The sequence below is a fragment of the Zea mays genome, chromosome 3, assembly GCF_902167145.1.
Source record: "Zea mays cultivar B73 chromosome 3, Zm-B73-REFERENCE-NAM-5.0, whole genome shotgun sequence".
Classification (NCBI taxonomy): Eukaryota; Viridiplantae; Streptophyta; class Magnoliopsida; order Poales; family Poaceae; genus Zea; species Zea mays.
Window position 1 is genome coordinate 230,234,821 of NC_050098.1, and position 72,089 is coordinate 230,306,909.

The 72,089-nt window shown below is 44.1% G+C and overlaps 3 protein-coding genes and 1 non-coding gene across 5 annotated transcripts in view; 1 reads left to right on the forward strand and 3 right to left on the reverse strand.

The window, feature by feature from the left end:
* Nucleotides 1–16,286: 16,286 nt before the first annotated feature.
* On the reverse strand, nt 16,287–19,760 carry LOC103651597 (uncharacterized). The gene is made up of 6 exons (XM_008677259.4): nt 19,082–19,760; nt 18,667–18,752; nt 17,868–18,014; nt 17,564–17,687; nt 16,876–17,159; nt 16,287–16,765 (listed from the first exon to the last, which is right to left on the reverse strand). Exons 1-6 carry the CDS (start codon nt 19,278–19,280, stop codon nt 16,673–16,675), a joined length of 933 nt encoding a protein of 310 aa, XP_008675481.1. The 5' UTR covers nt 19,281–19,760; the 3' UTR covers nt 16,287–16,672.
* Nucleotides 19,761–23,363: 3,603 nt separating this feature from the next.
* LOC100193151 (uncharacterized) lies at nt 23,364–27,933 on the reverse strand. The gene is made up of 6 exons (NM_001142972.2): nt 27,710–27,933; nt 26,730–26,885; nt 26,345–26,512; nt 25,487–25,641; nt 24,477–24,646; nt 23,364–23,865 (listed from the first exon to the last, which is right to left on the reverse strand). The coding sequence occupies exons 1-6, from the start codon at nt 27,792–27,794 to the stop codon at nt 23,811–23,813; spliced, it is 789 nt and encodes a 262-aa protein (NP_001136444.2). The 5' UTR covers nt 27,795–27,933; the 3' UTR covers nt 23,364–23,810.
* A 1,439-nt stretch (nt 27,934–29,372) lies between these two features.
* Nucleotides 29,373–29,445, reverse strand: TRNAK-UUU (transfer RNA lysine (anticodon UUU)). The gene has a single exon. It is a non-coding gene; the product is annotated as a tRNA-Lys (tRNA).
* Nucleotides 29,446–69,170: 39,725 nt separating this feature from the next.
* LOC100279506 (OSJNBb0091E11.19-like protein) overlaps nt 69,171–72,089 on the forward strand; it is a 3,470-nt gene continuing 551 nt past the window's right edge. The window contains exons 1-2 of one of the 2 annotated variants that reach the window (XM_008674481.3): nt 69,171–69,623; nt 71,228–72,089. The exon at nt 71,228–72,089 is cut by the window's right edge and continues 551 nt beyond it. In XM_008674481.3, the coding sequence (XP_008672703.1) occupies nt 69,548–69,623; nt 71,228–72,089 (938 nt within the window). In that variant the 5' untranslated portion in view covers nt 69,171–69,547. 2 annotated transcript variants of the gene reach the window in all.

Genomic DNA, 72,089 nt, shown 5'->3' on the forward strand with positions numbered 1-72,089 from the left:
CCGATGCGCCCTCCGTCACTTCTAAGCGCCAAGAGCGCAAGAAGTATAGTAAGATCCCCCTACGTTACCCTCGCATTTCCAAACATACACCTTTACTTTCCGTCCCATTAGGCAAACCACCAACATTTGATGGTGAAGATTACGCTAGGTGGAGCGATTTAATGCGATTTCATCTAACCTCGCTCCACAAAAGCATATGGGATGTTGTTGAGTTTGGCGCGCAGGTACCATCCGTAGGGGATGAGGACTATGATGAGGATGAAGTGGCCCAAATCGAGCACTTCAACTCTCAAGCAACAACAATACTCCTCGCCTCTCTAAGTAGAGAGGAGTATAACAAAGTACAAGGGTTAAAGAGCGCCAAGGAGATTTGGGATGTACTCAAAACCGCGCACGAGGGAGACGAGCTCACCAAGATCACCAAGCGGGAAACGATCGAGGGGGAGCTCGGTCGGTTCCGGCTTCACAAAGGAGAGGAGCCACAACACATGTACAACCGGCTCAAGACTTTGGTGAACCAAGTGCGCAACCTCGGGAGCAAGAAGTGGGACGATCACGAAGTGGTAAATGTTATTTTAAGATCTCTCATTTTTCTTAATCCCACTCAAGTTCAATTGATTCGTGGTAATCCTAGATATACTAAAATGACCCCCGAGGAAGTTATCGGGCATTTTGTAAGTTTTGAGTGCATGATAGAAGGCTCGAGGAAAATCAACGAGCTTGGCGACTCATCCGAAGCCCAACCTGTTGCATTCAAGGCAACGGAGGAGAAAAAGGAGGAGGCTACACCAAGTCGACAACCAATCGACGCCTCCAAGCTCGACAATGAGGAAATGGCGCTCGTCATCAAGAGCTTCCGCCAAATCCTCAAACAAAGGAGGGGGAAAGACTACAAGTCCCGCTCCAAGAAGGTTTGCTACAAGTGTGGTAAGCCCGGTCATTTTATTGCTAAATGTCCTATATCTAGTGACAGTGACCGAGGTGACGACAAGAAGGGGAGACGAAAGGAAAAGAAGAGGTATTACAAGAAGAAGGGCGGCGATGCCCATGTTTGTCGCGAGTGGGACTCCGACGAGAGCTCAAGCGACTCCTCCGACGACGAGGACGCCGCCAACATCGCCGTCACCAAGGGACTCCTCTTCCCCAACGTCGGCCACAAGTGCCTTATGGCAAAGGACGGCAAAAAGAAGGTTAAATCTAAATCCTCCACTAAATATGAATCCTCTAGTGATGACAATGCTAGTGATGAGGAAGATAATTTGCGTTCCCTTTTTGCCAACCTTAACATAGCTCAAAAAGAAAAATTGAATGAATTGGTTAGTGCTATTCATGAAAAGGACGACCTTTTGGATTCCCAAGAGGATTGTCTAATTAAAGAAAACAAAAAACATGTTAAGGTTAAAAAGGCTTATGCTCTAGAAGTAGAAAAATGTGAAAAATTATCTAGTGAGCTAAGCACTTGCCGTGAAATAATTGACAACCTTAGGAATGAAAATGATATTTTAAATGCTAAGGTTGATTCTCATGTTTGTGATGTTTCATTTTCCACTCCTAGAGATAATAATGATGATTTGCTTGCTAGGATTGAAGAATTGAACATTTCTCTTGCTAGCCTTAGAGTAGAAAATGAAAAGTTGATTACTAAGGCTAAAGAACTAGATGCTTGCAATGTTACAATTTCTGACCTTAGAACTAAAAATGATATGCTGCATGCTAAGGTTGTAGAATTAAAATCTTGCAAACCCTCTACATCTATTGTTGAGCATGTATCTATTTGTACTAGATGCAGAAATGTTGATATTGATGCTATTCATGATCACATGATTTTAATTAAGCAACAAAATGATCATATAGCTAAACTAGATGCTAAAATTGCCGAGCACAACTTAGAAAATGAGAAATTTAAATTTGCTCGTAGCATGCTTTATAATGGGAGACGCCCTGGCATCAAGGATGGCATTGGCTTCCAAAGGGGAGACAATGTCAAACTTAATGCCCCTCCTAAGAACTTGTCTAACTTTGTTAAGGGCAAAGCTCCCATGCCTCAGGATAACAAGGGTTACATTTTATACCCTGCCGGCTATCCTGAGAGCAAAATTAGGAAGATTCATTCTAGGAAGTCTCACTCTGGCCCTAATCATGCTTTTATGTATAAGGGTGAGACATCTAGTCCTAGGCAACCAACCCATGCTAAGTTGCCTAAGAAGAAAATTCCTAATGCATCAAATGATCATGCCATTTCATTTAAAACTTTTGATGCATCTTATGTGCTTACTAGCAAATCCGGCAAGGTAGTTGCCAAATTTGTTGGGGGCAAACACAAGGGCTCCAAGACTTGTGTTTGGGTACCCAAAGTTCTTGTTTCTAATGCCAAAGGACCCAAAACCGTTTGGGTACCTAAAGTCAAGAACTAAAATTGTTTTGCAGGTTTATGCATCCGGGGGCTCAAGTTGGATACTCGATAGCGGGTGCACAAACCACATGACAGGGGAGAAAAGGATGTTCTCCTCATATAAGAAAAACCAAGATCCCCAACGAGCTATCACATTCGGGGATGGAAATCAAGGTTTGGTCAAAGGTCTTGGTAAAATTGCTATATCTCCTGACCATTCTATTTCCAATGTTTTTCTTGTAGATTCTTTAGATTACAACTTGCTTTCTGTTTCACAATTATGTCAAATGGGCTACAACTGTCTTTTTACTGATGTAGGTGTCACTGTCTTTAGAAGAAGTGATGATTCAATAGCATTTAAGGGAGTGTTAGAGGGTCAGCTATACCTAGTAGATTTTGATAGAGCTGAACTCGACACATGCTTGATTGCTAAGACTAACATGGGTTGGCTCTGGCACCGCCGACTAGCCCATGTTGGGATGAAGAATCTTCATAAGCTTCTAAAGGGAGAGCACATTTTAGGATTAACAAATGTTCATTTTGAGAAAGACAGGATTTGTAGCGCATGCCAGGCGGGGAAGCAAGTTGGAGTCCATCATCCACACAAGAACATCATGACGACCGACAGGCCGCTAGAGCTACTCCACATGGATCTATTCGGCCCGATCGCTTACATAAGCATCGGCGGGAGTAAGTATTGTCTTGTAATAGTGGATGATTATTCTCGCTTCACTTGGGTATTCTTTTTACAGGAAAAATCTCAAACCCAAGAGACCTTAAAGGGATTCTTGAGACGGGCTCAAAATGAGTTCGGCTTGAGGATCAAGAAAATTAGAAGCGACAACGGGACGGAGTTCAAGAACTCTCAAATTGAAGGCTTCCTTGAGGAGGAGGGCATCAAGCATGAGTTCTCTTCTCCCTACACTCCACAACAAAATGGTGTAGTGGAGAGGAAGAATCGAACTCTATTGGACATGGCAAGAACCATGCTTGATGAATACAAGACACCGGACCGGTTTTGGGCCGAAGCGGTCAACACCGCCTGCTACGCCATCAACCGGTTATATCTTCACCGAATCCTCAAGAAGACATCATATGAACTCCTAACCGGTAAAAAGCCCAACATTTCATATTTTAGAGTTTTTGGTAGCAAATGCTTCATTCTTATTAAAAGAGGTAGAAAATCTAAATTTGCTCCTAAAACTGTAGAAGGCTTTTTACTTGGTTATGACTCAAACACAAGGGCATATAGGGTCTTTAACAAGTCCACTGGACTAGTTGAAGTCTCTTGTGACGTTGTGTTTGATGAAACTAACGGCTCTCAAGTAGAGCAAGTTGATCTTGATGAGATAGGTGAAGAACAGGCTCCATGCATCGCGCTAAGGAACATGTCCATCGGGGATGTGTGTCCTAAGGAATCCGAAGAGCCTCCAAGTACACAAGATCAACCATCCTCCTCCATGCAAGCATCTCCACCAACTCAAAATGAGGATGAGGCTCAAAATGATGAAGAGCAAAATCAAGAAGACGAGCCACCTCAAGATGATAGCAATGATCAAGGGGGAGATACAAATGATCAAGAAAAGGAGGATGAGGAAGAACCAAGACCGCCACACCCAAGAGTCCACCAAGCAATCCAACGAGATCACCCCGTCGACACCATCCTCGGCGACATTCATAAGGGGGTAACTACTCGATCTCGGGTTGCTCATTTTTGTGAACATTACTCTTTTGTTTCCTCTATTGAGCCACACAGGGTAGAGGAAGCTCTCCAAGATTCGGATTGGGTGGTGGCGATGCAAGAGGAGCTCAACAATTTCACGAGGAATGAGGTCTGGCATTTAGTTCCACGTCCTAACCAAAATGTTGTAGGAACCAAATGGGTCTTCCGCAACAAGCAAGATGAGCATGGTGTGGTGACAAGGAACAAAGCTCGACTCGTGGCCAAAGGGTATTCACAAGTCGAAGGTTTGGATTTTGGTGAAACCTATGCACCCGTAGCTAGGCTTGAGTCAATTCGCATATTATTAGCCTATGCTACTTACCATGGCTTTAAGCTCTATCAAATGGACGTGAAAAGTGCCTTCCTCAACGGACCAATCAAGGAAGAGGTCTATGTTGAGCAACCTCCCGGCTTTGAAGACAGTGAGTATCCTAACCATGTTTATAGGCTCTCTAAGGCGCTTTATGGGCTCAAGCAAGCCCCAAGAGCATGGTATGAATGCCTTAGAGATTTCCTTATTGCAAATGGCTTCAAAGTCGGCAAGGCCGATCCTACACTCTTTACTAAAACTCTTGAAAATGACTTGTTTGTATGCCAAATTTATGTTGATGATATTATATTTGGGTCTACTAACGAGTCTACATGTGAAGAGTTTAGTAGGATCATGACACAGAAATTCGAGATGTCGATGATGGGGGAGTTGAAGTATTTTCTAGGATTCCAAGTCAAGCAACTCCAAGAGGGCACCTTCATTTGCCAAACGAAGTACACTCAAGACATTCTAACCAAGTTTGGGATGAAGAATGCCAAACCCATCAAGACACCCATGGGAACTAATGGGCATCTCGACCTCGACACGGGAGGTAAGTCCGTGGATCAAAAGGTATACCGGTCGATGATTGGTTCATTGCTTTATTTATGTGCATCTCGACCGGACATTATGCTTTCCGTTTGCATGTGTGCAAGATTCCAATCCGACCCTAAGGAATCACACCTTACGGCCGTAAAACGAATCTTGAGATATTTGGCTTACACACCTAAGTTTGGGCTTTGGTACCCTCGGGGATCCACATTTGATTTGATTGGTTATTCGGATGCCGATTGGGCGGGGTGCAAAATTAATAGGAAGAGCACATCAGGGACTTGCCAGTTCTTGGGAAGATCCTTGGTGTCTTGGGCTTCAAAGAAGCAAAATTCGGTCGCTCTTTCCACCGCCGAAGCCGAGTACATTGCCGCAGGACATTGTTGCGCGCAATTGCTTTGGATGAGGCAAACCCTGCGGGACTACGGTTACAAATTAACCAAAGTCCCTTTGCTATGTGATAATGAGAGTGCAATTAAGATGGCCGACAATCCCGTCGAGCATAGCCGCACTAAGCACATAGCCATTCGGTATCATTTTCTTAGGGATCACCAACAAAAGGGGGATATCGAGATTTCTTACATTAATACTAAAGATCAATTAGCCGATATCTTTACCAAGCCACTTGATGAACAATCTTTTACCAGACTTAGGCATGAGCTCAATATTCTTGATTCTAGAAATTTCTTTTGCTAAGCTTGCACACATAGCTCATTTAAATACCTTTGATCATATCTCTTTTATATGCTATGACTAATGTGTTTTCAAGTCTATTTCAAACGAAGTCATAGGTATATTGAAAGGGAATTGGAGTCTTCGGCGAAGACAAAGGCTTCCACTCCGTAACTCATGCTTCGCCATCACTCCGAGCAACTCTCTATTCCTTGGGGAGAAATGAGCATCAAAGAAAAGGACTTCATCCTTGGGGGAGAGAGTAAAAGCTCAAAAGCAAAAGGACCGGACTTCATCTTTGGTATAATCTTAACTCGTTACTTATGACCAAAAGGGAAGAAATTACTTCGAGGGCTCTAATGATTCCGTTTTTGGCGATTCATGCCAAAAAGGGGGAGAAATAAGCCCAAAGCAAAAGGACCGCACCACCACCACCAAATTCAAAAACTTAGCGCTTTCCAAAAGTCTTTATCATTTGGTATCCTATTGTGTTCAAAAGGGGGAGAAAGTAGTATTTCAAAAATGGTATATCAAAACCCTCTTGAACACTAAGAGGTGGATCTCTTTTAGGGGGAGTTTTGTTTAGTCAAAGGAAAAGCATTTGAAATAGGGGGAGACAATTTCAAATCTTGAAAATGCTTTACAAACTCTCATTCATGTACCTTTGACTATTTGCAAAAGATCTTTGAAATAGATTTACAAAAAGAATTTGCAAAAACAAAACATGTGGTGCAAACGTGGTCCAAAATGTTATATAAGAAAGAAACATTCCTTGCAAATCTTGTAAGTAGTTATATTGGCTCAATTCCAAGTAACCTTTGCACTTACATTATGCAAACTAGTTCAATTATGCACTTCTATATTTGCTTTGGTTTGTGTTGGCATCAATCACCAAAAAGGGGGAGATTGAAAGGGAATTAGGCTTACACCTAGTTCCTAAATAATTTTGGTGGTTGAATTGCCCAACACAAATCTTTGGACTAACTAGTTTGCCCAAGTGTATAGATTATACAGGTGTACAAGGTTCACACTCAGCCAATAAAAAGACCAAGTTTTGGATTCAATAAAGGAGCAAAGGGGCAACCGAAGGCACCCCTGGTCTGGCGCACCGGACTGTCCGGTGTGCCACCGGACAGTGAACAGTACCTGTCCGGTGCACCAGGGGACTCAGACTCAAACTCTTCACCTTCGGGAATTCCAGGGGCGACTCGGCTAAAATTCACCGGACTGTCCGGTGTACACCGGACAGTGTCCGGTGCGCCAAAGAAGCTCGGCCTCCTGAACTAGCCAGCCTCGGGCTCGCGCGGCAGCCGCTCCGCTATAATTCACCGGACTGTCCGGTGTGCACCGGACTGTCCGGTGTGCCAGCGGAGCAACGGCTCCCTGCGGCGCCAACGGCTCCCTGCGGTGCATTAAATGCGCGCGCAGCGCGCGCAGAAGTCAGAATCGCCCATACCGGTGCACCGGACATCAAACAGTACATGTCCGGTGTGCACCGGACACCCAGGCGGGCCCACAAGTCAGAAGCTCCAACGGCTAGAATCCAACGGCAGTGATGACGTGGCAGGGGCACCGGACTGTCCGGTGTGCACCGGACTGTCCGGTGCGCCATCGAGCAGAAGCCTCCAGCCAACGGTCAAGTTTGGTGGTTGGGGCTATAAATACCCCAACCACCCCACCATTCATTGCATCCAAGTTTTCCACTTCTCAACTACTACAAGAGCTCTAGGCATTCAATTCTAGACACATTCAAAGAGATCAAATCCTCTCCAATTCCACACAAAACCCTAGTGACTAGAGAGAGTGATTTGCCGTGTTCATTTGAGCTCTTGCGCTTGGATTGCTTCTTTTCTTTCTCACTTGTTCTTGAGATCACAACTCCATTGTAATCAAGGCAAGAGGCACCAATTGTGTGGTGGCCCTTGCGGGGAAGTTTTGTTCCCGGCTTTGATTAGAGAAGAGAAGCTCACTCGGTCCGTGGGACCGTTTGAGAGAGGGAAGGGTTGAAAGAAACCCGGCCTTTGTGGCCTCCTCAACGGGGAGTAGGTTTGCAAGAACCGAACCTCGGTAAAACAAATCTCCGTGTCTCACTTGCTTATTCGCTTGGGATTTGTTTTGCGCCCTCTCTCTCGCGGACTCGTTTATATTTCTAACGCTAACCCGGCTTGTAGTTGTGTTTATATTTGTAAATTTCAGTTTCGCCCTATTCACCCCCCCTCTAGGCGACTATCACCCTGTACATCCCAACGACCGCCACAGCGCCGCGGAGTGTCGCGAGATCATTGATCTCGCAAAACGCGTCAGCAAATGCACCAGCGAGCGAAGTGAGCAGTCTTCCAAAGACAGCTCCCCACCTCGCCGCCGTCCTGGCAAAGAAAAGGTCGACGACGGCGAGGTGGCTGCGGCTGAACAGGACCTCGGGTATCAGTCACCCGAAGGGGACCTGAAGGACGTCTTCGCAAAAGACTCCCACTCCGGTGGCGACGACTAGGCGGACCACCGGCGGGACCCCATGTCCCCCGGCCTACGGAGCTGAAGCCTGCCTTCCTCCGGAAACCCATCTGGATTCCTCACGGGTCCAGCTTTCTGACAGGTTCATCCAGGAATGACCACAGCCAAAGGCGGGGCCTCCTTCGTCAAATGCAGATGGGAACCCAGGGTCGGGACCTAATCTTACAAGAGTACCAGACCAAATTAGGGCTCCGTAACACTCCCCCAGCTGGGAAGGACCCTTCATGGTAATGGGAGTACCCCGACCCAAGGGCAACTGTCTAGCTACGACCGAAGAAATGCCTTCCCCAGTGTCGAAATATCTCTGTAAGTTTTATCTATAGAGCAAGTCTGAGGGGTCGAAGTTTTTCCCTTTTGTAACTAGGTAGTGCATACGGGTACGCAACCCGGTGGGGTCTACCCCCATAAACCCGGCCTGTTGGCCCGCACCCATGCATGATTAGCTATAAAGGAAAACTACCCTCTCAAGATATGCCTCTATGATAGCAATATCCTACTGCTCCATGGTCTCACCCTGCAGTTTCTGATTGTGTTTTATCTAACCCACCCGCCCAGCTCCCATCCCACCAGGCATAATAACATCTAGATTGAATAGCCAGGGTTGCAGTTTAGGACCTCTATGCGAAAGCAGGGGGACCCGACAGCCTGGGGGCCGGCTCTGAGGAACGAGTGCTCGTTCCATGGGGTGGTCCGGAGCCTGTGCGTACGGTTAGCCTGGTTCCGTACCCAAAACCCTGCACACTCCACCACTCCGTGGCGAGCGCCCTAGTACTTAGAGCTATAAGTCCTGTGGGTCCGACAACTTGGGGTCCGGAACTAGAGAAGAGACGCTTGTCTCCTGGGGTGGTCCGGAACCATGTAGCTGCTCAGCCTGGTCCCGTACCGTGGGCCTGCATGTTCCACCACTCTGTGACAAGCGTCCTAGTATCTAGAACCACCATCCAGGGGGTCCGGACACACAACTTGCTTCCCCTAGCTAAAACACTACAAATCCCGAGCATGTATCAAAGGATGAAAAATGCCAAATGACGGGGTCTACGGGTGTATCACTAACGCTCTTTAGCTAAAGTTGTATAAAGATCCAGGTCTCGGTGAGGCTGCCTCCCGAAGGCCGTTGACAACTCTTTTCTACACGCTGGTGTCCAGCCTCGACACATCGAGCCTGCACCCCAGGCGGGGGGCCAAGTACCAAGGGAAGTTAACAACAAGATCGAGCAACACACAGATAAGTGTTAAATACTGCTTAATAGATAATATCTATTACTTTACAAAAACAGGGGAAGGCCTAGGGGTCGGTTCTAAAGAACGGATGCCCGTTCCATAGGGTGGTCCGGAGCCTGTGTGGCCGGTTAGCCTGGTTCCGTACCCAAAATCCTGCACACTCCACCACTCCATGACAGGTGTCCTAGTATTTAAAACTATAGTCATGTGCGTCCAACAACCTGGAGGTCCGACTTTGAAGAACAGGCACTTGTCTCCTGGGGGGTCCGGAAGCCATGTAGCCGCTCAGCCTAGTCCCATACCGTGAGCCTGCATACTCCACCACCCTGCGGCAGGTGTCTTAGTACTTGAAGCCACCATCTAGGGGGTTCAGACACACAACTGGGCTTCCCAGGCTAAAATCCTGCATACATATGTTATTACATTTTGCTCTCAAGCAAATGTCGTTACATTCCCTTACAAGTGGGACCCCAGCTCCATTTCTGCAGGAATGAACTACCTCCACACCAGTAAGGGTCGCGGGATAACAAGCCCCGAGCGGCTCGCCAGTGGAGGCGACCACATCAGCACCAACGGCGATGGCCGCCTCTACACCAACGACTCGCCAGCAGCGGCGATCATCTCAGCGTGTACGCCACTGCGGGTAGGACCTCGCCCCCGTCCTCCTACGGGGGGCGACAACAGGCCATTAAAGCCAAAGAGTTGGAGGCCCGGTGACAGGATGGCCTCACCAGCGACGACAACCACCCCTGCACCGGTGGGCGACGGCTGCCTCAGCGCGCTTATAGGTCCTCACTCCCGTCTTTGCTAAGGGAGTGAGGACATCCAAGAACACGACCGGCGACGCGAGAGAAGCCGTGGGTGTGGCGGACCTGCGCACGGTGCGACCGTCGCCCGTGCGGTGAATGGGCAGCCGCGCCTCGACCCAGCAGCAGAAGGCAGCATCGGAGGCAGCGCTGAAGCCATCCATGCTAAGGCATCAGGCACGCAATGGCTGGCGACACCCGCAGTCAGCCAGCCCCGCGTACCCGAAGTTCGCCTCCTCCGCATGAGTAGCGAACGCCCTTCTCCCCCGAACACTTAGGGAAGAAGCGGGCCGCTACCCGCGCAGAGGTGGGGCCCCAACTCCGCACACCCTCCTCCCCAGCACGGATGATGAACATCCTTGAAGCTGGGGGCAGGAGGGAGGCCGTAGCCCGGCTTGCTTCTCCCCACTACAAGGCTGGTAGTCATCCTTCTGGGTGACCGCCGGTAGGGGACTGCAGCCGGGCTGCATGATGAAAATCCTTGAAGCCGAATGGTGGAAGGATGCCAACCCCCATGGGGTTTCACCCCTCCAACAGCAGAAGGAAGAACACAAGATCGGCGACACCACCACGAGCGCACGCTCTCCGAGGGTGAAGTCGCCAGAAGAGATGACCTAGACACGGATCCCTCCAGAGAACACCGGCGCACCCCATTTGGAGGTTCGGAAGGTGAAAGGGCGCGGTGGTCGCAAGAGGAGCAATGCATGACTACTGCCCGGGAGATCGACCCCTTTTTAAAGGCAGATCTCCCCGCTCGCGTCCCTGAAGTGTCACGGGTGAAGTCTCCCCCGGCGTGCACCAAGTATCTCACCTTATGACACGGGGGCCAGGCCTCGCATGTCATGCAAACTAACCCTAAGAAGGAGCGTGCGACTGCCCGACGGTTACGCGCCCCTTCATTTTCGAGGCAACCAGCGGTCAGGAAGGCGAACCGCCGCGCAAGGGGCATGCAGCCGCCCCACGATTAAGCGCCCCTTCATCTTCGCCGTATCCAGCAGTCAAAGAGGCGAACCGCCACGCAAGAAGCGTACAACTGTCCCACGGCTGTGCGCTCCCTCAGCTCCGCCACAACTGGCGGTCTAACTCAGGGGCCTAGGCCCACACGCCATGTAACCGGCGCGCCGGTTACCGTGTGCAAAGAAACCGCACCGCCGCCTGTGCCAATGCCACGTCTTCTCGGGGATGTCACGGGATTCTGAAAAGGTAAATTTTTTAGAACCAGTGCAGCGACTCGAGGTAGCCCCGCGCATGGCCCAACAGTGCCGTTAAGTACGACGGTCACGAGTCAGTCAGCCGTGGGAATAGGCACGACAGTTGGCGTGGCCATAGGCGGGCCGACAGTAATTGTAGCAACAGGCGCACGGAAGCAGCGGTCCAACCACCGATCAGACTCTGGTCCCACCTGCAGGCTCGCATCCTCCCCTAAGGCGGGACCGGGGGCCACTGTCGGTACCCTAAATCAGGGGTACCCTCTCCTACAGCATGAAGACACCACACCCATGCGATGTCTCCTAGCCACGCGGAGGACGGCGCGTGACCCCACCGGATGGGCAGGCCAAAGGGTGCCACGTGGCAAGGAAAGACACCACACCTCAGTAAGTTCGGACCCCCACAGAAGGACACCGGACCCCTATATACATATAAGTCCGGAGCCTCCGGGTAGGTCCAAACTCCAGCAGGGTCCCGGAACGAGAAGGACCCTGGTGTGTGCAGGGGTCCGGTGCTGACACGTGTGCGGGCCTTGCCCTCCACTTCCCGCTCAGGCGGAGACCCGCTGCTTATGGCCCATAACATAAGCTACCGGGCCAAACCTGACGAGAAGTCGTGCAGCCCCTGCATTTATTGAAGAAAAGACGCGCCGCCTGCCACCGCGCTGACGGGCGACGTGCCCTCTCAGCATTTAATGTGTCTCGTCCCATCCGCTGGCAGGCGGCGTCAAGGTCATCCAGCAGGCGGCGCGCCTGCTGGCAAACAGTGCACCCGTGCCGAGCGACGCGCTATACTCATCTTCTCTTCCGCAAGAAGCTTCCCCTGCACGCCAAGAATACGCAGACCTCAAGCGCCAGGGCACAAGAAGATTGTCTCGGCAACAGACATTAGAGGATCCAAGCACTATATTCTTTATGTCCCTGGGCCCACATGTCGGGGCCCAGTCCTTTTGTGCATGCCCCCTTCAACTATAAAAGGGGAGGCATACGACGTTACAAAGGGTAGAGGCTCTCAGACCTAGCTTTAGGCAGACACTCACAAGTTAATACAAGCTCCCAAGCAATACATCACACAGTGGAGTAGGGTATTACGCTCCGACGGCCTGAACCACTCTAAACCCTCGTGTGCTCTCGTGTGTTGATCCACTAGTCTCGTAGCAAGCAAAACGCTTAGGCCCCTCCTCTCTTTAGGATTTAGGGCGGGTGCAATCCGCCACCCGGTCGGGGAGATTTCCTCCCCGACAACCACCAACCGACAAATGCTTATTTTTCCAAGTACTCAGCTTTTTCTCAAACCTTTCTTCAATAACCCTCCAGTCCGCATTCGAGAGCTTTCTAACATTCATAGGAATTCCTAAATACTTAAAAGGGAATCCCCCAGCATTGCATCCAAAAAGCCCATAGTACACACCCTCCTCTTCCTTGGCCTTACCGAAGCAATAAATCTCACTTTTATGAAAGTTAATTTTTAGCCCAGACACTTGCTCAAAGGCGCAAAGAATCATTTTCATATTTGTGGCTTTCACCGGGTCATGATCCATGAACAGCACTGTGTCATCTACGTACTGTAAAATGGACAAACCTTCATCTACCAGATGCAGAACCACCTCTTCCACCAAATTGTTCCTCATAGCCCTTTTCACAATAATAGCTAGCATGTCAACCAACCATAATATTGAAAAGAATCGGAGACAACGGGTCGCCCTGACGCAGACCCTTCTTAGTCTCAAAAGTATTCCCCGTGTAATTATTAACTTTAATGGTTACATGCCCTTTCTTCATAATAGCGTCTACCCAGGCACACCATTTATCATCGAATCCCTTCATTCGAAGAGTTTGCCTGACAAACGTCCACTTAACCTTGTCATACGCTTTTTCGAAGTCAATCTTAAAAACAACCCCATCCAGCTGCCTCCTATGTAGTTCGTGAATGGTTTCGTGGAGGACAATCACCCCCTCCATGATATTCCTACTGGGAAGGAAAGCTGATTGCGTGGGACTAATGACCTTATTGGCCACAGTAGTCAACCTACTAGCTAGCACTTTGGTAAAAATCTTGAAGCTCACGTTAAGCAAACAGACAGGTCTATACCGCTGGATGGAATTCGCGTTCGAACTTTTGGGAATTAAGATGATTGTCCCAAAGTTAATACTATGAATAGGAAGCAAGCCATCATAAAAGCTATCGAACATAGCGATCAAATCCTTCTTAATAACATCCCAGAACACCTGCCAAAACTCAACAGGAAACCCATCAGGGCCCAGGGCTTTGTTTATTATCAAATATATTGTACATATGATTTAAAATTTTCATTTTCTCATGATTTTCTTAATAAGACAAGTGATCAAAGTTGTGGTTAAAAAAATCAAACGTATTATATTTTGAAAACGGAGGGAGTACATTTTACATTTGACAGCTTTCCCTCGTACTCGAATATGCAGTTTTTGTTATTGATTGGAACTGATCTATTGCGCAGAGCAACACATGGCCAATAGTCGATTGGAGCTTTGGTTGGATGCGTTCTAATTTAAGAATTCTTGATTCTTGATATCACTAGCTGAATGCCCGTGCGTTGCAACGAGAATATATAATACCAGTATACTACGATAACTTATATACAAAATGGGTGTTATACCGTTATAAGAAAATGTTTCATAATCAATTTGTGATTCTGGCCATACATAAATTTTGTTATTTATAATCTATCTGTTTCACCACTACATTGCAACTATCAGTATCATGCAGACTTCGATATATGTCACGATTTGCATGGTCTCATAATTGGAGAACACGTTTCACACATACCGGAAGAAATTCTCTTGTACATCGTTAGTCATCAGACACGTACCACCGTACACTTTTGCTTAAACAAAAAGGCAAGTGTGTGTTTGCGAAGAGAATTAAAGGCAAACCAGCACAAAAGCTACCCCAACGGTGGCGAGGATGACGAACTGATCATTGTTGTCGGTCCTCCTCTGCGTCACCTCTGGCGCCAAGATGACGCCACAGTCCTCGATATAGTAGTCGTCGAACGCGCGCGACATACCGAGTACTGGTGACTCTTGGCTGAGCTGTAAAACGAGTGCTCCCCGGGCTCATCAGCAAGGTAGTACCCCTGGTCGTTGCACCACCGGATGCGCTACTCCTCTACATACATCGTGTTCGAGGACACTCATACAACGTAAGCAACGACCATCGTCTCAGCGCACAAGAATTCATGGTCAGTCAGTAGCGACTTACGTGGCAGGTTGGGCTTCAGGTGGACGATGAGCTGGACGACGTGATGACGTCGTCGTCGAATGCGGTGCCCAGAACAACCCGAGAGTCGCCGACGTTGGCGACGACCATGAGGTCCCCCTGCTTGACGATGGACAGCGCGGAGCAGCCGCTCTGCACCGCGTCCAAGCGGCGGCTGCGCCGGAGCTTGTCGTACATAACGGCACATGCGGCCACGTAGGACTGTTTCTAGAGGTCGAACTGACAGTCGCCAAGTTTTTCTTATCGTCGATGAGCGACCCCAACACGACTGCCTCCTGTTAATGATGTTTGTTCGGGGTTTTCAAGTAAGAAACATGGATTCATGTTTGACGTTGGTTTATAAAAATGACTCACAAGTCAGATCTATGGAAAAAATATTACGAAGAATAAATATCACGCATGCAAAAAAGAAATTTAAGTTGAAAACATTATTCAAACAAAAGAAATTGCATGCAAGGCTCTTCTTTAAATACTACTCCCTCCATCCAAAAATATAATTGAAGAATCTCGGTGATACTTATCTACTACACGCATTGTGCAAGGGTAGCAGGTGAACTTGGGGAGAGATATAGTAGATGTATTTTCTGTTATAAATGTAGACATAAATACATATGTGGTGTAGTGGTAACTATTGCTATTATTTGTTTGAGAGGTCTTGGGTTCAAATCCCCTTGGGGCCATGTGTATTTTTTTTAATTTTAGCTAGGCGTCGGTTGTACGGGGGAATGAGAATGGACTTTACAGACATATGAATGGCCGACTACTATTGCAGTCTTAATAAGTAGTAGAGATTGTATAATTGATACGTTCGTGTGCCACTGACGTAAAATTTTGAATATGTGAACGGTAAATGTTGCAAAAAATTCAAAATCATAGGGCTTGTTTGGTTCGTTTTTTTAATGGACTTTTATGAGAATATGACCGTAGGGAGAATATAAGTATCGTGGAGTTATTCGTATAAATGAAATTGAAGGTGTTCATAGAGTTTAAGATATAGGAAAAGTGACATATTCCTTATATTGCAACAGCCTGACCAATTTTGTGTTAATGTTAATTTTGGACTATTTCACCAAAACAATTCTTATAGAAGCGGACTGAAAAACTGATTGTTTAGCAGTCCGTAGCAGCTTCTTGCAGTCAGAAGCTAGATTAGCTGAAACAAACACCCCCTATGAATGGTCGATTCTGCATTGAACTAAAGCACACAAGGGAGATAAATCTTCCCATGAACGTTGACAACGATAGAGACAAGAAATTTTCATCTTCGCCGAAACGGAGATGAGAAATCAATCTTCAAGGAATTTTTCGTTGCCATCTATAGGATGGATCTATGCCTCATAGTACATTCGTTTGTCCAACCAAGTATGTTGTTATGCCCTACTTAGCACATCTCAGTTCATGAGTTATTTTTGCAAAAAAAAAAAACTCTTTTCAAACTCTACTTTTTTAAAGCAAGAGTTTCTACCTTCCCTCATTTCTACCGTCGCGTGTACGTCTGCTTCTTTTCCCGTGTCTCATCTACAACTACCCACCGTCTCTATATTCAAACTTTACTCTGCAAACAATATAATTTACAATACAAAACAATATTTTACACGACTATATAAATAAGCTGTTGGAGACGGTCTTATGTTGGTAGTAGAGTGATTCTGATTGGTCCAGGTGAAGTACAACATATCCAGATACAAAGGGACGAAACACCGAGGCGCCAAAGCAGTGAAAAAAAAGGAAACTAACGTTTCGATACAGTGAGCATTACCATTGTCTCTCGGCAGTAATGCAGTATGTGTAGCGAAACAGTCGATCAATTTAACTTGCATTGTTCCTAGCCTGTATGTGATTCCCCACCTGGGACTGGTAACCGTGGTTCTATATTTGTACATTATAAGCACATGGACTTCCGTCACTAGAATACATGTTTACCCCAACTAATAACACTCACAGCATGCAAAAGTACATACATGCAATGCAACAAAAAAGATGCGATACTTCATGTCCATCACCTGCGAAAGTGCAAGCTACATGAGCTGCAACACCTTCAACCGCTGCTCATGCTCTGGATCCATCTTCGGCGGCGTGTAACCCCCAGGGAGGTCCTCCACCACATATTCCTGTGCGCCATCACACGCAACGGCAAGAATATATTACTCTCTTTCCCTGGCTCGGAGCAAATTAGAGTGCGGAACAGTTTAATTTAAGCAAAGCAGGTTATATAACTTGCCTTCGTGAGCTCCTTCTTGGTAAGTATGTGATAGTGCCGCTGCCAGATCCTCTGGATGGCCACAGTCGCCGCAAGAAACCCGTAGGCAACTCCAAGGATGGCCAACATAATAACAAATATGACAGCGAAAGCGAAACAAGCTTCCATTGAAGCCGGTAAGTCCACCAGACCACACCCAAAGCAACAATCACGGGAGCCAACCAGGCACGGATCGTTGTTGTTGTAAGAGGAGAGGTGTAGTATTAGCCCGAAAAATCCAACCATTACAAAGAACACAACCACACCTGAACCAAAACGGGGGGATATCAGTAGCTGACTTATTACACGGAAACATTAGCATCTTATACTTGAACAGGTCTGTAAAAACTGCAATATGGAAAGTTATAATTGTACAAGATAGGGTGAAGCAGAAAAAATGTGTCAAATTACATATCTGAATTTGAATAGCCACATAGTTTTAGTTTCAATGTGTAAGCAGAAGAACTTGAGGCCTCATCGGGCAATGTTCATGAAAGCAAGAGATGTCTCAATGATTCTGATTTAAAAAAGACTCAAACAAACTAATGCATGCATACAGTCTATATGGTATATGAATTTTTTACCACTCCGACACTAGCTATCATTTTATCATCTGGCTATCCGAGTCTTCTTAATAATTGAAAGTGCAGTTACAGAAGAAAACAAATACCAACACAGTAGTAAAAGGGCACTGGATGCTTTGACAGAAACCGTTCCCAATCATCAGAAAATTTGTTTCTGAAGTTTCCGTCTTTGTCCAAAAAATATGCCATACCACCTATAGCTGCGATGGTCTGAAAAAAAAACAATGAGGTGCACACATCAAACTACATGCCTGCTCTAGTCACCTGGTCCACTAAGCTTTAACCCAAGGAAATAATATATGCAAGCTGTCCGCGGTCTATTACTAGTGATGATATGACCATGAATAATAGAGAACAATATAATGTAATAAGAGGAGAAGGTGATCTCACGGCTTGTATAAGAAGGAATATAATGATAACATCTCTTGCAACGAACATCCGAAACTTCATTCTACGACAAATGTCATCCTCCAGAAATTCAACCCGTAGATGGAATCGCGCCTTGCATGTTGTGCAGTGTGAAAAGGCAGTTCCTTCCTGAGGAGATATTTGAAGAAAACGTATTTTAGGGCTACTATGCTTAACCAAACAATGTATATCAGTAACTAGCAAGTATATTATGATTGAATTGGCATATGCAATTTACCCACGAAAGATCAAACCCAGTGATATTACATATGTTAGTATATTCAATGTGCTGCCATTAGGGCTTGTTGGGTTAGAAGGGGATTGAAGGGAGTTGAGGGGGATCGAGGGGGAAATCCCCTTCAATCCTCTTCTAACCAAGCAAGCCCTTAAGGGTTATTATGAACTTTGGTTAAACATAAATTTACTCATAACCCGCTTGATTGGTTGCCCGCATCATCTCATTTTGAGCCACCGCATGTGTTGACTATGTGCGAGCACCTGTTTGGTTTGCCTGCACGTGGAAAGAGCGGGCTGCATGGACGGGTGCAAAACGAGCCATTTTGAGGGCATTTGCCTGCATCCGACCATACAGCCAAAACACGCATACCGGAGCGCCCAGGCTCGCGCGAGCCTGACTTGGCACGCCCAGCTATCAAATCAGCCGGAACAAGAACAGTGTGCTCCTGGTCCTATGCTTGGGAACTTAAATTTGACATAAGGCGCAATAAGAAAAGCAAGTTCCGAGAAAAGAATGTACGCACATAACACATACAGGTGTTACCTTAACAGACCTCCAGTGGTCAAGGCAGGAGCGATGCACGAACTGCTGTGTCCCCTTGCACATACATGGAGATATTAGCACATCACCTGCACCACAGCCAAGAGAAGCAACATCAATCACCACCAGCAGTACCACAGGATAACCTCGAAAACTAATGATTCTTTGCTACATTAACACCCAATAGGCCAGGACTCCCTAACGCTTTGGCAATTATCAGAGTTGCAAAGTGAGCATATGGCCCAAGCAAACGATTCAAACAAACAATCCAACGCCGACGGCAACATCTATGATCCAATAACACGGCAAACGTAGACAATGATCCAATGGTGCACGGACCCACGATCCTTTGCTTTGCGCACAAGCTTAAAAAAGAAAAGGTAAGGGACACCGGCGGTCAATTGGGGCGGGGGCTCACCAGGCTCGGACTCGGATTCGAGGCAGATGCGGCAGCAGGCGGCGGAGGCGGCGTCGATCTCCTCGTCGGTTATCTCCGATGAACCAAAGTTCGCAGGCCAAGGCTCAGCCGGCGACGGTGGGTGCGCGAGAAGGGGGGCGGTCACGGCGGCGGGGAGATCGCCGTCGGCGTCGCGATGAACGCGGTGCCGCTCGAGCATGACTGAACCCACAAAATCCCAACCTCTAGGGGAAATTGGGGTCTTGGCCCTTGGAGTTGACTGAGAGGGGATTTGCAGACTTCGGCGTGTCTCTCGGTGAAGGCCGGAAAACGTTGACGATATCTCTGTTCCTTTTCTTTTCTTCTAGATCTTTGAAATATCGATGGAGCTGTTTTTATTTTCACGTGCACTACCCAATATCTCTGTATCTACCACCACCGTTAGGCCTAGTTTAGCAACCTTATTTTTCTAAAAAAAAATCTATTTTATAAGAGATATTAGTTCATTTTTACTTTGGAAAAATGAAAATTTTTTGAAAAAATCGAGTTACCAAACTAGTCTTTATATTCGGTTTTTTATTGGAATCATACGGTCGCAGGAAGCTCAGAGGAATTAGAAATGATGAGGAAATCGTAGGAGGAAAACCAAGGTTTTCGTCGGCGGGCACCGCAGCCTCATAAAACCAATTAGGATTTCACCAATGTGGTGAGTCAACTAGTGGTAATGTATAGGTTCCTATGACACCCGATTAGGGATGACCGCGGGTCGGGTTTTGTTCGGGTATAATAATACCCGACCCGAAATTGTACCCGAGACTTCTACAAATATCCATACCCACCAAGCCAATCGGGCGAGAAACTGTACCTGTATCCATGCCCATCGGATATCCACCGGGTATTGGGTATCCAGTGGATATGTTATTGTAGACTAAATAACATTCGGTCAGTGTTATAATAAATGCATAAAATATTTTAGTTTACATCTAAGCACCAATGCAACACGAGAATGACTATATTTGGCTACACGTCGATACAATATCTCAACTCATAATTATCACATCCAATAAATTTAAATTTGAGTACAGAGAATAAAAGCTTAATGAGTTCATGACAGTTGACAATTATAACATTGTCAATGTCTCATTGGTCTCGATTACATTACAATTGACTGTTAACACAACACAAATTAATATTTATTAATCAACAACACATGCGAGTGAGTTTTTCTAGTGAATGTAGCACATTTTTAGTGGATGTAGCACATTTAAAGAGGTATATTGATATTTCGGGTATCCACTGGATACCCATGGGTAAAGTATTTTATCCATACCCGACCCGATGTATTTCGGGTATCCGACCCGATAGGACCCACGGGTGAGTTTTTGTACCCGTATCCATATCCGGTGGGTACGAAACCCACGGGTATCCATACCCACGGGTCCAACTGCCATCCCTACACCCGATAAGGGAACGGCGGTTCGCAGAAAGCTATTTCTGGTACATGGTGTCATACTTATTTAATATATGCTATATATGATAGAAAGTTGATGTAACATATGATTAAAGAGGAAAGAACAAAGCAGTATCTTAAGGTAGATACGACTTAGGCACGAGACCGTATTCATGGAAATCTGAACCATCTAGTTAGCCCGCAATTTATAATCTCATACAAATGTAGCATTTTAATAGTCTTATGGGGACTACAACATAACATGTGATATTATACATTGGGACAACCATATCTTCTATAGTAACATACGATGTGACAACTTTGGATATTGTAATAAGAAACAATAGGTTGGGAATAGCCTAATACCAACTTCAGCTAGAGGTGTACATCGGACCGTGCCGGCCCGGTAAGCGACTCGAAACAAACAAGCTCGTGTGATATCCTGGACCAGGTGAATGGTGATATCCTTACCTAAGGCTTAATAAAATTAATATAGTACTCATACTAATAAGGTGCATCTTCCTTTTCGAAAATCTGTCTCGAAAGAACCTCATTATTAAGCGTGCTTAGCCAGAGCAATCTTGGGAGGGTGGGCGACCGGGAAGTCTTCTCGGGTGCTCATGTGAAGGACAAAGTGCGCACAAAAGACTCGTGTTGGTATGTGGCGATGATGCATGGTCCTAGAGGGTTGTTAGGAGTAAGTACCGCTGGTCTGGGAGTGGACGACTCGTGGCTGAGATCTAGGTCCGGTGCAACACATTTAAAACATTGGGTTGTGCCCATAACACGACACAAATAGCGTTACATGGGTCAGGCCAACCCATTTGACACGACAACCCAACAACCTGGGCTGTTGAAAAACATGCCTATAAAACATCTTTAAACAACTCATATAATCTCGAAATGTGCATATAAAATTGACATATGAAATAGGAATATAAGACTAAAACATGAAATCTCATCACCATTTGTCATATTAAATAGAAATATTTAGCTAAACCATGAAATATCATCGCAATTTGCCAAAAACAACGACGAATTTGATGGTCATGTCACCCGTCGTTGGGACCAGGTCGTGTCGTGCTGCACATCGGGCTTGATACTCGACCCATAGCCCAACTTGTATATCATGCTATGATAATTTGGTTAAATTTCAAATTTTAGCTTTACAACCTTTTCTAGTGACCTTAGTTAATTTTAGTGGGTAGAACATCACAACCAAATTGGAGACCAAAATTTAGTTTGTTAGAAGGTGGCACGAGCCAAACCGACCATTGATCACCTTGATCCTTTTCAATCCCCACAAAACCTAATAAGACCTTGTTGGGTTGGGCTCATCCCTAGTGCATAACTCAATATGATCATGAACCATGAATCTTGAAAATATCTAATGGAGATAGGCTCATCTCTCATCATTGTCTCATAGCTTGAATGAGTGATGTAGCACTCGAGTCTAGATTTGACCTAACACACTTTCCGTCCCAAATCAAAACAATGTTTAGAGTTGTCTTAAGTCAAACTATTTAAAACATGTCAAATCAATAGAAAAATATCAATGTTTATAACACCAAATTAGTATCACTAGTTACATGCTTTGCAATTTACTTATTTAATGCCATAGATGTCGTTATCATTTTCCTATAAAGGTGGTCAAACAAGATAGTTTGACTAGTGATTATAAGATTTGGTTATATTTTGTGAATTATTTTTGTTAACTCCTTTATATACAAATTGACGAACTAATAAAACTCTAGCAGTGCCTTCTAATAAAATTGTAGAAAATATTGTATGTAAACTCTAGTAGTGCCTGAGAATTCATGGTCGTTACCGTCGTCCTAGGCTTCTAACAGTCGACGGTGCTCCTCGTCGCTGGTGAAGTCGCCCGTGTGTAGTGCCAGCGCAACTGTCCAGGCGTGCGGCGGTTGGACAGCTGGGCAGGGCGCAGTATATGGCTAGTTATTTTAGGGTTTTGTTTTTTGCTAGTCTGCTAGTTGTCTTGTCGTGTTGCCTTGTTGGGCTAGGACTTGGGGTCTGGTGCGCTGGCGTGCTGGGCTTGGTGGCTGGCTCGGCCTCAACTCATTCATACAAACACGACATGTGTACAAGTATGAAAACCCATGGGTAATCGGGTTCGGATTATTGCTTTCCAAACCCATACCCGTTTACTCAATGAGTGGAGATTTTGTCCCATATCCATACCCATGAGGACAATTTTTATCTCATACCCGTACTTTAATAGAGGAATTCCCCACGGGTTAGCAGGTATCGGGTCCCCATTGACATCTCTAACTAAATCCTAAAAATTTGCATTAAATCATCCTTGACAGTTTCCCAGAACTGTTGATAGAATTCAACCGGAAACCCATATGCTGTGAGGAAGCTATTTTCTTGACTAGAGACCTGGGGAATATCTTGCTTAAAGGATTCATCTAAAGTGAAGGAATTTTCCTCTGGCTCACCAAATTAATCCTTATAGAACTAATAAAACTTTTAAGCTTAGCATGTTATTCAATCTTAGAATCGCCATTCTCAAGCAAGTAGATTCTCTTTTCCTTCGCCCACCATTGGCAATCAAGCGAAAGTACCTTGTGTTGTTATCTCCTAGAACATTCCTTGTCTTTGCCTGTTGGTAAAGCTTAATTTCCACTTCTCTGAGAAGCTTGGACAGATGAACCCTCGAGTGAGCCAAACATTCTATTTCGGTCTCATTCAGGTCTCTGATTTTAGCTTCTGTATCCAACGTGTAAATTATATTCTAGAGCTCTACTTTCTTTTTCTTATATTCCCCATTATACTGGACAGCCCAACCACGAAGAAATCTCAGTAGGGCACTCAGTTTGTTATTCCATCTTTGAACCAAGTTCTTGCCCTTATTTGAACATGACCGAATCTCTTTGACATGGTCATGAAAGCCTTCCCTTTGTAGCCAACATAGTTCAAATTTGAATAGCCTATTGCATCCGACAAAGGCAGGAGATTTAGTATCAAGAAGCAACGGGGTATGATCGGAGACACCTCTATCAAATGCATGAATCTATCCTAGACAAAACTTCAATTGCCCTCGAAGAAAAGTTGCAGCTAACAAGTACCATAGAAACACTCAGTTGTTTTGTCTAGACTCCCAGGCTATACCCGGGATAGTTCCTCGTCGGCACATGAATCAGCGGAAATAGACGACAACCATTTCTGACGACCAAAACAGCAAACCAAAGTCCAAAGAATGAACAAGCTGGTTGTCTCCAACTCCAGAGATTTTCTACAGTCGCTCACAGACTTACAGGAAATCGTTCCTCTCAATCCTCAAGAATAAGCTTCCATCATGACATAAACAAAACCACTCGTCCCAGAGGTTCTCCTGTCAATACCAACAAAAGGATGAAGGGAAAGAGTTGGAACATGAGTTGAAAACGTGAAAGCATGTATCACGCGATTTGCCAATATCAATAAAAAGCAACAATTCTACCAATGCAAGGGCATAAGCTTTCACAAGGTTACCGAATACCCAATATTTCTTCCTATAATGTGTAAGAGATCTGTGTATCATTATATTAAGAAGCAAAAACGAGTTTAGAACCTGAACAACACCTGAACCACCCACACCAAACAGTGATTGTGACTCCATATATATTAACACGTACATTAGCATGTTCTTTGGAAATATGTAGACAATTTTCTTTTGTGGCCCGTGGACCAGATTGCACCAACAACTAATCTTGACTTCCCAAAAGAACAAAAAATCGTGATAATGAAAACAAAACTACATAAAGTTCACCATTCAAATCCATGTTGGGACCGAAAAATCGTGCAACTGCTATCTAGCATTTGTTTGTCTATGAACTATTTGCAGAGTGCATGTAAATAATGTCTGACGATCAAGAATTCTAGCAAGACAATCATAAAAATATACAAAAAATCCACGATAACAGAGAGAGAACAATGTAATCCTACAAAAAGATTTATGCATACCTCACGTAGTAAGTGTAGCTGGTAAATGCAATGCCAGCAGCTGCACTGAGACCTAGGATAACAACCAATACTACCAACCAACCAGACATTCCACTTTCCTTAGGATTCACTGACTGTGTCATCTCAGGATCACTACAGCTCTGCTGATTACAGGCCTCCTGTCTTGCAGGCTGTCAGACAAATAAAAAAACATTCAACAGTGAGAAGCCAAATTTACTGATACATTAGAGAACAAAACATTATACCTCTACAGATTCATTTTTCTCAATTACCTCTAGACCATAGAGTTCATATTAATATATTATACATACTTAATATGCTTAATACAGCATGTAACAAAGAGGTAATTTTGTACATCAGATTCTGTTTCTAAAGCTTAGGAGGTCAGTTATACGTCCAATATTTTGAGGATTTCAGATAGCTGATCTTAATCCAAAAGACAAATATAACTTTTGGCTAACACTGAACAAGCATTCAGAAGTTATTTATTCAACAAATGTAAGTATATAATAATATTTTTTCTTTGCTGTAGGGGTTTCCCCTACAGCTTGCTTGATTAAAAAACAAATGTAAGTTTATTCATGTCATGATGAAAACGATAACATGTGTTTTTTTCGATACCAGGTCGCAGGTACGAAGCAGCCTCTACGTATTTACCGGGAAAAGCTTGTCTCAGTTTATTCCTTCCCCAAATCCTACTCATGTAAAAGCCTCCGGCACTAAGTTTGTTCTTTTTTATTGCTATGACTTACAATTGCTTGTATCAATCTAACAAATCTGATATAGTAGCTGTTGCAGTTCTATTTCCATACCTTATCCAACATGGGTGATTTTTCAGTAACCATACCGAGCCTTATAGCAAACATTAAGTTTTGGTTGTTTTCATATCAATAGACATAGGATATGACTGTAATAAACGAAATAATGAATATTCTTTATGAGTAAAGAATGTATGCAATAGACAGACTTCCATTAGGTGCAAGCAAATCAAATTGAATAGTTTGAAGTACCATTTTGTCTGCTGAACAGCTAGCATCATCTACAGGGTAGTGTTTGATTGTGTCATCGTCCAGATTTCCATAACAAGCAACATCACGATATCGAATACCACCATCACATGGAGAGGAGCATGTCATCCATGGGCCAGCAACCCAGCGAAAAGTTTCTGCATATAACATATATTAAGGACAAGGAATAACGAATAGAAAGATTCATAAAGGAAAGGGAGCACAACCTTGGTTAGCAATATGAGCATGAAACTACTGCAAAGACAAAGTGCAGACTAAATGCTGAAACAGTGAATTGTGCTACAAACACTTGAACGACCTTTGAAAATAAATATAAGCATTACACCAGCTGAGGCAAATTTTAGAATACATCAGACAAATTAAGGCATAAGTTTTATTTAGCACCATCACAAACATTTCCTGTTCTTACGGACCATGCTGCTTTTACCAGTATTTTCAAAATCTTGCAATAAAAGATGTTGAACAATATTGTCTTGCACACTAAAAATATTGGACAGTAGTCTGTTTAGTGTTTACAGAAGAATGATCAAAACCCGCCTTGTATTTTGAACTAATATAAGTTATGAATGTATGATAATACATGAACCTTTTGCAGGATTATTTGTCAACAGATGACTTTAAGGTATACTTAATATTCCAGGCATCAATTAAACCAGAGTTGTTTATTCCCTTGCAGAAGCCTTTTGCTTTCCCATTCCATCTTAGTTAGTAATTGCCTTATTAATGTTATAATACCAGTTATTTCTTAAGTTAGTAAATGACTAAAAATACATGTGCATGTAGTAAATGTTGTCAAACTGCAATTGACCTTGTCTTGTAAATTTAGTGGTGAAAATACACCTTGTAGTTTTAATTGCATTGTTAAGTCGGCGCCACTTTTGCAGTAACCCAGTTTGCTATTCTTGTCCATAATGGTTGGATCAGAGCAATCTGAGCAGCATATAAACTCTTTGCCAAAATCCAGCTTGCTCTTGCAGTGCCCACACTTATTTGTTACCTTTGGGGTTCCTGTCCTTCAGAATGCATAATCAAAACCGGTATCAGAATACTAGAGTTATTTATTCAAATGGTACAGTGACAATTTAAAAAGAATGTGTAGTCCTTAAAGTACTTATGCCAAGGACTAGGTATTAGTATTAACTATTAAGTTCCATGTTTATACATGATTCAAGCAAATTAGCAGACTGTTTTCATTGTCTGAATGTAGTAAAACCAATGTATAGACCTGGTTTGCAACAATAGAAATGTGTGTGCAGTGGAAGGCATGGAGGGCTTTTTGACTCCACACAAAGACCGTCACAATCATCTGACTGAGAATCCAAGAAGTGGCGAGCAGCACAGACTCCAAACCATTTGCTTTGGCAACCAGTCCAATAGCACCCTGCAATTTCAATGTGATGCTTTAGTGAAATGTGAATGTGATTTATTGCCAACTTCACCGTGAGCCAAAGGTAGTATGGTAAAACTTCATGTGCTTTGGTGCCATAAACAAGTAATCCATGCTGTAAAATTTAATAGGCATATAAAATGAGAACAATGCACCTGCGGAACGTGCATTTGACTAGTTTGCTGCAGCACTGGAGTTTCAGAATTCCTTCGATAAATGTTATTAACCTGTTGGGCGTCAGGGACTTATGTTTGATGAAATTATCTAGTTGGTAGAAAGAAATACCTCATAGAAATTAGCTATGGTCTCTATTTCGTCCGTGGATCCAGTTGCTTCACACAGAACTACAGTAAAATGTGTTTGCCAGTCGGAGACCCAGCACACAGCAGTAACCATCCAAGTCCTTTAGCATTCAGCTACAGCAAATTCATCAGGCTGGTGTTTGACACGCATGAGTTGAACCCAATCATAAACCTTTGCCGTATGCCACTATCTGAACCCTTCACCGCAAATTGTGCAATGCTGGTGCTTCAGGGCCACATATCAATGCTGCTGAAGGGAGTAACCGTCACATGGACATTGGTGTTGCTGATGCTTCATGTCACATAATTTGAGCAGTCGGGTACTCTAAACACCACATAATTTAAGCAGTTGAGCTACTCTCAAGTCTTAACTGACCAAAGCCGGAGTACAGCACCAGGGCAGAGGTCGGCGGTGGCCTAATTACACAAGTAATAGTAGCCCTAGCTCGCTCCGCCAGAATGTGTCGGGGAGTTGTTTGTTTCGGACAAGCGAGTGATTACTGCGTAGTGCATTACCATGGGAAGGAACGTCGAGGCAGGTCGTGACGGCGAGGAAGGGGAGCAAGAGCAGCGGCAGCGCAGCCGCCCTCGCCAAGGCCATCTCCAGCAGCTGCAACCGCCGCCGCCGCCACCCGAGGAGGAAGCTTGGGCCTAATCAATGGAGGATTCGGGGATTGCTCCGCAGTCCGCACCAATTGCGCGAGGCGACTCAGGTGAGGGGATAGCCGGGTAGGTGCGCATGAGCAGAGCCACTGCTAGACAGCCAGCGTCGGTGGCTGTCGCGGCAGCAGGCAGCAAGCACGGGGACGCCGTGATTGGGTGACGGGGTAACAGGGTGAGCGCTGATATTTACTGACGTTGGATCTGGAACGGACGGCGGGGATGTGAGTAGGGATGTTGTTGAATGTTATCGTGGGGTCGGATGGGGCGCCGTGCCACCGTGCCCGAATTTTTTGTATTTTGTCACTTTCTCAAAAAAAAAATCACGTTTAGACCTTAAAAAAATTTAATGTTATTTTTAGACCCTTTGCTCGGCGCCATAACCTATGACGCTGAGGTACGTGCTACGCTAGCACAACCTGAACGACGTGGCACCAACGTGGTACCGAGCTCGGCGCCAAAATCTATGGCGCCGAGCTCGGATGTGTAACAACAAAACATGTCTAGTTTAGTTGGTAGAGTGCAAGGTCTTTAACCTTGAGGTTGTGGGTTCAAGCCCCATGGTGGACGTTCAATATTTTTTTGTCTTTGTCACTAATTTGTTTTTTTTGTTGTCCATATTTTTCGTTTATGTCGCTAATTTGTCCGTCCAGATTTATTTTTTATCTAGTTTTTTTGTTTTTATGACTGATTTATTTATTCATCTAGATATTTTTTGTTTTTGTTTTTGTTTATTCAAACTCCGTGACGCAAGTACCATGCACATAAGTAACCCACCCTATGGAAGTATGGAGTACTTTATAAAATCATCAAGTCACTGTTTATTTATACCTAGTATATTTATATTTTGGACTCTAATTATAATCTTTTTGTTTATTAAGTATATTTATATTTTGGACTCTAAAACTCCAATAATCTAATGTATTCGAAATTATACTTTTTAATATTAAGTATATTTATAAAATCATCAAGGCTTTTTTAATACTTTTTGTCTTTGTCACTGATTTATTTTTTTTGTTGTCCAGATATTTCGTTTATGTCGCTGAATGGAAAGGTTAATTAAATCCGCAGATTAAATATATTGTTTAGTTAGTAGTATGCAAATTAAATATAAAAGTGAGGGATTGTACCCCTACACACAGACACAAGCTCACAAAGATGAATATGTGTGCTTCTTTTTACTGGGAATATATTATTATGTTTTTAGAATTTATGTTCAAAAGAACTCAATGAAAATATAATATTTTTATGTGGTCATGATTGAAGTAAGAGTGTTCTCATTTGATTTTTATTGTGGTTAGCTGAGCAAACAAGGGGAAAAGTTGACGGCTTGCGGCCACTGTGGCACAAAGCCGCTGTGCTCGCTGGATAAACAAAAAAATATGGACGGATAAACAAATCAGTCACAAAAACAAAAAATCTGGATAAGAAATAAATCTAGACGGACAAATCAGCGACATAAACGAAAAATCTGGACAACAAAAAAAAATCAGTGACAGACAAAAAAAGTATTAAAACATGCCCATCGTGGGGCTTGAACCCACGACCACAAGGTTAAAAGCCTTGTGCTCAACCAACTAAGCTAGACAAGTTTTGTGTACATAATAGAGCTCGGCGCCAAGATCTATGGCGCCAAGCTCGGTACCACGTCGGTGCCACGACGTCCGTTTGTGCCAGCGCAGCACGCACCTCGGCGCCATAGCCTATGGCGCCGAGCTGTGTTACCTCGGCGCCATTGACGATGGCGCCGAGCAGAGGGTCCAAAAATGATATTAAAATTTTCTAAGGTCCAAACGTGTATTTTTTTCGAGGAAGAGCCAAAATATAAAAAATTCGGCCGCCGTGCGTTGTGCGGCGGTGCGGCCGTCGGAACGAGAGATCCTCTGAATCTGAAGTCGGGCTCGGCATTGGGCCAACGCTAATCTGTCCTCTGTGCAGTCGCGACATCTGGTATTGTAAATCTATATAAGCAATATATAGATCTAACGATCTATTAATATACATGGAAACAAGTACATAGTATAGAGTTTGTGTTTAGAAATTTGCAAGGTTTTTTAGATAGATTCAGTGGCTGTGGTGAATATAACGTTCTAACTTGATGTGTTGTACTTGTTTATTATGCAACAAAATAATATCTTGTCGTGTAAGTACTTATGCAAAAAGAAATATTGTCATGTAGGTTGAACAATTAGATGATGTGGCCTGTAATTTGGCCCAGTATTTTTGCTACTCTAATCTTCCATATCAAGCACAGAAATTGCAGTTAGGGATCTAAATTGATAATCATCTCAATTCAGTCAGAGTCAGCATATAACACTTTCCCTCGGTGACATCCGATAAAATATGATATTGTGCAATAATAAATTCATATAGCATATTTGAGGGAATACACTTTGAGGAGTGAAGTGATGCAACTAAAACAAAACAAAGCAAAGTAATAGAAGCAAAGATAGATGGGGAAAATACGCTGCGAGGCCATTTGTTGAACTGAGTGAGGTAAGATTATCTCCAGCAGACTCTATATCCAACTTCTTATCTCACTCACCATTTCAAACTATACTATGCAAATAGTGCAATCTACAGTGTAAAACAATATTTTGCACGACTGTTTACACAGTCTGTGGGAGATGGCCTAACAATATGAACATGTTTGCAGCTAAAAAGTTGGAATGTACAAATGTAGAATCCATATCAGATCGGATATTATTTTACAATGGATCTTAGTTGTCACAAAAGAACTGTGTGCTAAAATGAAGTTTTCAGGGACTTCGTGAATGAAGCGCACTTGACAGTGGTGATCATATATATATATATATATATAGGATGTATGTACATATGTTCATTTATGTATAGAAGCACATCTTCGACCAGTGTACTTGAAGACTTTTTTAAGTGTGTATCTACATGTACATTATATGCCAAAAACAAACCTTTTATTATTGAAACATGTCCCAATTAGTTCCCTTTTTGTATACTTGATGTGCACTGGCCTATTAAACATCTAATCAGCACTCTTCGCATCACAACAACCTCCTCTATTGTATTTATTATTTATTGCGTTAGCGCTAGGTTGTATTTCTGAACTTGTTACTACTTGTAGACAACTATGGACATTTAATCAAATAGGATAGGTACTCATTATTTTAGTGAACCGGTGAAACAATAGATGATAGGACGATGTGGTCTTCACGACATCAATAGTACTAGAATTACTTCTCATGGAATATCCTAAGTAGTATTGGAAACATCAAGAGACTCCTTTCAGCAAGAACAAAACAATGTGTTGGAAAATCAACATTGCAGGGGAAGTGAATCTAGAGATTGCAGGGGAAGTGGATCTGGATCATCCGCAGGACTCAGAGGGCGAACCGAAACACAGGGTAAGCAGATAGAGGAAGATGTTGTCTCTAATACGTATAGGATCTTCCCGATGGGGAAGACGCTGAAGCTACCAGCATGTGCGAACTGGACACCAAGGAACACGTTATTGGTGAGGCCTTCGCCTGTGGCTGGCATGAGTTGTCGATGTGGAGACCAGTAATGGCGGGAGGACGGAGGGGGAGGCGCACAATTGGATGCCGAGGAATGTGTCGTCGGTTTCGTCCAGTGGGACAAAGTGTGGTGAGGACGATGAAACTCCTGTTCTCTGGAACGATCCCGTTGCGGTGAGAAGCCGAGAAGACGACCTTATCTCGCGTCGCTTAGATATGTTGATGGCCGTTGGATGAACATCGTGCGACTGCATACAAAACGCCAACGTGGACGCACAGTGCAGCTTTGCGCCCTGCTTTAAGATATAGGAATATATAGGCAAAAGTGGGCTTTCAAATACATGGTGGTCTTTCATGATCCAAGAGTGTTTCTCAGCACTTCCTTTGGTCCTATACTCCTATGACGCGAGATGCATATATCAAAACGCCGATGTGGACGCACAGTGTAGCTTTGCGCCCTGCTTTAATATATAGGAATATATAGGCAAAAGTGGGGTTTCAAATACATTGTGGTCTTTTCATGATCCAAGAGGGTTTCTCAACACTTCCTTTGGTCCTATACTCCTATGACGCGAGATGCATATATACAAAAACTCCATAAAATTCAGTGAAAAATAGAGAAAGAGAAAATAATTCACGCTTGTTGTGTTACATGAATTGTCCCATTAAAACTTTTATTGAGGAACTTCCATACAAACTAACGTAAGGGAAAAAGTATGATTCACCTAAACAGTAGCTATTTTTTTATATTACTTTAGATACTTAAATTTCACATTTAAGTTTCTCCTCTGAGATATGCAATTCCATAAGTCTCGCCATTTCAAGCCCTCGAACACACCTTTGATGTAGGGAGGGACTTTGTGAACATAAATGCAAGATTTTCACATGACTTAGCATGCAATATCTTGATCTTATTCATCTTATGCAGTTCATGTGTACAGAAGAATTTAAAGTTTTTATGCTATGTAAGATTGCTCTTCACATAACTCTTTTAAACTTGTGCAACACAAGCCGCATTATCTTCGTAAATGATAGTAGGTGTTTACTCAATATTCAACCAACATGTGGACTGGATATGATTGACCAATCTTTGAAGACAAGGACATTCACCTGAAGCTTCACATAGTGCAATAATTTTAGGGTGATTTGTTGAATAAGCCTAGATCCTTACTTCCTTGGAGGTAACGAAAGATGTTGGTCACCTGTTAAAGCTCCTGGAAGAAACCATAATAGGGCAACACAATTAAATTATAGAACTGTATTCTCTTGCCATTAGATGTGGAAAGGCAAGAGGAGAAGGGTAAAACAATGGAAAGATTGATATGTAATAACCACACATGATGAAATGAACCAGGAAGTAGAGCATTGTCGATTCTTTACTCTCTTTTATTTAAGCACCTTTAAATGTTGTTACATACATAGAAAGAGTTGTACAACATTGATAATAGGATCCCTTTGGTATATGCACGAGGCGCCTAAAGGTAGGAACAATGGTTGAGCTTAGAAGGCGGAGCCCATCAAAGGTTGCGTGAGCTTGAGGGTTAAAAATAATGTCATCTGCATGGTCACTGTTCACCTATTTATAGGGGCAATGATGTTGTACGCCTTCATATAAATTACATCAATGTCATATGTCCTATATACATAATCTATGAGATCGTTGAAGGGCATTATCGTCCTTCCGCTAACAAAATGTGTTGTGACGTCTCTTAGCCTCCTTCGTCTCCTTGTAGTCTAAATATGACAAAGCCTTGTTTGGCCATCATTTGTTTTATCTTCTGTAAACCCAAAGTGTGTACCCGAAGCCTAAATGTCTTCCTCCCTTGAAACAGACTTAAGATAGAAGATTTTGTTACTTGAGGACCTTTGACAAAACCTTCTCCCCAACAGAAGATGTCATTGATCCCTTTCCAATGCCTGTGTGTGGGTTTAGCGCTATATTTTCCATCAAATTTGCAGGAAATGCTATGTCTAGTCTAGTGATATTTGCTAGATACATTGGCACTCTAATTAAGCTAACGTATAGATATTCTGCTCCAATGACTTTCTCTCCCTCTTCACTAGGTATGTACAAGTTTTGTCCAACATGTAATGATCTCCTGATCATAGGGGTTTTGGCAGGGTATGCCTTTTCAAACCCAAACCTTTCTAACACTTTTGGACTAATATGTCTCATTCAAAATGTTCAAGCACCAAGCCTAAGTAAAATTTGGTTTTACCAAAATCCTTCATTTCAAACTCAGACTTCAAGTATGAGCTAGCTTCTTCAACTTAATCATGTGTTCCTATGATGTTCAAGTCATCGACATATGTTTAGATAATACATAATTCATTCAAGGATCGCTGTATAAAAATACGTGGAAAAACCTTACTGTTTGTGTAGCCTTTCTTGCTTAGAAAGTCACTCAAGTGAATATAAGACATTCTTTCTGATTGTTTCAATATATATAGCGATTTATTGCGTTTAACACTGTATAGTTCTCTATTTCTCTCGTCCTCATTTCAGACTAGGATAGCTTTTGGTATTTTCATATAGATGTTCCTATTCAAGTTTCCATAAAGATAAGCCATCACAACATCCATTACTTTAATTTTTAAAATACAAGTTCACTACCAATGGTATCAAGTATCTAAAAGTAATCCCTCCCATGACAGAAGAGTAAGTTTCTTTATAATCAACTCCAAGATGTTGAGTGAAACCTGAGAGACTAGCCTTACTTTGTACCTAGATATTTCACTATTTAAAATTATCTTTTGAACAAATACCCACTTATAACCTATAGGGTGTATGTAGTGTGGTGTGCGACTTATAGGCCCAAACACCTTTATTTTATCTAGAAAAAATAATGTTGTAGTAATTGCTTTTTTCTATTTTTCTTAATCTAGTCCTTTCTGAGTTCTAACACTCTGTGAGAGATGTCGGTTCAGGATCATGATCAATGTTCGAGACAACTTTCTTTGTGAAATATATATCTTTGTTTATTGTTGCTCTATTCATGCATTCTCTAGTTGATACATAGTTTATGTCCATTTCATCATGGGATGCCTTTTGTGTTTCTTACATTTCACCGCTACTTCCTATTACGGGAGCATGTTTCTTTAGTTTTTACTGCCTTTGTGTGCACACATGTTTTGATTGGCAGTTTCTTCTATATGAAGGTTCAAGTCTTGAATGCTTTTATTCATATGATCCTACCCTATGTTTGGTCTTGACTAGCTCCCTTTATTGCTTTGGGGCATTTTCCTGATTAGTAATGGCAAGTCCTATTGCTCTCTTTTCTTTGAGTGTCTCCGATTACTTGATATTTAAGAAGCCAGAGTACATGTTCTTTTGTTGTGAGGCCTCTTAAAAGGATCATGTATACATTCTATTTTCTTTGGTATTTCAACCCTCTCTGGTGCAATCTATGTAGGAACATGCAACTTAACCACGCTCTTCAAATCACAAAAATGATCATATAGTTTATTTGCTAAATTTTGCAAACTAGTTAACTTTTAGACTTCTAGATTTGTTTCTTTGGTGCAAGGATCATGAGCAAGGATACCAATTTATTTCCATATAACTTCTCGGTATTTCTCATCCAAAGGTTCTTTCCCGACAAGAAATTATCCTAATTAAAGATACAATTGACAAATTGGGTCACATGCAATTCACCGGTCACAGTAGCGAATCTAGCCGATAATATGATCGGGGTCATCAAGAGCAGCTTTGCTATATCATATAAATTTTTATGAACTTTAACAGTATTTTACTAAAGGATTTAAAAAATTTATCGGGGTCGGCTAACCCCGATAAACCCCCTAGATTCGCCCCTGGCCGGTCATACGGTCAAGGTGTCTTATTATTGATGCACTCTTATAACCAACATATATCCCAATTTTCTAGAGAGGGAACTTTGTGCTTCGCTGTGGAGGTGGTATATATACATATACCATACACCCCAAATGTTTTTAGAAAAGAAGTTTTCAGAATGACTCCTTACACTAGTTGCATCGGTGAGTGGATGTTGTATGCCAATGGTCGGAAATTGATAAGTGTTGCTGAATGCAAGATGACATGGCCCCAACATGTGTTGGGTAAGTTAAAACTCTACAATAGTGGACAAGCAATTAGTTTAATTATTTTAATCAAATCTATGATAAGCCCATTTTGCATATGGACATGAGGTACTGAGTGTTCAACTATAATTCCCAATGTAGTACAATAAGCATCAAATGCGTTAGAGATCAATTCTTCGACATTGTCCATTCGGATGGACTTTGTGCAATGATTAGGGAAAGCATTTTTAATCAAGATGGTATGCGAGATCAACTTTGCAAATGTATGATTTGTAGTTGATAGTAAGCATATACGCGACCACTTTGAGGATGTGTCATTAAGACCAGGAAATATCGAAAGGTCCTCAAAGTGGTTGAATTGGCCCACAAATTTCTCCTTGGATGTGTTCAAAAAAGGCAAGAATTTCATTCTTTACTTTCAAGGGGACAATCTCAACATCAATTCCATATAGCACATGCATGGCATACAAATTATTTTTTATTTGGGAAGTGTGTGACATTCATTTTGTATCCTTGTGAGTTATTTATAACGTTTCTGATAGTCGCCTAGAGGGGGGGTGAATAGGGCGAAACTGAAATTTACAAAATTAATCACAACTACAAGCCGGGTTAGCGTTAGAAATAATAATGAGTCCGAGAGAGGGCGCAAAACAAATCACAAGCAAATGAAGAGTGTGACACATGAATTTGTTTTACGAGGTTCGGTTCTTGCAAACCTACTCCCCGTTGAGGAGGCCACAAAGGTCGGGTCTCTTTCAACCCTTACCCTCTCTCAAACGGTCCCTCGGACCGAGTGAGCTTCTCTTCTCAAATCAAAATCGGGAACAAAACTTCCCTGCAAGGGCCACCACACAATTGGTGCCTCTTGCCTTGATTATAATGGAGTTTTGATCACAAGAACAAGTGAGAAAGAAAAGAAGCAATCCAAGCGCAAGAGCTCAAAAGAACACGACAAATCTCTCTTGCTAATCACTAAAGCCTTGAGTGGAATTGGAGAGGATTTGATCTCTTTGGTGTGTCTAGAATTGAATGCCTAGCTCTTGTAAGTGGTTGAGAAGTGGAAAACTTGGATACCATGAATGGTGGGTGGTTGGGGGTATTTATAGCCCCAACCACCAAACTAGCCGTTTGGGTGGAGGTTGTCTGTCGCATGGTGCACCGGACAGTCCGGTGCACACCGGACATGTCCGGTGCGCCAGCCACGTCACCCCGGTCGTTAGGGTTCCGACGGTTGGAGCTCTGACGCTGGGTCTGCCTGGATGTCCGGTGGCGCACCGGACGTGCACTGTAGAGTGTCCGGTGCGCCAGCATGGGCGTGCCTGACTTCTGCGCGCGCTGGCGCGCATTTAATGCGTCCGCAGGTAGCCGTTGGCGCCAAAGTAGTCGTTGCTCCGCAGTTACACCGGACAGTCCGGTGTACACCGGACATGTCCGGTGAATTATAGCGGAGCAGTCGTTGCGAATTCCCGAGGCTGCCAAGTTCTAGAGCCGCGTTCTCTTGGAGCACCGGACACTGTCCGGTGTACACCGGACAGTCCGGTGAATTATAGCGCGCCGGCTCTGAAAATTCCCGAGGCTGAGGGGTTCAGCGCGAGGTCCCCTGGTGCACCGGACACTGTCCGGTGGCACACCGGACAGTCCGGTGCGCCAGACCAGTGAGCCTTTCGGGATGCCTTTAGCTCTCTATTTTGAACCCAACATTGGTCTTTTCAATTGGCTTGTTGTGAACCTTTGGCACATGTATAACTTATACACTAGAGCAAACTAGTTAGTCCAATTATTTGTGTTGGGCAATTCAACCATCAAAATTATTTAGGAACTAGGTGTAAGCCTAATTCCCTTTCAATCTCCCCCTTTTTGGTGATTGATGCCAACACAAACCAAAGCAAATATACAAGTGCATAATTGAACTAGTTTGCATAATGTAAGTGCAAAGATTGCTTGGAATTGAGCCAATATATTACTTACTAGATATGCATGGATTGTTTCTTCATTTTTAACATTTTGGACCACGCATGCACCACTGATTTTGTTTTTGCAAATTCTTTTGTAAATTCTTTTCAAAGTTCTTTTGCAAATAGTCAAAGGTAAATGAAAAAGGTTTTACGAAGCATTTTCAAGATTTGAAATTTTCTCCCCCTGTTTCAAATATTTTTCCTTTGACTAAACAAAACTCCATCTCAAATAAATTCTCCTCTTAGTGTTCAAGAGGGTTTTTAAGATCTTTATTTTGAAAGGTGCTACTTTTTCCCCCTTTAGAACACAAAGAGACACTAATTTGAAATTTACTAATTGAAAAACATTCATTTTAAAATTAGGGTGGTGGTGCGGTCCTTTTGCTTTGGGCTCATACTTTCTCCCCCTTTGGCATGAATCGCCAAAAACGGATACTTTGAGTGAGATATAAGCCCTTTAAATACTCTCTCCCACTTTGGTCATAAATAAATAAGTGAAGATTATACCAAAGACGAAGTCCTTTTGCTCTCTCCCCCAAAGATGGAGAGTGGCGCGGAGCGACGGCGAAGGATGAGTTACGGAGTGGAAGCTTTGTCTTCGCCGAAGACTCCAATTTCCTTTCAATATACCTATGACTTGGTTTGTAATAGACTTGAAAACACATTGGTCATGGCATATGAAAGAGATATGATCAAAGGTATATAAATGAGCTATGTGTGCAAATCAACAAAAGAAGTTCCTAGAATCAAGAATATTTAGCTCATGCCTAAGTTTGGTAAAAGTTTGTTCATCTAGTGGCTTGGTAAAAATATCGGCTAATTGATCTTTAGTATTAATATATGCAATCTCGATATCCCCCTTTTGTTGATGATCCCTAAGAAAATGATACCGAATGGCTATGTGTTTAGTGCGGCTATGCTCGACGGGATTATCTGCCATCTTGATTGCACTCTCATTATCACATAGCAAAGGGACTTTGGTTAATTTGTAACCGTAGTCCCGCAGGGTTTGCCTCATCCAAAGCAATTGCGCGCAACAATGGCATGCGGCAATGTACTCGGCTTCGGCGGTAGAAAGAGCGACCGAATTTTGCTTCTTTGAAGCCCAAGACACCAAGGATCTTCCCAAGAACTGGCAAGTCCCTGATGTGCTCTTCCTATTTATTTTACACCCCGCCCAATCGGCATCCGAATAACCAATCAAATCAAATGTGGATCCCCGAGGGTACCAAAGCCCAAACTTAGGAGTATAAGCCAAATATCTCAAGATTCGTTTTACGGCCGTAAGGTGAGATTCCTTAGGGTCGGATTGGAATCTTGCACACATGCAAACGGAAAGCATAATGTCCGGTCGAGATGCACATAAATAGAGTAATGAACCTATCATCGACTGATATACCTTTTGATCGACGGATTTACCTCCCGTGTCGAGGTCGAGATGCCCATTGGTTCCCATGGGTGTCTTGATGGGCTTAGCATCCTTCATTCCAAACTTGGTTAGAATGTCTTGAGTATACTTCGTTTGGCTAATGAAGGTGCCTTCTTGGAGTTGCTTGACTTGGAATCCTAGAAAATACTGCAACTCCCCCATCATCGACATCTCGAATTTTTGTGTCATGATCCTACTAAATTCTTCACATGTAGATTCGTTAGTAGACCCAAATATAATATCATCAACATAAATTTGGCATACAAACAAATCATTGTCAAGAGTTTTAGTGAATAAAGTAGGATCGGCCTTGCCAACTTTGAAGTCATTAGCTATAAGGAAATCTCTTAGGCATTCATACCATGCTCTTGGGGCTTGCTTGAGCCCATAAAGCGCCTTAGAGAGCCTATAGACATGGTTAGGGTACTCACTATCTTCAAAGCCGGGAGGTTGCTCAACATAGACCTCTTCCTTGATTGGTCCATTGAGGAAGGCACTTTTCACGTCCATTTGATAAAGCTTAAAGCCATGGTAAGTAGCATAGGTCAATAATATGCGAATTGACTCAAGCCTAGCTACGGGTGCATAGGTTTCACCGAAATCCAACCCTTCGACTTGAGAGTATCCTTTGGCCACAAGTCGAGCTTTATTCCTTGTCACCACACCATGCTCATCTTGCTTGTTGCGGAAGACCCATTTGGTTCTGTTGGGGTCGTGCTTCGGTGCGCCGAAGGTCTCACACGAAGAAGCAGCTTCGGCTGAAGTCGTCTCCAAGAGATGGCCGAAGGTCCCTTTTCATGGAGCTTCGGCGTTTTAAACCGACATAGAGATAGAATGACCTTTTTATACATATAGGTCTGAGTCAATGCTGTAAACTTTCGCAAGGGGCATAATTGTAATTTGTCACAGGCTGCGACCTGTGCCTATAAATAGATGAACAGTACCTCTGTACTGTTCACGCGAACTTATCATTTGCTTTCGCATCACGCTTGTACTTTTGCCTTCCGCAGGACCGAAGGTACATTTGTAATTCAAAGTCATTTATATTCATTGATACAAGTAGAGATAATTCTATGACAATATTTAAATGTTTATTTCATATTCTATGATTTATGTGAATGCTTCATTCTTCGTTGTTATGCTTACGAAGGTATGACCTTCGTAACCTTCGTCCGAGATGCTATATATCCCGAGGGGATATATTGTTATGGAGGACGAAGGACCTTAACGCTTAACATTTTTTGTGTTGCCTTGTTCTTAATTCTTAGCATTTGAGAACAAGTCCCCAACATTGGCGCCCACCGTCCGGTCAACTCACTTCCACCTTTCTGAGCTGATGGCTTCGTTCAACACTCAAACTGGAGCTGCTTCGGCTTCGAAGCTGGTGCTCCCGATAACAGGCGGTTCTTCCTCAGAGCCAGCTAACAAAAAGCAGAAGAAGGAGGCTCAAAGAAGGGTGCAGCATGTTGGAGTGCAGGGACCCTTCATTAAGTCAAAATGGTCTCACATTCCAATTACCTTCTCTCAGGAAGATCTTCAGCTCAAGGACTATCCCCACAATGATGCTATGGTCATTTCTTGTGTGATCAAAGGGTTTCTGGTTCACAATGTTCTAATTGACACAGGCAGTGCAGCTGACATTATATTTGCCAAAGCCTTCAGACAGATGCAAGAGCCTGAAGATAAGATTCATGATGCTACGCACCCTCTTTGTGGCTTCGGAGGGCGGCAGATTGTGGCACTCGGGAAGATTACCATGCCGGTAACCTTCGGATTTGTTAATAACACAAGGACTGAGCAAATTGTGTTTGATATTGTTGACATGGAATACCCCTACAACGCCATCATTGGTCGTGGTACTCTAAATGCTTTTGAAGCAATTCTTCACCCAGCTTACCTCTGCATGAAGATACCTTCGGATCAAGGGCCTATTGCTATTCATGGGAGTCAGGAAGCTGCCAGAAGGGCCGAAGGAAGCTGGACTGATTCCAAGGCAATCCATAATATAGATGGAGCTGAAGCTTGTGAACAGTACAAGTTCAGGAGGGAAAAAGCAGCTTCGGCTGATCAGCCGAAGCCCATGCTGCTGTGTGAGGATATAGCAGAGCAAAAGGTGCTATTGGGCTCGCAATTATCTGAAGATCAAGAGAAAACCTTGATAAGGTTTTTATTCAACAATAAAGATGTTTTTGCATGGTCAGCCAATGATCTATGTGGAGTGAATCGGGATGTTATTGAACATTCGCTCAATATTGACCCATCCTTCAGACCCCGCAAGCAGAGGCTTCGGAAAATGTCTGATGACAAGGCCGAAGGGGCTCGCAACGAAGTAAAAAGACTCCTAAGTGCAGGAGTTATCAGAGAAGTGAAGTATCCAGAATGGCTAGCTAACACTGTTATGGTGAAGAAGGCCAATGGAAAGTGGAGAATGTGTATTGATTTCACAGATCTCAACAAGGCTTGTCCGAAGGATGAGTTCCCGCTGCCACGGATAGACTCTTTAGTTGATGCAGCAGCTTCTTCGGAACTCATGAGTCTCCTGGATTGTTATTCAGGCTATCATCAAATCTGGATGAAAAAGGAGGATGAGCCGAAGACTAGTTTCATAACCCCAAGTGGTACATATTGCTATCTTCGGATGCCTGAGGGGCTTAAGAATGCTGGAGGGAGTTTCAGCAGGATGACTGCGAAGGTTCTCCAATCTCAGATAGGCAGAAATGTGTTGACCTATGTTGATGACATTATTGTAAAAAGCACGAAGCAAGAAGACCATATTGCTGATCTGCAGGAGACCTTCGCCAGCTTCAGACAAGCTGGTCTGAAGCTGAATCCAGAAAAATGTGTCTTCGGAGTAAAGAAGGGTAAGTTCCTTGGATGCTTGGTTTCAACAAAGGGAATTGAAGCTAACCCAAATAAAATCGAAGCTATACTTCGAATGGAGCCACCAACCACAAGAAAGGGGGCCCAAAGATTGACAGGAAGACTGGCATCTCTTAACAGATTTATATCCAGATCAGCGGAAAGAAATCTACCCTTCTTCGAGGTGCTAAAATCAGCTGAAGTCTTTCAATGGGGCCCAGCTCAACAAAAAGCTTTCGAAGAACTCAAGCAATACCTGATAGATCTAACAACATTAACTCCACCAATGCCAGGGGCTCCTCTGTTGTTGTATGTGGCAGCTTCGCACTCAGCAGTAAGTGCGGCACTTGTGCAGGAGAAGTTTGATGGACAAATCAAGAAGCAGGTCCCAGTATATTTTGTATCTGAAGTCCTTAGTGTCTCAAAGAAAAATTATACAGAACTGGAGAAGGTGTTGTATGCCGTTCTAATGGCATCCAGGAAGCTTCGGCATTATTTTCAGGCATATAACATTATTGTTCCTTCTTCGCAGCCGTTGAAAGATATCATGAGAAATAAAGAAGCTACTGGCCGAATTGGAAAATGGGCTGCGGAGCTTAATGAATTTTACATTGATTATGTGCACAGATCCTCGATCCAATCTCAAGCATTGGCAGATTTTATTGCCGACTGGACGCCAGGGGCTCAGGGCGAAGAAGCGAATAAAGATGCCGAAGCATGGACAGTGTTTTGTGATGGCTCCTGGGGAACCTTCGGAGCAGGAGCAGCTGCTGTTTTGGTTTCACCATCCAAGGTTAAAACTTGCTACGCAGCAAGACTGGATTTCAGCTGCACAAATAATATTGCTGAGTACGAAGCCTTGCTCCTGGGTCTTCGGAAACTAAAGGCGATGGGGATCAGGAGGGCGATCCTTAAAACTGATTCTCAGATTGTTTCGGGTCATATTGACAAAAGCTGCAAGGCTAAAGACCCGAAGCTTGAAAAATACCTAGACACAGTCCGAAGGATCGAAGCTTCCTTCGAAGGATTCTCTGTTAAGAATATCCCTCGAGGGCAAAATGAACATGCTGATTTGTTAGCCAGGTCTGCAGCACAGGGGCTGCCGCTACCTTCGGATGTATTCTTTGAAACAATAAAGGCACCTTCGGTGGAGTTACTTGAAAGAGCAGTTCTTACCATTTCCCCTGTGTACAGTGAAGATTGGAGAACTGAAATAATTTCTTACCTTCAGGGCAACTTCCTATCAGATGACGAAGCTTATAATAAAAGAATAGAGGCAAGAGCTCGTCCGTATATCATTATAGAAGGGGAGTTATACAAGCATGGAGTTTGTGCCCCGTTGCTCAAGTGCTTGTCTAGAGCCGAAGGTATAGAGTTGATGAAGGAGATACATGCAGGCCTTTGTGGATCCCACATCGGATCCAGGCCGTTACTTGGAAAAGTGTTCCGTCAAGGATTTTATTGGCCGAAGGCAGCTGCGGATGCAGCTGAGTTAGTTCGAAAGTGCGAAGGCTGTCAGAAATGTGCAAGAGATCAAAAACAACCTTCGTCTTTGACACAGCTAATACAACCCATCTGGCCACTGCAAAGGTGGGGCCTCGATCTGCTGGGCCCATTACCACCGGCTCAGGGCAATCTGAGATATGTTGTAGTTGCTGTGGAATATTTTTCTAAGTGGATTGAGGCGAAGCCATTAGCTACAATAACTTCGGCCACTGTCCAAAAATTTTTCTGGCAGAATATTGTCTGTCGCTTCGGAGTGCCGAAGGCTATAACTGTAGATAATGGAACACAATTTGACTCCGAAGAATTCAGAAATTTTTGTGATCAAATTGGCACGAAGATCCACTTTGCGTCAGTCAGGCACCCGGAGTCAAATGGGCTTGTTGAAAGGGCCAACGGCATCATAATGACAGGAATAATGAAGCTAATCTTCAATCAACCAAGGGGAAAGTGGCCAGATCAGCTTACCAAAGTGGTATGGAGCCATAACACAACAGCATCAAGATCTACAGGCTTTACCCCATTTAAGTTGTTATTTGGTGACGAAGCAATAACCCCGGAAGAGGCCAAAGCTGGATCAATAAGAGTGGTAGCTTCGGCAGAATCAGGTCCCGAAGATACTTGTCTCGTGGAAAAAGATGCCTTAGAAGGGATCAGGCTCCAGGCCGTGGAGAATATCAATAAGTACCAGGCTGAAACAGTTAAATGGCGAGATAGAAAGGTCCGGCTAAAAAATATTGAGCCAGGACACTTGGTGCTTCGGAGAGTGGCCAATCCGGATACAGTGGGCAAATTGCAACTGAAATGGGAAGGGCCTTTCTTAGTAGCATCTTCGTCAAGGCCTGGTTCGTACAGACTGAAGGACATGGATGGCAATGAAATTCCAAGATCTTGGAATGCGGATGAGCTTCGGCGGTTTTATGTATAACTCGATGTAATTTTGACTTTTCTTTTCTTTTTCATGGCACCCTTTTCCTTTCTAAAGGGGGAGAAAGGTTTTTAATGGGGCCATCACATGTAATTTTTCTTTTTAGTTTTATAAGAGCAAAATCCCCCAAAGATGTACATGTAAAAGCTGAGAGCGCACCATCGAGTGCCGAAGCTGAAAAAGAGAAAAAGCTCCGAAGACGTCCCTAAGGGGATGCAGAGCTTACAGCGAAAAGTCAACGCTGATTCCGCCGAAAGTAAAAGGCGAAGAAGCTCCAAAGACGTTCCCAAGGGAATGCAGAGCTTATACCGTCTAAGTAAAAGACGAAGAAGCTCCAAAGACGTCCCTAAGGGGATGCAGAGCTTACAGCGAAAAGTCAACGCTGATATTGCCTAAGTAAGAGGCGAAGAAGCTCCAAAGTCGTTCCTAAGGGAATGCAGAGCTAATGTGTGGTTGTTTTCAAGTAATGGCTGACAATATGGCTTCGGACATATGCTTCGGACATTCATTCGTGCATTACATTACATCATAACATTCGCATGCATAAGCATTCATTCATAGCATTTGTGTTCCCAAGTGGCTGCTTCGGCAAAAAAGCTTCGGAGAAGTGCCTTTTTATGACTTGTTACGCTATGTTGTGTGCAAAAGTGAAAAGTTCTGTTGCTTTGACACAAAGAAAAGTTTCAGTATAAGGGAGAACTGGATTTTTATGAATCGTTGTGTAAAAGAGTAGTAGTCTTTTATGTTTTGTCATGTAAAGGAAAGCTTCGGCAGAAAAGAGAAAGTAGTTCTTTATGTTTTGTAAAGGAAAGCTTCGGCAGAAAAGAGAAGTAGTTTTTTATGTTTTGTACAGAAAAGCTTCGGCAGAAAGGAGAAGTAGTCTTTTATGTTTTGCCATGTACAAAAAAGCAAAGCTTCGGCAAAAAGAGGAAGCGACCTTTTAGGCTTCGTTGTGTACGAAAAGAAGGGAAGGTGTTTTTTCGCCTTCGGCTCAAAATACTAATTTCGTCCACAACAAAGCGCCTCAAGCAAAAGGGTAAGAATATATTACAAGGTATGTACAAAGTTCCTTGAAGGTAGTCTAGTTGTGTTTACAAGAATTGTTACAAAAATATCCTGAGTTTTTCTACAGTACACTTCTACTGATCTTCATTAAGTTTCAGCTTCGACGACATAATTTAGGCATCATCTTCACCTTCGTCATCCTACATAAATTAAGAGTTTATGAGTAAAAATCAAGAGCAAAGGAAAAAGGTAACTCCGAAGTATCATTTCTTACTGGCTCAAGATGACTTCGTGCTTCGTCTCCAGCTTTCTCCCGCCCGCCTTTTGTCCATATCATTTTTATAAATCTATTGGAGATGCTTCGGGCGAGGTCAGGCATATCATCCAGGATTGATGGAGATAAGGTGAAGTTGGGCCTGTTGACAATTTTTCCGTGTTCGCAGCCGGCCTTCAGAAATGCAGCAGCAGTCCCTCGAGAAGCCACCCAGGCACAGAAGTCACCATGCCCAGCTATGACTTCGTCGAGCTCGTCAATTTCCTCCTCAATGTGTTCAAAGGTTTTCGGTAGATCTTCAGCTGAGGGGGTAAATTTTTCGCTGCTAGCTCCAACCGAGTAAAAAATCTTTCTTAATCGTTGAATGCACTTGTTGCTAAATTCCAGGCATTTTTCTTGAAGATTTGTCAGTAGTTTTCTCAAATCTGAATTCTGCTGAGCTCCGGCTTCAAGTTTTTCATTGAGATCTTGTTTCTCTCGTTCGAACTGCTCGGACTGGCGGAGAAGCTTCGAGTTTAGTTCTGATATTTTTGCTTCAGCTTCCGCCAGTAAGCCTTCGGCTGCCTGGAGCTCAAAGTTCTTTTTCTCAAAAGCATCTGATTGCTCCTTTATTTTGCTCTCTAAATTTTCAATTATAGCTTCGTGCTTCTTATCTTCTAGATCTTGCTGCATCCTCAAAGCTTTGCTTAGAAGCATGCTCTACAAATAAACAACCTTCGTTAAAGAATATTGCCATTATTAAAAAGCAATAGAAGTTAGGGAGAGGGATGTTTACCTTGAAATTTGAATAAAATAAGCTGCCAACGATATGTTGTCGTCGATAGCGGCTGATGTCTGTCTCTAGCTTCGGAAAACCGATACTCTTTGATAGAGTACCGATGACCTTAGCTCCAGCTGAGTCCCGGATGCAGCCCAGCTGTTCGTCATCAATGCCCCCAAATAGGAGGGCACCTGACTTGTAGCCGCAAGACTTGGCGTAGTCTTTAAGTTCTTCTATTTCGTCCTTCGTCAGTTTTTGCCCAACTAAGTTCTGGAAAGAGTAGGCTTCGTCGTCCGAAGGGTCTTCGGCTATTTCTTTTCCTTTCTCAGGCACTGTGGCCATGGTTTTTTCAGTAGTCGCACCAGCTTCTTCCGCAGCCATGTCTTCCAAAATCTTGTTGATATTCTCAATCGTGGATTTTAAGTTTGTATCTTCGGCTGTAGCGGCTTCGGTAGCCGCGACCCCCGAAGCTACGCCCTCGACGATTGTTGTATCTTCGGCAGCTGCCGATTTTTGGATTGACGCCCTTGGCGGCGTCTTATCGATAACTTCAGTTACCGCAATGATTCTTTGCCGCTTGGGTTTGTTTGTCTTCGTCTGATCCGGCTCGTCCACCTTTCGAAAAAGCTTCGTCAGTTGGAGCCCTAGTGGACTTAGCTTCGTGGGCATGGGTTCAGTCATTACCTTTAAAATTTCATCCACGTCGCTGGTAGAAGGCGGTGTGGGGGACCCCTCTTCTTCGGGAGATTGGCGCTTCGGAGTGGATATTGTTCTTTTCTTGATAATTTTCTTTTTCTTTGCTGGTCCTTCTTCACTTCTGATCAGAGTTTCGGTTTCAGCCACTCTTTTTCTTTTGTGGCCTTCGGCACCCTTATTCAACTGCTCATAGTCTGGATACTCGAGGCCCAGGGCATCGAATACTCGGTTCAGCCTCCGCTTCGGTCGGGTTCCGAAGGCTGCTGTCATTAATTGATCCTCCTTTTTGGAGTAATTCCCCAAGATTTCATTGCACATTGTCTCAACTGTGTCTAACCACTCTTTGCAGGGTTTCTTAAAGTACTTCTTGAATTTAAAGTGATAAGGCAGACGAACTAGCTCCCCCTCCTTCTTCTCTCCCTCCAGCTTCGGCATTTCCCACTCTTTTAGAGTAGGGAAAACCCTGAATGCCAAGAATTCCTGAACTAGATCCCTGGTGCCAATATTTTTTGAGATAATTTCAAATTCACCCAGAGCAGCCCAGGTGGGACCTTTTAGGTCGCCAATGTGGCATTGTGGCCTTGTCTCTCCGAAGGTTAACTCCAGAGGGCTTTGAGCCAATTTTTCTTTGTCTTCATCGACTTTTACATAAAACCACTCAGATTTCCAACCTGCTGACCATTTGCTTCGGTAGCTGATGACAGGACACTTTGTTGACTTCCGGTAGGCAAAATTGTAGCAACCAAAATTATCATGTAGCCCATCTTTTCTAGCCTTTGTTTGATAATGTAATTCGTGAGCACGGCAGAAGCTGTCAGCAAATGGTTCCACAGCTTGGCTTCGGAGGGCCCAGATATAAACATTGAGCCTAACGATGGCGTTAGGAGTCAATTGATGAAAGTAGATACCAAACCTCCTTAGTATCTCCGCAACAATACCGTGGAGAGGGAATCTAAGCCCAGCCTTTAAAAAACTCTTGAAAATAACAATCTCATCCTCCCTTGGCTTCGGGGTGGTTTCTTCTTCCCCGAAGCGGAGTAACTTCTTCTGGTCCTCTTTGAAATAACCTGCTTTCACCATCTTCGAAAGGTCAGCTTTTGAAACAGTTGATTTCCCAAAATCTAGGTGGCTGGGCTTGCTGGGCGTAGCAAGGTGATAGTCATCTTCGGAGTCAGTCCCTTCAATGTCTTCTTCTCCTTCGACAGTTGTTGGGCCTGCTTCAGCAGCAGGCATTTCTTCTGTAGTTAGTAGACCGGAACGCTGCATTGCTTCGGAGATGGGCACAGTGTCTGAACCTTCGGCTTCGTCTCCCTCACGTACAACTTTGGCAGTAGATCGTATTCTCGCCATTTGATTCTAAGTTTGAGAAGTCAAAAACTTTTTTCCTTTTTTCTCTCTCCGAAGCTCTTCTTTCTGACGAAGCGGACGTTGAGAAGCACCTTCGTTCGATTCTGAGACTTAAGCTTCGGCTATGGTGAAAAATTTTGGCAGCGAAACAGTGCAAATAGCAATGAATGCTGTGGTAACTTCACACCCACCTGTTTGTTTATATAGTACTGCAGGTAGGAAGGCGAAGCGGTGGAACTGTTACACCAGGCGCGCAGTAACTCATACCCGCTGCGCAGTGGACCGCAAGGATAAAACAGTAACTCTGCAAGGTGGGACCGACACGCGCTCGGAAGTCGGATCGTTTCTCCGCAACGAGCTCAGGGAAGGTGTTTTTTGGACCTTCGGCTTCCCGAAGCTGAAGAGGCTTTTTTCACGGGTCAAGCTCGTTACGAAGAACGATCTAGCACCGCGAAAGGGGCTACTGTTGGGGTCGTGCTTCGGTGCGCCGAAGGTCTCACACGAAGAAGCAGCTTCGGCTGAAGTCGTCTCCAAGAGATGGCCGAAGGTCCCTTTTCATGGAGCTTCGGCGTTTTAAACCGACATAGAGATAGAATGACCTTTTTATACATATAGGTCTGAGTCAATGCTGTAAACTTTCGCAAGGGGCATAATTGTAATTTGTCACAGGCTGCGACCTGTGCCTATAAATAGATGAACAGTACCTCTGTACTGTTCACGCGAACTTATCATTTGCTTTCGCATCACGCTTGTACTTTTGCCTTCCGCAGGACCGAAGGTACATTTGTAATTCAAAGTCATTTATATTCATTGATACAAGTAGAGATAATTCTATGACAATATTTAAATGTTTATTTCATATTCTATGATTTATGTGAATGCTTCATTCTTCGTTGTTATGCTTACGAAGGTATGACCTTCGTAACCTTCGTCCGAGATGCTATATATCCCGAGGGGATATATTGTTATGGAGGACGAAGGACCTTAACGCTTAACATTTTTTGTGTTGCCTTGTTCTTAATTCTTAGCATTTGAGAACAAGTCCCCAACAGGTTCCTACAACATTTTGATTAGGACGTGGAACTAAATGTCATACCTCATTCCTAGTGAAGTTGTTGAGCTCCTCTTGCATCGCCACCACCCAATCCGAATCTTGGAGTGCTTCCTCTACCCTGTGTGGCTCAATAGAGGAAACAAAAGAGTAATGCTCACAAAAATGTGCAACACGAGATCTAGTAGTTACCCCCTTATGAATGTCGCCGAGGATGGTGTCGACGGGGTGATCTCGTTGGATTGCTTGGTGGACTCTTGGGTGTGGCGGCCTTGGTTCTTCATCCTCCTTGTCTTGATCATTTGCATCTCCCCCTTGATCATTGTCGTCATCTTGAGGTGGCTCATCTCTTTGATCTTCTTCTTCATCATTTTGAGCCTCATCCTCATTTTGAGTTGGTGGAGATGCTTGCGTGGAGAAGGATGGTTGATCTTGTGCATTTGGAGGCTCTTCGGATTCCTTAGGACACACATCCCCAATGGACATGTTCCTTAGTGCGATGCATGGTGCCTCTTCATTACCTATCTCATCAAGATCAACTTGCTCTACTTGAGAGCCGTTAGTCTCATCAAACACAACGTCACAAGAAACTTCAACTTGTCCAGTAGACTTGTTAAAGACTCTATATGCCCTTGTGTTTGAATCATATCCTAGTAAAAAGCCTTCTACAGTCTTAGGAGCAAATTTAGATTTTCTACCTCTTTTAACAAGAATAAAACATTTGTTACCAAAGACTCTAAAATATGAAATATTGGGCTTTTTACCGGTTAGGAGTTCATAAGATGTTTTCTTGAGGATTCGGTGTAGATATAACCGGTTGATGGCGTAGCAGGCGGTGTTGACCGCCTCGGCCCAAAACCGATCCGAAGTCTTGTACTCATCAAGCATGGTCCTTGCCATGTCCAATAGAGTTCGATTCTTCCTCTCCACTACACCATTTTGTTGTGGCGTGTAGGGAGAAGAGAACTCATGCTTGATGCCCTCCTCCTCAAGGAAGCCTTCAATTTGTGAGTTCTTGAACTCCGTCCCGTTGTCGCTTCTAATTTTCTTGATCCTTAAGCCGAACTCATTTTGAGCTCGTCTCAAGAATCCCTTTAAGGTCTCTTGGGTTTGAGATTTTTCTTGCAAAAAGAACACCCAAGTGAAGCGAGAATAATCATCCACAATAACTAGACAATACTTACTCCTGCCGATGCTTATGTAAGCGATCGGGCCGAATAGATCCATGTGTAGGAGCTCCAGTGGCCTGTCGGTCGTCATGGTGTTCTTGTGTGGATGATGGGCACCAACTTGCTTTCCTGCTTGGCATGCGCTACAAACCCTGTCTTTCTCAAAATGAACATTGGTTAGTCCTAAAATGTGCTCTCCCTTTAGAAGCTTATGAAGATTCTTCATCCCAACATGGGCTAGTCGGCGGTGCCAGAGCCAACCCATGTTAGTCTTAGCAATTAAGCATGTGTCGAGTTCAGCTCTATCAAAATCTACTAAGTATAGCTGACCCTCTAACACACCCTTAAATGCTATTGAATCATCACTTCTTCTAAAGACAGTGACACCTACATCAGTGAAAAGACAGTTGTAACCCATTTTGCATAATTGAGATACAGAAAGCAAATTGTAATCCAATGAATCTACAAGAAAAACATTGGAAATCGAATGGTCAGGAGATATAGCAATTTTACCCAATCCTTTGACCAAACCTTGGTTTCCATCCCCGAATGTGATAGCTCTTTGGGGATCTTGGTTTTTCTCGTAGGAGGAGAACATCTTCTTCTCCCCTGTCATGTGGTTTGTGCACCCGCTATCGATGATCCAACTTGAGCCCCCGGATGCATAAACCTACAAAACAAGTTTAGTTCTTGACTTTAGGTACCCAAACGGTTTTGGGTCCTTTGGCATTAGAAACAAGAACTTTGGGTACCCAAACACAAGTCTTGGAGCCCTTGTGTTTGCCCCCAACAAACTTGGCAACTACCTTGCCGAATTTGTTAGTTAAAACATATGATGCATCAAAAGTTTTGAATGAAATGTCATGATCATTTGATGCATTAGGAATTCTCTTCTTAGGCAACTTAGCACGGGTTGGTTGCCTAGAACTAGATGTCTCACCCTTATACATAAAAGCATGGTTAGGGCCAGAGTGAGACTTCCTAGAGTGAATCCTCCTAATTTTGCTCTCGGGATAACCGGCAGGGTACAAAATGTAACCCTCGTTATCCTGAGGCATGGGAGACTTGCCCTTTACAAAATTAGACAATCTTTTAGGAGGGGCATTAAGTTTGACATTGTCTCCCCTTTGGAAGCCAATGCCATCCTTGATGCCAGGGCGTCTCCCATTATAAAGCATACTGCGAGCAAATTTAAATTTTTCATTCTCTAAGTTATGCTCGGCAATTTTAGCATCTAATTTTGCTATATGATCATTTTGTTGTTTAATTAAGGCCATGTGATCATGAATAGCATTAACATCAACATCTCTACATCTAGTACAAATAGAAGTGTGCTCAACGGTAGATGTAGAGGTTTTGCAAGATTTTAATTCTACAACCTTAGCATGCAATATATCATTCTTAGTTCTAAGGTCAGAAACAGTAGCATTGCAAACATCGAAATCTTTAGCCTTAGCAAGCAATTTTTCATTCTCAATTTTAAGGCTAGCAAGAGAAACATTCAACTCATCAATCCTAGCAAGTAAATCAACATTATCATCTCTAGGATTGGAAGTTGAAACATTACAAATATGAGAATCAACCTTAGCTATCAAATTAGCATTTTCATTTCTAAGGTTGGCAATAATGTCATGGCATGTGCTTAGCTCACTAGTTAATTTCTCACATTTTTCTACCACTAGAGCATAAGCATTTTTAACCTTAACATGTTTCTTATTTTCCTTAATTAGGAAGTCCTCTTGGGAATCCAAAAGGTCATCCTTTTCATGAATAGCACTAATTAATTCATTTAATTTTTCCTTTTGTTCCATGTTAAGGTTGGCAAAAAGGGTACGCAAGTTATCCTCCTCATCACTAGCATTATCATCACTAGAAGACTCATATTTAGTGGATGATTTGGATTTAACCTTCTTCCTCTTGCCGTCCTTTGCCATGAGGCACTTGTGGCCGACGTTGGGGAAGAGGAGTCCCTTGGTGACGGCGATGTTGGCGGCGTCCTCGTCGTCGGAGGAGTCGGTGGAGCTCTCGTCGGAGTCCCACTCGCGGCATACGTGGGCATCGCCGCCCCTCTTCTTGTGGTACCTCTTCTTTTCTCTCCTCTTGCCCTTCTTGTCGTTATCCCTGTCACTGTCACTTGATAATGGACATTTAGCAATAAAGTGACCGGGCTTACCACACTTGTAGCAAACCTTCTTGGAACGGGATTTGTAATCCTTCCCCTTCCGTTGCTTGAGGATTTGGCGAAAGCTTTTGATGATTAAAGTCATCTCCTCGTTGTCGAGCTTTGAGGCGTCGATTGGTTGTCTACTTGGTGTAGACTCCTCCTTCTCCTCCGTTGCTTTGAATGCCACTGGTTGTGCTTCCGATGTGGAGGGATCATCAAGCTCGTTGATCTTCTTTGAGCCCTTGATCATACATTCAAAGCTCACAAAATTCCCGATAACTTCCTCGGGAGTCATTAGAGTGTATCTACGATTACCACGAATTAATTGTACTTGAGTAGGGTTAAGGAAAATAAGAGATCTTAGAATAACTTTAACCACCTCGTGGTCATCCCACTTTTTGCTCCCGAGGTTGCGCACTTGGTTCACCAAGGTTTTGAGTCGGTTGTACATATCTTGTGGCTCCTCCCCTTGGCGAAGACGGAAGCGACCGAGCTCCCCCTCGATCGTTTCCCGCTTGGTGATCTTGGTGAGTTCATCACCCTCGTGCGCGGTCTTGAGTAGATCCCAAATCTCCTTCGCATTCTTCAACCCTTGCACCTTGTTATATTCCTCTCTACTTAGAGAGGCGAGGAGTATGGTTGTGGCTTGGGAGTTGAAGTGCTCGATTTGGGCTACTTCATCCTCATCATAGTTTTCATCCCCTACGGATGGTACCTGTGCACCAAACTCAACAACATCCCATATACTTTTGTGGAGCGAGGTTAGATGAAATCGCATTAAATCACTCCACCTAGCGTAATCTTCACCATCAAAAGTTGGTGGTTTGCCTAATGGGACGGAAAGTAAAGGTGTATGTTTAGAAATGCGAGGGTAGCGTAGGGGAATCTTACTATACTTCTTACGCTCTTGGCGCTTAGAAGTGACGGACGCCGTGTCGGAGCCGGAGGAGGATGTCGATGAAGAATCGGTCTCGTAGTAGACCACCTTCCTCATCCTCCTTTTCTTGTCCCCACTCCGATGCGGCTTGTGGGAAGAGGATTTCTCCTTCTCTTTGTGGTGTGAAGAAGATTTCTTCTCCTTCCCTTTGGAGGAGTCCTTCTTCTTCTCCTTCCTCTTAGTGCGGGACTCTTCCGATGAAGTGCTCCCGTGGCTTGTAGTGGGCTTTTCGCCGGTCTCCATCTCCTTCTTGGCGTCATCTCCCGACATCACTTCGAGCGGTTAGGCTCTAATGAAGCACCGGGCTCTGATACCAATTGATAGTCGCCTAGAGGGGGGGTGAATAGGGCGAAACTGAAATTTACAAAATTAATCACAACTACAAGCCGGGTTAGCGTTAGAAATAATAATGAGTCCGAGAGAGGGCGCAAAACAAATCGCAAGCAAATGAAGAGTGTGACACGCGAATTTGTTTTACCGAGGTTCGGTTCTTGCAAACCTACTCCCCGTTGAGGAGGCCACAAAGGCCGGGTCTCTTTCAACCCTTACCCTCTCTCAAACGGTCCCTCGGACCGAGTGAGCTTCTCTTCTCAAATCAAAACCGGGAACAAAACTTCCCCGCAAGGGCCACCACACAATTGGTGCCTCTTGCCTTGATTACAATGGAGTTTTGATCACAAGAACAAGTGAGAAAGAAAAGAAGCAATCCAAGCGCAAGAGCTCAAAAGAACACGACAAATCTCTCTCGCTAATCACTAAAGCCTTGAGTGGAATTGGAGAGGATTTGATCTCTTTGGTGTGTCTAGAATTGAATGCCTAGCTCTTGTAAGTGGTTGAGAAGTGGAAAACTTGGATACCATGAATGGTGGGTGGTTGGGGGTATTTATAGCCCCAACCACCAAACTAGCCGTTTGGGTGGAGGCTGTCTGTCGCATGGTGCACCGGACAGTCCGGTGCACACCGGACATGTCCGGTGCGCCAGCCACGTCACCCCGGTCGTTAGGGTTCCGACAGTTGGAGCTCTGACGCTGGGCCTGCCTAGATGTCCGGTGGTGCACCGGACATGCACTGTAGAGTGTCTGGTGCGCCAGCATGGGCGTGCCTGACTTCTGCGCGCGCTGGCGCGCATTTAATGCGTCCGCAGGTAGCCGTTGGCGCCGAAGTAGCCGTTGCTCCACAGTTACACCGGACAGTCCGGTGTACACCGGACATGTCCGGTGAATTATAGCGGAGCAGCCGTTGCGAATTCCCGAGGCTGCCAAGTTCCAGAGCCGCGTTCTCTTGGAGTACCGGACAGTCCGGTGAATTATAGCGCGCCGGCTCTGAAAATTCCCGAGGCTGAGGGGTTCAGCGCGAGGTCCCCTGGTGCACCGGACACTGTCCGGTGCGCCAGACCAGTGAGCCTTTCGGGATGCCTTTAGCTCTCTATTTTGAACCCAACATTGGTCTTTTTAATTGGCTTGTTGTGAACCTTTGGCACCTGTATAACTTATACACTAGAGCAAACTAGTTAGTCCAATTATTTGTGTTGGGCAATTCAACCATCAAAATTATTTAGGAACTAGGTGTAAGCCTAATTCCCTTTCAGTTTCTCATCATTTTGAGACCAGGGTGACCTTGTAAGCAATGCCATAGAGAGAATAATTTAGAATGTCTAAATAGTCTTTAGGGAAGTGTATAGTGTAGGTGCACTAACTCTAGTGTAGTGTAAGCTAGCTTCCAGCGACAAGGATGTTTCTATATATGGTTTCTACGTGAAACTATTTGCATGAATGTCCCTAAAACTCAAGATAGTTCTAGTTGATTCGAGGTACAACAATGCTTCTTTAATTTCAATTTGAGTACCCATCAGGAGTATAATCATGGTTTTGAGGGACCCTATTATACAATAATCGCTTCCAATGATCATGGTAATACTTCTAGCATTCTTCGTGAATATATGGAAGTATTTTGTTTCCCTGAAACTTGTATTTGTCATGCCACAATCAAAAATACATATATCCTCCATGGACATTTCATGATATGATTATTGCAATTAGTAAATATCATAAGGGAAAACATTGCATATTAAATTCAAATGGTTCAACATATTTCATGAAAGAGAGATGGCACTCTCATAGAGCTTATAGACCATAATTTAAGTCAACTCCAAAAATAAATTATGCATGCAAGCACTCAAGTAGAATTGAGGAAGGCATTGGTGTCAGCCTCCACTATAGTTGTGGTGGTCTTTTCTTCAATTACTATCATCTTCACAACACTTGAAAGGTTAAGAGGCATGCCAGATGCTTCAGGTGTAGGGTCTTCTTCCATGGCTTCAACATTGGTTGCTATGGTAAAGTGTGCCTCGGGTTTCTTTTCATGCACATTCTTTGCCTTGTAGGCTTCTATGACATACTTTGTTGACTGACATATCTTAGACCAATGGCCCCAGACACCATTATAGCAAGTATTATCACGTAGTCCATATGGCTTGTGTTGTGGTTTCTTTTGTTTGTTTTCTTCTCATGAACATTAGAGTGATCAATTGTGGCATGTTTCTTTTCCGTGTCAGCACCGTGCCTACCCCTCTTCTTGTGGATAGGCTTTCTTATCTTATACAAGTTGGCATTAACTTCAGTGGTAATGCCTTTGTCGTTCAGTTAAGTAGTGAAGTTTGTATTCAAAGCATCATCTTGTGCTTCATTCACTTGCATGACATCAACGAGGTTGTTATACTACATGTATGCATCTTGTTAGTAGTTTTGGGCAGTTTGAATGACACTCAGGTGGAAGGTAGACATGATTTTTCAATTTTTATTGTCTATGATCACCTTAACACAAGGTGTAGTGTTGCATTATATTTAGCCATAGTTTTTAAGTTGGTGTATCTGAGGTGAACCTAGTATTGCTATGCTTGGGGCAAGACTGTGTACTTCAACCTCTCAAACTGCTTTTGCAATGCAGTCCCCAGAGGTTGCTTGCCTTCTCTTCTATGTACTCATTCTTGAGGGTTGGCGAGAGGTGACGCCGCAGAATGTGCAATGCTTGGTATTTACGACAACACTAGACTATTATGACTAATGTATATTTTGTAGAGTCGAAATAAGTTAGGTCACGATAATGGAGGCTAATTGGGTGTATATGGATTATGTGCCCATGTTATGGTATTCATTTTTTGCCTTTAAAGGATGTGCTAGAAGGTTAAAGATCGACTAGTTCTAAGTGTTAATCGAATTAATGGACATGAAAATTAGTGATATGATTTTTTATTTTCCCATAGTTGTACTATAAAGGGAGACATGGATGGGTAGCTTGACCTAGGTAAGTCTAGTAATAAGTTGTGATGCACACTTATGAAATCTAGTTATATGTAGCTCTGTGGAAGCACAAGATGAGTTGAGATCAAACCCAATTGGACATGTCCATTGTTATGCAGTTGTATTGGAATGTTCAATGTGCACCAGATACATGGCATCAAATAGAAATGTGTCTTGTTGCATAAGTAGATAGCTTGTGGAAGCCCGAGATGAGTTGAGATCAAACCTAATTGGACATGTCCAACTACACTAGAAATGTTCGATGTGCACTGAATATAGGGCATATGATAAAAATGTGTCTTGTTGCATAAGTAGCTAGCATCAAAATGCCTGATGGCACATAAAGAAGGCTGGAACTAGCATGGGAGTTAGTGTACTCAAAGAACATGTATGGTGATGCACCAAACACCTCATTGGACATGGTACTCAAAGAGGTCTATAGACATGTACCTCGAGGCTTTACACTCATTGGACTTGTCCGGTGAGACTGGTCAAGAAGCATTGGATACTAGTAGAATAACGACTAGTTTAGAAACTACTCGTTAGGACATGCACCTGATGTGTTTGATGCAGGAGGTTAGTGTACATCAGACATTTTCAATGACCCCATGAAAGCCGAGTGAATAGGCAACGACAAGTTCCATGCCTTGGGTTAAATACCCCTCAATCTCGTACATTGGAGATCTCTTGCTCATTTGTTCAGGTAAAGAAATTCTTTGGAGTTAAAGGAAGAGTCTTTGCCTAGTGAGGAGTTTGAGTTTTGACAATCACGATATTAGGGACCTCGTTAGGCTTGTTTATGTCAAATGAGAGTTTATATTTGTTACTCTTCGGGGTCGCATCACGTAGATGGCTTGGTGACAGCCGGTTGCTTGGTGATCACCCGATAAAGATTGCGGATGGTCCAACTTATTATATAAATGGTTATGAATGATTCATCGTGCTAAAGTATCGAAGAATTAACCCGTAGAGAGCACTTGATACATTGCAGATAAAGGAGGAGCCACACCCTTGTGTGGGTTCTCCAGCAAGGTCCATTGAAGAGTGTCAACTCTCCGATACCTCAGAAAACATCGTTATATTCCCAACCCTTCCTCTCCGATACCTCAGAAAAACATCGTTATATTCCCAACCCTTCCTGTACTTTAATGTTTACTTTTGTGCAATGAAATTCTTGTATTTACATTACTAGAATTGTCATTCTAGAATAGGGTTAGAACTTAGGGTTCTAAACTTTTGTGCTAAGATTAGATAATACAATTAGGCATAAGGAGTGAAGTTGGATTAGTCCAATTTAATGGTTACAAGAAATTTTAGATTAGTCCAATTTACTATTTCTGGACACTTTCATCTACTATAAAATATTCATCATAATTGGACGAGAGAAACTGTAACTATGAATTAATTACAGAAAAACATAGATCTAAAGTTTAAAAACTATATTGAAGTATACCATACTATATATTCATTGTATAATAATAATTCTACTAAAATGAAGTTCAACAAAATTAGACTTTCCATTTTATACTTTTCTTTGATTTACTATGCTCTTCCATAGATTCGGCCAAAATAATAAAAAAAAGGATAAACAACCGAGGGAAACAACCATGATATAAGTGTACGATTTTGAGAGATGAGAAACTATTTTCCGCTTTAGGGGACGTTCGATGTACATGAATAAAACATGATTCGTTTTAGCTCATCAAAATCTATATAAATTAGAGAAGTAATCCAGATAAGAATCAATCTGGAGCTCCAATCCCTAAAAACCGAACAGGGCCTTAGGGGTCGTTCGGTTACTGGGGAATGGAGTCCTGGAACAATTCATATCCAAATTGTTTCTCTAATTAATGTAAGTTTTGATTATCTGAAATAATTTCTGGTGTATTTCTGTGCAAACGAACATGGCCTTAAAGTTAAGCGAAAAATTACTTTTGTAATAGTTAAAGAAGACAAAATAAACCTTTGTTTTTTTTTTTTTTTTGTTTTCACGACGACAGATGGCATCAGTTTGAAGCGGACTAGGCCCGGATCGCAGATCGCCTTCTGTCCGAACTCCAGACAGCCCAGCCCATGGGTGCTCTCGGGCTCCTTTCCCGCTTGGACTCCGGACCGGTGGTCAGCATTTTACACTCCACCACCATGACTACCTGAGCCATGGCCGATGGAACTATGGGAGATGGACCTTCTTCTGTTCTTCTTCCTTCGGCTGTTCCCGGGCCCGGCTTCCCGCTACGGTCCCGGCCAGATACCCTGTGTTTTTATTCGCTCATCAAGCTAGTGTACAGTGTGGTGTACATGGCCTTGGCAATTTGGCATTCGACCACGGTTTGCGCGGTCCATGCGGGGCGGAGAGGGTGACAGGGGAAAGGGGTCCCTGCAGGACGAAGCGACAGCACTCGTACACAAAACTATAGGTACGCGCATCCGTCCGCACACAACAGCTGGAAGAACATCATGAGTGATGGTCACTCTCGACGCGCACGGACCACAGTAGCCTCGGCGCGGATACCACGGCAACTCGCGCTCTGGTGGCCGGGCGTGACCGCAGACGACGCCGGTGCGGCTCCTATCCTCTCCCGTCGGCGCACTCGCTCCGATCATATCTCCAGGCCATCCGGAAACGTGTCCGTCGATAGAAGAAGTCGACCACGGCAGGCTGGCAGATGGCTGGGCCCCCGCGGGTTCATGCACATGCATATGGCGGGCGGAAGAGCTCGCGGCTGCGCCACGACGGCGACGGCGACGGCACAGATCGATCGATGCCGTGTCGTGTCGCGGCGCGCGCGCTCGTGTCGGTCGCTGCGCGTCGCCCTCACCGCTAGCGCAAGCGCGGGCAGGGGCTCACATGGCCGTGTCGCTCCCGGGCCCGGGCCCGATCGGCCCCGTCTGCCAGCGGAACCGACGTCTGCAATGAGAGGAGGCCAGCAGCCCAGCACCGGGACAGCTGCATGCTCCATCTCCATCCTCGCGGGGCCCGGAACCGCCGGAGTGCTGCCCCACAACTGCAGGCACAGAGAGACAGAGAGTTGATGGATTGGCCATCGTATCACTCATCCGTCTTCATCGTGAAATGCTCGTACGTCAAAGTCGGCCGGGGAGGGAAAGACCGCCCTCCCGGTATTATATTAAGAAGAGACCGAAACAATGGTCCCGGCCGAGAAAATCCCCGAATCCTGGCCCCCCATCACTAACGGGTCGGCGTCAACTGTCCACTCTGCAACGGCCCAACCGGAGGGTGGCGCACAGGACATCGTAAACCGAGAGCGGATAGGGCACAGCGAGGGGATTTTTTTAACCAAGCCTGAAAATTCGCTCCCGAGGGGAATCGAACCCAGGACTTGGAGGTGCTACTCAGAAGTCCTCAACCACTAGGCTAGAGGCCCTTTCGCGAAATGCTCGTACGTCTCCAAACGATCGTATAGACATGCAAAATTGCCACAAATAATATGCATAGGTAATACTAGGAGCAACTTCAAGACACTCTCTATGTTCTTTCTAGTTGATATGAATAGATATATTATTTTAAAATAATAACTTTCAACAATTTATCTAAATGACTATCAAATATAGTCATCTTCTATTCCGAATTTCTCACTAGCCAAATACCAAAAACTATGAATGACTCTCCGGACTGCAAACAAGATATAGAAAAACTGTTGGAGATTGAAAAGATATAGAAAACCCTTGGAGACGCTCTAATGTCTATAATCTCTGTATTTTTACTCCTGGCTTATTTATAAAAAAGAACCAAGATTTATATTTTCATAATATGTTGCATTTGTGACACAATTATTTATGTTTTTTATAATAAATTCGACTAAATGTTAAAAACAACTTTGGACAACTCTAATAAAATTCAGTTTATTTATGAATAGAGAAAATAGTTTACAACAAACTCATAGGATTATTAATTATACGGTGGTGGCTTATAAACTGAGGTGTTTATTGAGCACTTGACCTTATAAACAAGATTACAAGCTTAAATGTGTTAGTGATAAACAATCATTTCCAACGCTACAGCCGAAGTCAACCCCACCTCGTCGATGTTACTCTCTTCGTTTTTTTATATAACATACTCATTTAATGTACACATAAGTATTTTTATGTGGCAAGAGAGTTAAAAGGAAAGAGAAGAAAGTTGTGTCTTGAGGGGACACTACTTAGGCATATGATCATATGCATTGAAACTTCAACAATCTAAGTGGTTCACATCTCATACTCTTATATATACTAACAATTAATATTTTGTAGAGGACTAAAAACCAATATATGATATAATATATTGGGATAGTTGTATCTTATGTAATTTGATATGACATGACATGTTTAGATATTGTAACAAGATACAATAGATTGGGAATAGTCTAAGACGTAACCATCTCTGATTCAAAGACCAATAAATGTATTTAATTCTCTAACACTAGTACTATTGTATCGATGTGTGTATGTTTAGAGAGAACATGTCTTATATTGTGGGACTAAAATAAAAAAGTGGTTACACATTATATACTAAGTTATATACTAAGGATATGTTTGGTTGACTGTGGCTGTGAAAAACATTGTTATGGGCTATGAGATGTAAAAAGAGCTAAAAATCGTTTGGTAAAGCCACTAAAAGCCACTAAAAATTATTCCATATATATTTGTAAAGTTCTTCTATCTGAAATCTGCTAAATACGGGCTCAGAGATGTTTTCAATTTTGCACTGCAAGAAAGTCGGCTTTTTGCCGCAGCCAAAAAACAAACTAAAACACCCTAAAATGGGAAGTACAACTTATTTCCATCATCCCTGCAAAAAGTTGACGAAAATGTCTTTGGTGGTCTTTGGCATTCCTACTAGCACATCTTCCTCTTTCCTCCATCTGAAGGTGTTTGATGCTATAGGGTAATGGAGACTTAGGGTGTTTGGTTTCTACCCGCTAAATTTTAGTGACTAAAGTTTAATCAAATTTAGTATCTAAATTACCCAGCAGGTAACTAAAACATGTCTTCCAAATAGAATTTCTATGGACTAAAATTTAGTCCCTAAAGTTTATGAGGGTGACTAAAGGAACCAAACGACCCCTTATCCTACGTAAAGGCATCCTCATGTACAAATACATACATTAAATTTCTAGAACATTCATCTAATAATTAACGTTTAACATGTTTTTTTTTTAAAAATATCTTCTACGTTCTCTTCTCCACGGCCAACTGTATACAATATTTGTAAAAAATATCTATCACATAACTAGCTGTTAGTTGTTAGACCATCATCTCCAACCATTTCTCCCACAATTCTCTCGTATCTATACTTTCTATTATATTTTACTATATATATCACACTATCCAGCTCTCTCTATATACCATAATTCAGTTATTTGACATTTTCTTCATCGATTTTTAAAGTTTTAAAAAATCATATACTATTCGTACTGTCATAATATACATTGTTTTATGTCACGATAATTAAAAGAGATTAATATCACAAAAAATGTGTGATTAAAGTGCGGGGAGAGATTGGAACTCACCCATATATGGGTGAGTTTTCTCTCTCCCTGATGTTGGGTGGGGTGGGGTGTTGAAGGGGTTTGACACCTCAAATCCCACCAGATGTGGGGGGGGGGTGAGGGAGCCCTTAGAGGTGGTCTTAGACAGAGAGTTCAGATCAGGTTTCTAAATTTGTACATCTAAAAATGACTCGTACATATAAGAGTGACAACGATCTCTAAATTTTACACTATAAGATTTAAAGATCGAATCGGGTTAGGATTGAGCCATATTTCTAATTGAAATAAATTTTATTTATAACTCTAACATTTTGCGAAGAATCATTTGGATCATGATCCATTATGACAAATTTGAAAAAAAATGAAAACAAAAATAATACTCTCTCCGTCCTAAATAAAATCTATTTTAGGAAATTAGGAGATTCATACCATACTTTATGTATGTGTTATATATATATGTGTCTAGATCCATTGTCATTAATTTAAATATAGACATAGAAAATCAAAAGTTAAAACGCCTTTGGAACGGAGAGGGAGTAATATCTGAGTTTAAAACAAAAGTAGCGTGCCATGAAAAGGAAACAGTAACTTGCTCCAGTTATATACTCCCTCCGTTTTTTTTTTTGTATTTGTCGCTGGATAGTGTAATTTTGCACTGTCCAGCGACAAATAAAAAGAAACGGAGGGAGTACCAAACAATGGATGCAACGGCGACTTACGTCTTGGAGTGTGCATGCTTCGCGTGCAAGAGCAGGTGGCGGTGCATGCATTCATGTAGGGGAACCGAACCGGAACAGAACAAGAAACTAAAGAAAGGACCATGTCAAGGTTTTTCTTCTTCTTCTTCTTTGGCACAATGGCATTGCCCTTTGTGCAACGGAGATATCGTATCGTACTACCACACCGATCTTGTACGCGTGGTGGTGCGATAGGCCGGTCAAGGTCACATGTCCATGTGCACAGTTCGCACGAACCAGCAGCAGCTGGTAACAGGGACCAGGCTATCTCTGCTGCATGCATGCATGCATGCATGGCGCCTCGTTTTCACGGTGGGCCGGGCCTGACGCCCTGAAGTGAAACGAACCTTTAGCTGTTCACGTGTAGTAGTAGTAGTAGTACGTAGACTAGACAAAACTTGGATCGGAGGAGTCCGGATTCTAACAAACACATATGCAGTTCGCGATGCCGTATCCATCCAAAAAGGCTTCAGCCAGATGCAAACCCAAAGCGGCTAGAACACAAACAAACGAACGGACGAGAAGTGCAGTTGATGCTGGGTATGGACGTATGGTGGTGGAGAGGGGAGGGGAGGGGCGAGGCGACCTGTGCTCTGTCTCGGAACATGTGCTTATCTTTTGGCCCCGTCGATGGAACAAGCGCTGGTAACTGGTAAGTATTATATGTATGACGGTGGCAACTCGCCGTGCAGGCGTTTACAAGGCTATCTCTGATATACTCATCCTCCACACTTGGAACAACTGGTAAGCTCTCGATCATTTACGTGGTCGCACCGTCACTATTAGAACATAAAAAAAAAAAATGCGCATCTGCATCCGATCGACTCGCAGCAGCAGGAATGGTTTGTAAGAGGAGAAACGAGCTAGTAAAAGATACCCAGGTGTGGTTTGTGGTTCCGGATGTCAAGGGGGGCAAAGAAAGCAAGCCGTCGGTCCATAGAGATCACACAGAATCCGCTGTTTTGACGTCGGTCGGATCGGTGATCGAAGAAACACGACGGTTGTTGCGTTCACTTTCATCTCAAGAAACGGCGGCAGCAGCAGCTACCAGCACATTCAGATGAACTAGAGCTGCAGGATGCTGTGGCCCCCTCCCCCTGCATCCTCCGAGCTTCCACGCATCAGATAAACTATAGAGCAGCGGCAGGCTGGATCACATGGGCGAGCTCCAAAGATAAGATCCGCCCCGGCCCCGGCCCCTGCCCCTGCCTACACCCATATTAACTGATGGCAGTGGCAGTCGCAGCGCAGCGGCGGCACTGACCACGCCACGCCCCACTGGGCGCGTGCATGCATCCGCGCGCGCGGCGCGGCTCGATCGATCGTTCCGGGACAGATCAGAGAGCCCGCCATCGCACATGGAAGGAGCCATCACTTGTTTTATGGGGCAGGCAGCGGCAGCGCCGGCAGCTAGCGTGGGCGCTGATTTGATTTAATTATAAGAAGAAGATGCGGCGGTGACCCGTGTCGTCGTCGCTCCTGGATCTGGACTGGACTGTGGACCTCAATCGCCGGATCGTGCATGTAGCACTAGTGTTATAGTTCGTCGCCGTAGAGTCTCTGTCCGTTCCGTCGCCACGCCCGGCATCAGCTTTCGGACGCGAAAGGGAGAGGTGTGGGGAAATACAAGCCCAGGACCAGTATCGGTGGTAGTAGTATAATGATGCGCGCTGAGATCGATATGGCATGTCGACCAGCTCCACCAGCATGGATGACTCTCTAACCCTTCCTGTCGGCGGTGAATCTGCTTTGGGCGGCTGAGCTTGTTTCTTTTCCCGTCTCGTTAATTAATAAGTGACTAACGGTGTGTTTGATTGCAGGTAGGCCTGCAAATGGGGTGGGTGTAAATGGGTATTTTAGGTGGGTTTAATAAATGGTTTTGTTTTGGTGGGTTGTGATGGGTTTTAATTATTAACGGGTTGGGTTGGGTGGGTTTATTTTATATTGCGGGTCAAAATGGTGGATACCCATGGGTATAGATGGATTTGTATAGGTATGGGTTTCCATGGGTATTCACCAATCAGACTAGCACCTTAATCAGTACCATTTTATTTCAGGTTTAGAGAAGTCTTTGATTTCTTTAGTCCCACACAGCACACTATACTATACCATTTTATTTAAAAATGTGACCAACTATAAAGTTGCATAACTTTTTGATATCTACAAATTCTATTTTAATAGTTTCTACATCCGAGACCGTTTACAAAATTTGAATTTTAAATTTGAAAACTTCACACGGGTTTTTCAATGATAAGATGATTTCAAATAAAAAAGTTGACAATTACAAAGTTTCATAACATTTCAAGACCTACAACTTTTATTTTGGTGGTTTTTCCATCTGAGGTAGTTTGAAAAATTTAAAATTCAAAATTAAAACATAGTTTTGCATGGCAAGATGATTTCCAACCAAAACATTGTCAACTACAAAGTTTCATAACTCTTCAATACCTACAACTTTCATGTTGGTGGTTTTTTCTTTCGAGGTTGTTTTCAAAATTCAAATTTTAAATTTTTTAAATTCAGGCATAGTTTCCGTTGACAATATGACCTCAAATTAAAAAGTTGTCAACTACAAACTTCTATAACTTTTCAATATCTACAAAGTTTATTTTGGTTGTTTAATTATTTGTTCATCTCACATGATAGTTCTAACAATATACACAAATTCTATACATATCTCTCGTAGTTCCATAAACTATGAGAGATATAGGTTTTATGAACAAATTTATTTTTAGTTTATCATATGAAGAAATGTTCAAAATACAAAATGTACATCATGATGAGTTATACAAATTTGTAGTTGAAAACTTTTTCATTTGAATTAATTTACTGTTTTAAAATGTGATTTTTAAAATGTGTATGCAGTTGGCTTGATGTGAGACAATAAGCTAAACCCACGGGTTTTCCATGGGTTTCCACCCAATTACGGGTTGGTTTGGGATCAATAATTTTATTGGATGGGTTGGGTTTAACTTCCATCTAGTATTTTTGGTTGGGTGTGGGATGGATATCAAAGTAATTAGATTTGGGTATGGGTGGGAGTGGATTGGATTTTTTGCCATTAGCAGGCCTAATTGCAGGACAGTTAGGACAAGAATGTTCCCTGCCTACCTCTCTTCAATGACGGAGCTCCATAAAATTAACGTCACTCTACAAATATTATGATGTACTACTTAGTTTTTTTCATTTTTCGCGCTTTAGTTTAAAAATGAACTAGCAGACGATAAATATTTCGGGAACAATTACTCACAATAGGTGAGAATCACTGACATATAGCAGCATGCAGTTAGCACTCAGCACATAACGCTCGCCGCTCTGGTGGTTGCTACTCGTTGGCTATATGGAGGCGCTCCGCCCTCGCCTATGAATAAGAAAGGAAAGGGAATCGGGTCTAGGAAGTTGTATAGCTTGGGAGAAGATGTAATCGTAAGGGCGGATTTGGGCGGTGGCGCGGCGCCATTGCAGGCTGCACGCGACACTGCAACAGGGTCGCAGGGAGGCTGGAGGCGGACTGGCGGTGGCCGGACTTGCGGCGGCGGATGCCTGAATCATAGCCCGCCCGACCGTCTCGGAGGTTGCTGCCTTGTGCTCTTGCCGAATTCGTGGAGCCTTAAGGCGTGGAGAGCGATAGAGGACTGGAGAGAGACGGTCGCACCGCTGGAAACATAGAAAGCACAGTCGCGCAGGTTTGTGAAATAATTAGAAGAGTATGTGTTCTCGTGACTCGAGCGAATGAGGGAGGCCGCCAGTGCCAAGCTCAATCGTTGCAAGAAGTCTTTTGGGCCACATTTTGGACTAAAATGTGTTTTTATGCTAGATTTTTTGGCTGCAAAAAAACCTATATGCAAGAGGAATTTTGGGTTGTGCTCCGGGCCACGGCCCATGTGGCCCGGGGCCAAAATCCGCCCATGCCTCTCTCGTCCCTCCAATTTTAAGGGACAACTGGGAACAACACTGGAATAGTCCTGTCCTAACCTTTGACCCTGAACCAAACAACCTTATTTGAGTGATCGTCCCATCCCGTCCTATCCTATCATTACAACCAAATGCACCCTAAGAGTACACAGACGACTGTAGTTTTCTCAAGCGGCAAGCAAGGGGAGCGCATGACTTACATCTATAGATGTCTAGGGCGGCCGGGCTTGTCGGGCGGCCCGAAACTCGGCACGGGTTGTTTGGTCTTAGTCTGAACCTCTATCACTGAGCCGTGCTTGGGTCTAAGGCGCGGCACGATAGGCTAAGCACGATACGAACCGTTTTTTCTTCTATTTTTCATATAAATACATATATTATACTTGAACATATAGTATAAATACAAGAACCATGTTTGTTTTGTTGGTTTTGTGGACGTAAATAAATATTTATAGCTAATAACTATAGTTTAAAACTTCATATATACGTATTTTTATTATATAAACGTCATATACTATTATAGGCCCGTCGGACTATAGATCGACTTGGCACGGTTAATATCTTAGAGTTTCGTGCCTCGACCTCGCTCGGGCTCTGTGGGCTAGCATGACCCTAACCGCTTAATAATCCGGGCCAGGCCGGTATATCCTAATCTGTTCTGGGTCTATTTGGATATGTATGCTTATGACGCATGTACACATGGCAGCATGTGCCGGCGATCGAGCTAGGTTGGCGGCATCTTTGCCAATGCAGCATGTCCCAGATTGGTCGTCGTCGTGCACTGGTCGTCCATCGATCCTGAACATTTGACTATATTTAGATCATATTTATTTTCCTACTAGATTATATAAGTTAAATTATTATGGAATAAAAGAAAATTAAAGTATTATTTTAGTATCACAGATAAGTTGAAATAAGGTACTCAATGCTAAGTTATTTAAGCTTATTTGTGATTTTAAAGTGATATTTTACCCTCTTTTTTTTCACCATAATTCAACTTACATATAATTTAGGAGGGAAATCAACATCCCTAAGGACTTGTTTGGTTATTCCCATTACACGTAGATTGGATGGAATTGAAAAAAATTAAAAAGAAGTTTGACTTGCTTGAGATTTAAACCCACCTAATCTCACTCAATTCATATGGATTGAGAGCTAACCGAACAAGCCTAGACTGAGGGTGTTTGGAACCAAAGTGAGCCGGCGGACGGTCCGACCCTGAGGCCGGACGGTCCGCGGTCCGAATGGTCCGGCCCTGAGGCCGGACGGTCCGCGCAAGCGCAGAACAGATTAGGGTTCCGGGTTTTGTGCTACGGTTGTTAGCTAAATTCACGGGATTCGCTCGAAAATTAGTTTGTAAAGGGTCCAGCCCCCTCCTCTATAAATAGAGAGGTATACGGCCGATTTGGAATCATCGAATTGAATCTACGATCAATACAATTTACATTTTATCCTAGGGGGTAGTTCTAGTCTAGTTTAGGTTTAGCCTCTCGATCTCCAATTTCTCCGCTTCTCTTCGACTCTACGTCGATTAGAAGAGTCTAGGTCGGTCTACCTGAGCCTAGACATCACCTAGGATCTCTCCTCCCCGATGGGGTCCCTCCCAGGAGCGAGATACAGGCCGCCGCCGGCGATCTTCCGTCTCGCCCCTGCGTACGCGCGGACCGTCCGGCCCCAGGGCGCGGACCGTCCGGCCCCAGGGCGCGGACCGTCCGGCCGTCAATGCAAGTAGGAACCCTAGCCCTGCGCCAGGTCGCGGACCGTCCGGCCCCAGGACGCGGACCGTCCGCGCCTGACCAGAGAGCACCGCCACGGTTCTTATTGAGTGTTTGGCGCTCCGAAAAGGCGTTAATAGAGGATAATATATATGGGATCAGCTGGATTAATTGATGCCTGGACGGTGGATGCAAGTATGGGTACCACCGTATCCACTAATGGAACAGTGTTAGGCGTATACACACAAGCGAGCTGTGTACACGCTGCGCTAATAAAAAAACAGACCTGCCAATTTGCCATGATGACAAGCATTAACCAAGAACCGAAGAACGGACAACCAGATTAGCTAGGGACGAAGCGCGCGCGGCCCCACGCGGTGTCCAATCAAACCGCCACGGCCGGAACTTCCGGAATGACGAGACTATCCCCCGACCCGAGTCCGACCACCGCCAGAGTACAACGTCCTGGGAAATGGCCACGTACGCGCGCGTCAAGACTCAAGAGGGCCATGTGACCACATGCAGGGGCTGTCCCCCACGAGGGCATGAACCGAATCGGCTCCGAACCGGGAAGCGCCGCCGGTTCGGCCCGGCGCATCCGGCCGTCCGTCCTTCCGGAGCCCCACGCGATAGGCGGCAGGAGCGGCCGAGCGGGACACGCGTTGCAGTTCAACACCGCAGTGGCATTCTCGCTACTGAGACTGAGAGGCAGCCTCCCTCCCTCGTGGGCGTTCTACCGCGACGGGGGTCGCTCTATAAAGAGCGGACGCGCCCCCGCTGCTCTGCTCATCGTCCTCCGCTCCAGCAGCTGCCACAGAGACATCAGAGAGCGGTCCTCCTTGTGAGTCTGAGCTGAAGAGGAGGAGGAGGAGGAGGAGAAGCAGCAGCGCAGCCGGAGGAGGGAGAGCGAAGATGCGCCGCGTCGCGCTGTTGCTCGTCGCCGCCGTGTGCGCGCTGGCGGCGCCGGCTGCCGCGGTCGTCACTGACGGTGAGAGCTCTCGGACCTAAGCTTTGTCATATACCGTTCCGTTATGCTGTTTTCTTCACTCTAGTCCAGTCGTAGATGCTGCTACTCTGCTAGGGTACTGCTCCTAGAGTGGACACCCCAGTTTACAGCTTCCAATTCCAGCTGCCCGGAATAGCTCAGCTCTGTGAGCCAGCCGTATCAAAGCAAAACTCCCGCTTTTGTCCATACGCACGGCTCCGCTGTATACGTTCGTCCATCGTATCACTGACACCATGCATAAAATGATTCGTTTTAGACTAAACCTATATTTATTAATCAACTTATATGTCTACATTCATTGTCCTTAATTTGAACGTAGATGGAAAAAAAAGAGGGATAGAAAGAACTATATTTTTTGGAACGGATGGAATGTTCTTTTACGTAGTAAAAGAAATACATATAAAAAAGATAAAACGTTACTGAAGTTAGAACGGATGAAGGACGGAGGATACGGTGGCCCCTGAATTAATTACCAGCCGATCGAGCGAACACAGAACTGTGCTTTTCTCGTCGTCATCATACATACATTCATGCACGTAGTTAATGGCCTGGTTAGATCCGAAACTTCCCAAAGGGTCGTCATCACTCGTCTCGACAAAATGAATAGTGCTGTGTGTCGCTGTCATGCATATGGGTGGTGGGTCGATCTGATGATCATCATGCCATGCAAATGCATCAACGCTCAAGGCTTTGATTAGTATATATAGAAGAGGACCAATGGAGCATGCAAGCAAATATATACTGTACTGTAGGCACCTGTCGCTTGGCCCCACGGTCACGTACACCTCGCATGGCTAGCATGTATATATATATACTGGGCTACTGGCTGGCACCCGCCTCCTAACTGATTTTTTATATCAAACCACTCTAACATCTAAATAAAAATTCTTAATTATTCAGTTACTAACCAGCGCATGCTGGTCTGGTCGACATAATACATTACTGGGGGTGCTTGGTTGAGGATTGAGTTAGTTCATTATCTTCTCACTCCTCATTTTTTTGGTTTGGGTAATAAAATGAGTTAATCCATCACCACATTATTCCTTATATTTAGTTATTTAGTACTAATATATGGAATGTAGTCATTCCACTAAATTTGAGGAATGAGCACATGATTCATCAATTCATTTTGGATCGAATGATTCGTCAAACAAACACATCATACAAGGATTTTGCCCATTTTCCGCCGCCAAAGCATCGTCTTCAGTTATAGTACTAATGATAAAGCTGACTCGGCAAAGTACGATTAGTATTGGCCGGTGGTGCTGTGAAAAAAAGTAGGGGATGCGTGTTTGATTTGGTCGTGTTCAGATGCGTCGGACGGACCCCACGCATATGTGTGATGTGGTGGTAGATAGAGCAGCTGTGAATGCGTCTGACGATCAGCGCGAGGCCGGTGAGCCTGAGCCCCCCACCGACAGAGCAGCAGAACCAACAGACTGCAACATCTGGTGCTGCGCTGCCATGCAACGTGCACCCTGCCAGTGTCAGCTCAAAAGACTGCAACATCTGTTGCTCCCACCGGCCCACCACCAGACCCATCACGATACATACAACTGACACGAAATGCAATGCAAATGGTGCAGGTCTTCTCCCGAACGGCAACTTCGAGGATGGCCCGCCCAAGTCGGCGCTGGTGAACGGCACGGTGGTGTCGGGCGCCCACGCCATCCCGCGGTGGGAGACGTCCGGCTTCGTGGAGTACATCGAGTCGGGGCACAAGCAGGGGGACATGCTGCTGGTGGTGCCGCAGGGCGCGCACGCGGTGCGGCTGGGCAACGAGGCGTCGATCCGGCAGCGCCTGGCCGTGGCGCGCGGCGCCTACTACGCCATCACGTTCAGCGCGGCGCGGACGTGCGCGCAGGCGGAGCGGCAGCGGCTGAACGTGTCGGTGAGCCCCGAGTGGGGCGTGCTGCCGATGCAGACCATCTACGGCAGCAACGGCTGGGACTCGTACGCCTGGGCATTCAAGGCGAAGATGGACGCGGTGACGCTGGTCATCCACAACCCGGGCGTGGAGGAGGACCCGGCCTGCGGCCCGCTCATCGACGGCGTCGCCATCCGTGCGCTGTACCCGCCCGCGCTCGCCAGGCGGGCGGGGGGAAACAACCTGCTCAAGAACGGCGGGTTCGAGGAGGGCCCCTACTTCCTGCCCGGCGCGTCCTGGGGCGTGCTCGTCCCGCCCAACATCGAGGACGACCACTCGCCGCTCCCCGCCTGGATGATCGTCTCGTCCAAGGCCGTCAAGTACGTGGACGCCGCGCACTTCGCCGTGCCCCAGGGCGCGCGCGCCGTCGAGCTGGTGGGCGGCCGGGAGAGCGCGCTCGTGCAGGAGGTCCGCACCGTGCCTGGGTGGACCTACCGCCTCGCCTTCGCCGTGGGAGACTCGGGCGACGGCTGCGCGGGCTCCATGGCCGCCGAGGCCTACGCGGCGCGCGCCACGGTCAA

Coding starts and splice junctions, on each gene's coding strand:
- LOC103651597 (XM_008677259.4), bottom strand. CDS start 19,280: ATGCTCGAGCGGCACCGCGTTCATCGCGACGCCGACGGCGATCTCCCC. Junction 18,753..19,081: donor CGAATCCGAGTCCGAGCCTG/GTGAGCCCCCGC, acceptor GCTGTGGTGCAG/GTGATGTGCTAATATCTCCA. Junction 17,688..17,867: donor TATTCCTTCTTATACAAGCC/GTGAGATCACCT, acceptor TTTTTTTTTCAG/ACCATCGCAGCTATAGGTGG.
- LOC100193151 (NM_001142972.2), bottom strand. CDS start 27,794: ATGGCCTTGGCGAGGGCGGCTGCGCTGCCGCTGCTCTTGCTCCCCTTC. Junction 26,886..27,709: donor CCTCGACGTTCCTTCCCATG/GTAATGCACTAC, acceptor TTGAAATTGCAG/GGTGCTATTGGACTGGTTGC. Junction 24,647..25,486: donor GCTGTTCAGCAGACAAAATG/GTACTTCAAACT, acceptor TTTGTCTGACAG/CCTGCAAGACAGGAGGCCTG.